At 46.5% G+C, this 60,948-nt stretch overlaps 1 protein-coding gene across 1 annotated transcript; it reads right to left on the reverse strand.

Moving 5' to 3' along the window:
- Positions 1–23,500: 23,500 nt before the first annotated feature.
- Positions 23,501–53,052, reverse strand: SCD (stearoyl-CoA desaturase). The gene is made up of 6 exons (XM_083615954.1): positions 52,493–53,052; positions 44,603–44,879; positions 37,872–38,002; positions 34,273–34,478; positions 32,913–33,145; positions 23,501–29,281 (listed from the first exon to the last, which is right to left on the reverse strand). The coding sequence occupies exons 1-6, from the start codon at positions 52,517–52,519 to the stop codon at positions 29,082–29,084; spliced, it is 1,074 nt and encodes a 357-aa protein (XP_083472080.1). The 5' UTR covers positions 52,520–53,052; the 3' UTR covers positions 23,501–29,081.
- Positions 53,053–60,948: the final 7,896 nt, after the last annotated feature.

The raw sequence follows: 60,948 nt of genomic DNA on the forward strand, positions 1-60,948 counted from the left end.
TGCCGTTTACCTTCCTGCCGGAGCAGTAGCTATTTATCTACTTGCACTTTGACGTGCTTTCAAACTGCTAGGTTGGCAGGAGCAATGGGAGCTTACCCCGTTGCGGGGATTTGAACCGCCAACCTTCTGATCGGCAAGCCCAAGGCTCAGTGGTTTAGACCACAGCGCCACCTGCGTCCCGTCTTTCACTAATATACACATTCATTAAAAAAAGTAAAGGTAAAGGACCCCATAACAGTTAAGGTCAAAGGCAACTATGGGGTTGTGGCGCTCATCTCACTTTCAGGCCGAGGGAGCCGTCGTTTGTCCACAGACAGCTTTCCGGGTCATGTGGCCAGCGTGACTGAACCGCTTCTGGTGCAATGGGACACCGTGACGGAAACCAGAGCGCATGGAAACGCTGTTTACCTCCCCGCCGCAGCGGTACCTATCTATCTACTTGCACTTTGACGTGCTTTCAAACTGCTGGGTTAGCAGGAGCTGGGACCGAGCAACAGGAGCTCACCCCGTTATGGGGATTCGAACTGCTGACCCTCCGATTGGCAAGCCCAAGAGGCTCAGTGGTTTAGACCACTGAAAGTGAGATGAGCACCGCAACCCCATAGTCGCCTTTGACTGGACTTAACCATCCAGGGCTCCTTTACCTTTACCTTTTTCTCTGTATGTCCCCTTAGATCATGGGTAGGCAAACTAAGGCCTGGGGGCCGGATCCGGTCCAATTGCCTTCTAAATCCGGCCTGCGGACAGTCCAGGAATCAGCATGTTTTTACATGAGTAGAATGTGTCCTTTTATTTAAATGCAGTCTGGGTTATTTGTGTGGAATAGGAATTCATTCATTTCCCCCCAAAAAATATAGTCTGCCCCCCCCACAAGGTCTGAGGGACAGTGGACCGGCCCCTGCTGAAAAAGTTTGCTGACCCCTGCCACCCCCACCCCAGTCCATGCACTAGCCCCATATCCAGCAGTAAGGTAAAGGTAAAGGTAAAGGGACCCCTGACCATTAGGTCCAGTCGTGACCGACTCTGGGGTTGTGGCGCTCATCTCGCTTTATTGGCCGAGGGAGCTGGCATACAGCTTCCGGGTCATGTGGCCAGCATGATGAAGCCACTTCTGGCGAACCAGAGCAGCGCACGGAAACGCCGTTTACCTTCCCGCCGGAGCGGTACCTATTTATCTACTTGCACTTTGGCGTGCTTTTGAACTGCTAGGTTGGCAGGAGCAGGGACCGAGCAACGGGAATTCACCCCGTCGCGGGGGTTCGAACCACTGACCTTCTGATCGGCAAGTCCTAGGCTCTGTGGTTTAACCCACAGCACCACCCGCGTCCCACAAATCCAGCAGTAGGGACCAGCTTTTCCTCCTTTTGCCAAACGCCCACACAGCCACATGCCTTTTCGGATTATACAATAATCTTGTAATTATCCAATAGCAATTATTAGGGATGCATCACAATGTTTAGTGCAGATCTCCAGTTGTTGCCATTCAGGTAGATCTTCTGTACATGGTCAAATGGTCACGTACATGGTCAAATGATTCAGAGTGCTCTAGCATCTTCTCTCGGAGCGGGGAAAGTTGTGTTTTCCTTCAAGTTCTGCTGCAGGTACAGAACTTGAAACTGAAGCAGCCCATGTTTTCAGTGTTCATAAATGCTTAGTTTTGGAGGACATAAGCTTTCTCCCCAAAATGACCCTAGGAGCCCATTCTCAATAGCTGACTCTTCTCTTTTCACTCTTCCTGGCTCCAATCAGCACAAAGGCGTCATTTTTCCATCTTCGCCATATCAAGCAGTTGGTCCCTTACCTTTCCCGCCCTGACCTGGCCACAGTGATCTATGTGACGGTCACCTCCAGGCTTGACTACTGTAACTTGCTCTACGTGGGGCTGCCCTTGAAACTGTCCCAGGAACTCCAGCAGGTGCAGAATGCTGCAACGAGGCTCCTCATGGGGTCTCTGCCATGGGAGCATATTCACCCCAGTGCTCTATCAGCTGCACTGGCTCCTAGTGGAGTTTAGCAGGGGTCAGCAAACTTACCGCGCCTTGGGCCAGTGTCTCCAGCACTGATTGCATGGCGGGCTGGAGGGCAGGGGAGCGTGTACCCATACGCATGCGCACATGCTATTTCCAGCACACTTCCGGGTCGGAGGAGCACCGGAAATAGCTTGTGAGCATGTGCACCGGCCTTCTCTGACCTGGATGTGCACTGGAAATAACACTTGCACATGTTTATTCTTGCAATTTAAAAATAAATCTAGTGGTTTCATGTTTTGTGCTTCCCGTTTTCCCATACATCTGCGTTTGAAAATCAAAGTTAGCCATTTCTTTTTGGAGGGTGTGTGTAAGTAGTTAACATTCCCTGGCACCCATGCAGGCGTAGCCAGGATTTATGTTAGGGGGCAGGCATGACACTCGCCTGTCATCATCCTCTGCCTGGCTCTGTCTAGCACATGGGTAGGCAAACTAAGGCCTGGGGGCCGGATGCGGCCCAATCGCCTTCTAAATCCGGCCCACGGACGGTCCGGGAATCAGCGTGTTTTTACACGAGTAGAATCCGTCCTTTTATTTAAAATGCATCTCTGGGTTATTTGTGGGGCATAGGAATTGGTTCATTTTTTCTTTTTCAAAATATAGTCCGGCCCCCCACAAGGTCTGAGGGACAGTGGACCGCCCCCCTGCTGAAAAAGTTTGCTGACCCCTGGTCTAGGAGATTTGGAATGAAATGCCTCAACAACCGTTGTTTCTTCCTTTCTTTCGACCCACAGTGCTCAGAAAAAGAGGTCCAAATCTTTCTACAATTTCAACTTTTAGTTAAGTATTTCTATTTATTCATTTTGGGGAGGGGCAGTTGTCATGCTTATGCTGGCACTGGCCTCTGGGGGGTAGGAATGCCAACATGAATAAAATATTGAGGGGCCTCCAGGTAAGCCCTGATGCACATAATCGATCACATGATGCACACCATTTGAATGGCAATGCCCATCAACATTTTTGGGGGGTTGGCCCACTTAAATATTTTATTGGGGGGGCAGGAGTGCCAGCTTGGCCCCACAACTGGGGGTGCCTGGGGTGGGGGGTGCCATGAAGCATGCACCAAAATTTCTGGGGAATTTTGTGGGTGCTTGGGCACCTAGGGCCCCATGGCGTTGGCACCTATGGGGGGGTGGAGCGAAGACCCCTCCGCCCCTAAGAGTTGGCTCCTATATCTGGGGCATAGCTGTCAACTTACAGATTTGAAAATAAGGGACCAGCAGCCTCGAAAATAAGGGATCAGCAGCCAAAATAAGGGATTTTGTGAGTGTGACTTCTGAGCCCCTCCGAGCCAAAGGCAGAAAGCCCAGCCAGCAGCCAAATGAAGCCTCAAGCAGTGGTTCCCACAGCGCAGCAACCCGGCAAAGCGGATGCAGCAAGGAAAACCACCCTCACCTCTCCGCTGGGAAGTGCTGAGCAAAGGCAAGTCCCCAGGCACAAGGCATGCAAGCTCCACCCCCCAGTCGTTCTTAGACTCCTTACTGGGTGAGCAACGCAGCCAAGCAACACAGTTGTAGCTTCCCTCCCCCCTGGCCAGCAGGGAGGGAGGGAGAGGAGCTGCTCCCTTTGAAACCCGGGAAATTTAAGGGACATCATCAATAAGGGACAGCAGTGGGACATGGCGCTGGGATAAGGGAGTTTCCCGCCAAATAAGGGACAGTTGGCAGCTATGATCTGGGGGCAACCCTGTGCAAGCCCCACACTGCAAGAACCAGGTGCTGCTGGGCGTTGATGGATTTGCCAGTTCATCCAGTCGAGTCAGAGGCCTCTCTACCACCAGAGAAGACCTGCCCCACAGCGCCCCTTCCAGCCTGCTCCACAGCTTCGCCTATGTCCACACACCAGTGCAAGAAGCCTTCATGCAGGGCTGTTTATCATCCCTTTGATTTCACCTCAGACGAGCTGGACCCTGCCTGTGAGTGGCCAAGGGAATCTTCTTCTGCAAGGCAAAGTGGTGTGGATGTGATCCCTCTCCTCCGAAGCACTCTGGGCCAGTTTCCTTTAGGTTTGCGTCTGGATAAGCTGGAGGCCCTGGTGTGGAAGGAGCACAAGGCCAAGCTGTGGAAACTGTGCTACAGTGACAGCCTGAAGTTCTTGGAGGTGTTACCTGGGATCAGCTCAAACCCTCCAGCAAAGGGACTTCCCAGTGCCTTGTGCTGTTGGACCCAGTGGAGAAATGGTGTGGTGAAGCGGACAGAGAGACCTGGCTTCAAATCCCCAGTCAGCTATGAGGCCCCTCTCACATGGCTGTAGTGCTCTGTTTTTAATGTTTGATGCTTTGTTGTTGTTTAGTTGTTTAGTCGTGTCCGACTCTTCGTGACCACCTGGACCAGAGCACGCCAGGCACTCCTGTCTTCCACTGCCTCCCGCAGTTTGGTCAAACTGATGCTGGTAGCTTCGAGAACACTGTCCAACCATCTCGTCCTCTGTCGTCCCCTTCTCCTTGTGCCCTCCATCTTTCCCAACATCAGGGTCTTTTCCAGGGAGTCTTCTCTTCTCATGAGGTGGCCAAAGTATTGGAGCCTCAGCTTCAGGATCTGTCCTTTCAGTGAGCACTCAGGGCTGATTTGCTTAAGAATGGATCAGTTTGATCTTCTTGCAGTCCATGGGACTCTCAAGAGTCTCCTCCAGCACCATAATTCAAAAGCATCCATTCTTCGGCGATCAGCCTTCTTTATGGTCCAGCTCTCACTTCCATACATCACTACTGGGAAAACCATAGCTTTTACTATACGGACCTTTGTTGGCAAGGTGATGTCTCTGCTTTTTAAGATGCCGTCTAGGTTTGTCATTGCTTTTCTCCCAAGAAGCAGGCGTCCTTTAATTTCGTGTCTGCTGTCACAATCTGCAGTGATCATGGAGCCCAAGAAAGTAAAATCTCTCACTGCCTCCATTTCTTCCCCTTCTATTTGCCAGGAGGTGATGGGACCAGTGGCCATGAAAAGTCTGATGCTTTATTATGTTTTATATATTCTGTTAGTTGCCCAGAGTGGCTGGGGAAACCTAGCCAGATGGGCGGGTATAAATAATAATAAATTCTTAAGGGTGCCTCTGAGCATGAGCAAAGTTTTCCCTGCGCTCCCTAGGGGTTCGAGTCCCGATCCGGCAGGAGCCCCGGCATCTTTCTTCCTCTCTCTCTCCTTTCACAACCTGTTGCTGCGAGGCAGCTTCGGGAAAGCGCCCCGTCGCGCCCGCCGGGAGCGCGCCTGCCGGGGTTACTGCCGGGCATCTGCTCCCGACCGCAACAGCTTACAGCTCCTGACCGCGACGCGGCCAATCAGCGGAGCGCTTTCCTTGTCTGACTCCGGCTCCGCCAATGGGAGCGCGAGAAGCATCGCTGCTCCAGGATGCTTGAGCGCTGTGAGCGCACAGCGGCGAAGGGAAGAGCAGCCGCGAAACGACCCAGCGGTTCCCCTCATCCCCCCCCCCATCCGCCTCTCCACTTCCTTGGAAAGTTACAGGAGTATCCCTGTCCCTGCTTCCCTCCCCACCCCCAAAACCTCTCCCGATTTGGGAAGGAGGCTTACCTGTCCGGGGCAGGTGAGGTTTACCTGTCGGGGCAGGTGAGATGCAGCAACCACCACGTGAACCTTCGGTTCCACTTGGGGTTGCAGTGCCGGATTTGTGTATAAGCTAAACAAGCTTTAACCACTTTCTTGGGGGGGCCCAAAAAAAATTAAAGGGGAAAAAACCCTGGATGTACATTTCCAAAATATAAGATAAAAAACAAATAAAATAAAACCTACATACAGCAACAGTGTTTTGTGTTGTGTAAGCTCCTTTGATGTAAGTCATGGGCTCCAATCATTTTACGAGCTTAATAATTATTTCACTATTAATATACTTCTTAATTGTATTTCAATATTAATATACGTCTTCTTAATTGTATTTCAATTGCACAATTACTTTGATAAAATACACACTTTGTTATGTGCAAATGGTTTTAGATACCTATTAGGTCCATAAATTACCATATAGCATATATTCAACACAAAAAACAGTGCCAATTTGTTGTTGTCAAAGGACAGCTGGACATATAAAGTGCCCCATTGCCTTCAGTAGCTTAGGGCCTCATCAGACCTAAATCCGGCCCTGGTTGCCACCTTTTGTGCTCGCAAAATACAAAGCGGGGAGGTTAGGGGACGATTCCCCCCCCCCCAAAATCTGGTGCTGAAGTTTTTGGGAAAATCCCAAAAGAAAAGCAAAAACCCAAAGCAAGCCCATGGCTGCCTGGGTGCCAAGTTTGTGTTCCCTTCCGTTCGGGTGGTGCTGGAAAATACATGTGTAGCACATCGTGTGCACACTTTCTGGGAACTGTAGTTTTGTGAATCGGAACTCTTTTGAGTGGGGAACTGAAGTTCCCAGGAATCTACGAGAGAAGTCACATGCTTCAAATGTGCATTAGATGTGCTTTAGACGTACAGCGCAGATTTGCCCAAAGATCTATGCAATCTGAGGGAAGTGGAGACAAAAGGAGGAGCTTTTCTGATTTTCTGATTCCCTGCTTCCAGTCACCAGCTGAATGAACACACATAAGAATATTATGGGCATAGGGGGAGCATGGCTTTGCTTTTGAAAGAGGATGGAGTTTTGCTCGTGGAACCACCTGAATAGGGTAATGTCCGGAAAAATCTGGATGTATGGCAGCCCTTGTTAAAACTTGAAAATGCGTTGGAGCTCTGAATGCCCAAACCAGTTTGGATCTCTTAGATATACAGTGGTACCTCGGGTTACATACGCTTCAGGTTACAGACTCCGCTAACCCAGAAATAGTGCTTCAGGTTAAGAACTTTGCTTCAGGATGAGAACAGAAATCGTGCTCCGGCAGCGCGGCGGCAGCAGGAGGCCCCATTAGCCAAAGTGGTGCTTCAGCTTAAGAACAGTTTCAGGTTAAGAACTGACCTCCGGAATGAATTAAGTACTTAACCCGAGGTACCACTGTACTGGACACGGGTGGCACTGTGGGTAAAACCTCAGTGCCTTGGACTTGCTGATCAGAAGGTCGGCAGTTCGAATCCCCATGATGGGGTGAGCTCCCGTTGCTCGGTCCCTGCTCCTGCCCACCTAGCAGTTTGAAAGCACCCCTAAGTGCAAGTAGATAAATAGGTACCGCTTTATAGCGGGAAGGTAAACGGCGTTTCCGTGTGCGGCGCTGGTGCTGGCTCGCCAGATGCCGCTTAGTCACGCTGGCCACGTGACCCGGAAGTGTCTCCGGACAGCGCTGGCTCCCAGCCTCTTGAGCGAGATGAGCACGCAACCCTAGAGTCGGACACGACTGGCCCGTATGGGCAGGGGTACCTTTACCTTTTACCACTGTACTGTTGTACCTCTTTAAGAGTCATGGCTTCCACCCAAAGAATTCTGGGAAGTGTGATTTGTTAAGGATGCTGAGACCCTTAACAAGTTACACTTCCCATGATTCTTTGGGGGCAGCCAGGGCTCTTAAAGCGGTGTAACAGAGTTCTAAATTTGTGGTGCGTGAAACTGGATTGAACTGTGAATTGGATTTGGAACCTTGGCCTTGTGTGGACCTGCCCATGGGCTCACTGAGTGGTTTTTCAGACAATTTACTAGTTTTTCAGCCTTGGTTCTTGAACTATCGAATGAGGATTAGTGTAAGCCACGTCACAAGGTTTTTCAGAGTGTGAGGAAACTGCTCTTTGCCCTATGAGTTAATAAGATAAAGATCTAAAAATAAAAGAAATCATACCAACCCCAGACTTTCACCATAAATGTAATCAATGTAATCGGGGGGGGGGGGATAATAATCTGTTCTATTCTGAGTGCATTATGTAATAAACAACTTTGGAGGTATTGCAAAAGATCGATGTCATGCAACTCTCAAAGAAGGAATGTCAGAGTTGCATCAGTAGCCTGAATTGACAGTACAAAGCACAGTACTAACAATTATTTCTGTGCAAATTGCAAGAGACAAATTGCAAAGCCTATTAAGATGTTAATGGGGAAATACTGTAACTTAGATTGCCAAGCCGTCTGACGCATGGCCTTCTGCTACATCGATGGGATCTTGCCCCATTGCACACTTTTTCTCCTTCTCCATGCTCTCCATTATGAGCAGGCAATCAGATGTTTCAAGCATATTTTTAAAAAAACAGACAAGTAGCTTTGAAATGGTAAAAATAAAACAAAATCATTTATTTCTATAGGGCTACTATGTTTGCATTATTCCATACAGACCAGCTTAAGTATTGTTGTTTAGTCGTTTAGTCATGTCCGACTCTTCGTGACCCCCTGGACCAGAGCACGCCAGGCACTCCTGTCTTCCACTGCCTCCTGCAGTTTGGTCAAACTCATGTTCGTAGCTTCGAGAAAACTGTCCATCCATCTCGTCCTCTGTCGTCCCCTTCTCCTTGTGCCCTCCATCTTTCCCAACATCAGGGTCTTTTCCAAGGAGTCTTCTCTACTCATGAGGTGGCCAAAGTATTGGAGCCTCAGCTTCAGGATCTGTCCTTCCAGTGAGCACTCAGGGCTGATTTCCTTCAGAATGGATAGGTTTGATCTTCTTGCAGCCCATGGGACTCTCAAGAGTCTCCTCCATAGAAACACAATAAAACATTAAACATTTTAAAACTTCCCCATACAGGGCTGACTTCAGATGTCTTCTAAAGGTTGTCAAGTTATCTATCTCCCTGACTCAGGGGTCACAGAACTCCATACTCTCCAACATTTCTCCAATAAAAATAAGGACATCCTAAGGAAAAGGCATGGGTGGCGCTGTGGTCTAAACCACTGAGCCTTGGGCTTGCCGATCGGAAGGTCAGCGGTTCAAATCCCCGTGATGGGGTGAGCTCCCGTTGCTCAGTCCGAGCTCCTGCCAACCTAGCAGTTTGAAAGCATGTCAAAGTGCAAGTAGATAAATAGGTACCACTCTGGCGGGAAGGTAAACGGCGTTTCCGTGCACTGCTCTGGTTTCACCAGAAGCAGCATAGTCATGCTGGCCACATGACCTGGAAAAACTGTCTGCAGACAAACGCCGGCTCCCTCGGCCAATAAAGCGAGGTGAGCGCTGCAACCCCAGAGTTGTTTGCGACTGGACTTAACTGTCAGGGGTCCTTTACCTTTACCTTTTTTAAAAGGAAAAGCGGGACATTCCGGGAGCAAATCAGAAACCGAAATAGCTTGTGTAAATCCGGGACTGTCCCTCGAAAATAGAGACACCTGGAGGGTCTGGAATATGGTATAATTGTGTTCTTCCCCTGCATGCCACCCCCCCCCCCAGTTCTGCCCACGACTCATTTTAGCCATTCTGCCAGTGTGTCTTCACTGGTGCAGCAAATGAACTGGTTACATATTCCACCAGTCTGCATGAAGGTGTTGCCAAGCTGGTTTTTCCAGTGTATCTTATAGCCTCTCAACTGGTGCATCTGGAATATGGGATGGCACCCTAAATACTATTCTCAATCTGATCCTTCTGATTTCTTGATTAAGCCTCTTCTGTTATTTTATCCGTATTGCCCAACTCTACAGATCTATCCTCCGTATATCTCGTCTTCACATCTTAATGCTTCTGCTGCAGGCCAAATACTCATGGCCTCTTTGCCTTGGAGCAGGAAGAGAAACTGCAGACATAATTCCTTCCAACAGCTCCTAGGGGAAAGTATTATTCAGAACTGCAGGATCTACTGGGGCACCACTAGTGAGAGTAAGCTGGGGCCTGTGAACTGGAAGTACACCTAGCTGGTGCAATTTTGGTTGGAAGACACTGCCCAGTATTTGTTGCTGTTTCCAGATTTTTTGTCTCTTTCAAGGTCCAGGCAGTCCACTAAATGGTGGAGAGGCAAGGATGTTCTCTCATGCAAATTGATTTTTTTCAGAGAAAGCCACACCTGTGACTATGGTGTCTTTGTCATCCAGCTTTCAAATACAAAGAAGCTCTGCTAAGACAACAAAACTGTCAGCGAGTCTTTTAATCCTACTGATTCTATCCGCGAGCCTCTTTCCGCCAGAGGCACGATGATCACCTGCAAGAAAGCTTTCTCAGCAAGGCCGCCCCATTTATGGGATGCCCTCTCTGAATGCAAAAGGATTCAAGGTCTTGTTGAGTGTAGGAATGCCAGAATGGAACTCACCCTGTCCCTGATCTGTCCCTCTGCCATCTCAATCTCTTGTTTGTAAAATATGAAGCAAAAGGCAAACCAGAGAGAAAGAGAGGAGAGAAGGGGGTGGAAACCCAAATTTAGCCCTGGTGTGCTAGTTTTCAATGTGTGAGGATGGTTTTTATTATGTGTGGAAGCATTTAAAATTAAAATTTCAACCTGCAGCCTGAAATGCTTGGTGCAAACGTTATCACAGGAGCAGAAGAAATGTTCCCCTGTGGCTTCTTCTCAGTCTGTAGTGGTAAAATAATAATAATAATAATAATAATAATAATAATAATAATAATAATTTTTTATACTCCACCCATCTGGCTGGGTTTCCCCAGCCACTCTAGGCAGCTCCCAACAGAATATTAAAAACACGAGAAAACATCAAACATTAAAAACTTCCCTAAACAGAGCTGCCTTCAAATGTCTTCTAAAAGTCAGATAGTTGTTTATTTCCTTGACATCTGATGGGAGGGCGTTCCACAGGGTGGGCGCCGCTACTGAGAAGGCCCTCTGCCTGGTTCCCTGTAAGCTCACTTCTTGCAGAGAGGGAACTGCCAGAAGGCCCTTGGAGCTGGACCTCGGAGCTGAACGATGGGGGTGGAGACGCTCCTTCAGGTATACTGGTATGCTGGTAATGCCAGCAGGTTAGAACCACACACACTGGGGGAGATTATAGGAGTCTCTTCTCTCCTGTACAGCTGTGCATTGCTCCTCGCCTGCAGCACAAACTTAATATAAAGTCACGAAATTAAAAGACTCCTCTTCTTGGGAGAAAAGCGAAGACAAACCTAGACAACATCTTAAAAAGCAGACACATCACCTTGCCAACGAAGGTCTGTATAGTTAAAGCTATGGTTTTCCCAGTAGTGATGTATGGAAGTGAGAGCTGGACCATAAAGAAGGCTGATCGCCAAAGAACTGATGCTTTTGAATTATGGTGCTGGAGGAGACTCTTGAGAGTCCCATGGACTGCAAGAAGATCAAACCTCTCCATTCTTAAGGAAATCAGCCCTGGTGACATCAGGGGAGAGTTTACAGTTGTATTTGCATCAACAGGCTCCCCCTACTGGTGATGAACCACCGCTAGACTCACCCGTCTCCGAGTAAGTGGATACAACTTTGCTGTTATTCCAGTGCCTAAGCCAATACCTCTCACAAGCTGTAATCAATAAAGTTGTGGCCTTTTCTAGCCCATAAACCTAAAATACTGTGTCCATGTGTCTTTCTTATGCCAAGCTAAGGGGGCGGGTCCTCAATTCACAACTTTACATTGGAATCTACTCTGGATCAACATTGAGTAGAATTCCATGACAAAACTGCTCAATCATGCAACTGATGACCAAGGCACCCACAGTACACCGGATCTGGTGTTGTGTATGTTGAGCCAAGGCCACTCTTAGCAGTGGCGTAGCGTGGGTTGTCAGAACCCGGGGCAAGGCAAGTAATTTGCAACCCTAATCCGTGGATTTGCGCCCCCTAACCCGTGGATTTGCGCCCCCTAACCCTAACCCACAGATGTTGCGCCCGGTGCGGCCGGGCCCCCCTGCACCCCCCACGCTACGCCACTGACTCTTAGGATTCTAGGAAGAGAAGTCTTAGCAGTGTGTTAGCAAGTGTTTAGCAGACAATACACCAGAAACTTTCAGCCAGTGTTTCGCAGCATTGCACCTAATCAAGACATATCAGCTAATGGAAACTCATGAAAGGCAGTTCACATTTCGCTCTGATAATCAGTTCCCCGAAGTTTGCAAAGGTTTGCATGAATGCTACCAAACAACTGAACTTGTTTGAAAAAGCAGCTGAAGCTGCCTTTTGCATGCAGTCTATTGCAAAGCTCTTAAGCTCAAATTGGTTGTTTTGCCAGCCTGGCTGTGACTTCCCTGAGTGTCCTTACTGTTGCTTTTATGGGGGAGAGGGGAATTGCTCAGTTGAAGTTAGGTAAAGGGTAAAGGGGACCCCTGACCATTAGCTCCAGTCCTGACCGACTCTGGGGTTGCGACGCTCATCTCGCTTTATTGGCTGAGGGAGCGGGCGTACAGCTTCCGGGTCATGTGGCCAGCATGACTAAGCCGCTTCTGGCGAACCAGAGCAGCGCACAGAAACGCCATTTACCTCCCCGCCAGAGTGGTACCTATTTATCTACTTGCACTTTGACATGCTTTCAAACTGCTAGGTTGGCAGGAGCAGGGACCGAGCAACGGGAGCTCACCCCATCGCAGGGATTCGATCCACCAACCTTCTGATCGGCAAGTCCTAGGCTCTGTGGTTTAACCCACAGCGCCACCCGCGTCCCTTTTCAGTTGAAGTTACCTCGAAGTAAATAACATCAGTGCCAGTTATTTGCTTTTCAATAAACATGATGATGATGATAAATGCCCTATGAATCTAAGGGGCTTGCATTTACAGTGGTACCTTGGTTCTCAAACGCCTTGGTTCCCAAACGCCAAAAACCCAGAAGTAAGTGTTCTGGTTTTCAAACATTTTTGGGACGCCGAATGTCTGATGCAGCTGTTGGCTGTTGTTTCTGGGGCACTTGCACCAATCAGAAGCTGCACCTTGGTTTTTGAACATTTCAAAAGTCAAATGGACTTCTGGAACAGATTAAGTTTGGTGCTTTTGTTTTTGCCATTTATTTTGCATTTTTTTGTTTTTGAGGCTTTTTCGGTTAATTTGTTTTTGTGACTTTGTGAGTGGTAATTTTTATCATCTACAATACTGTCTTATTCATTTTATAGTACAGTACATTGATTATTGCTTTCATTTTATGGATCAATGGTCTCGTTAGATAGTAAAATTCATGTTAAATTGCTGTTTTAGGGGTTGTTTTTAAAAGTCTGGAACGGATTAATCCGTTTTCCATTACTTGCTATGGGAAAGCGTGCCTTGGTTTTGGAACTCCTTGGTTTTGGAACAGACTTCCAGAATGGATTAAGTTTGAGAACCACGGTACTACTGTAAAGGTTACTGGAGAAAAGTGGGTGGAGGGAGAGTGACATACCAAATTAAGTTTGAGAACCAAGGTACCACTGTATTGCAAAAGTCCAATGTAAGGGAAGAAGTAACATCTCCTTTTATCCCCTTCAGTTCTCACCAGGGATGAGGGGCAAGGTGGAGCAGGAGTGAGAGAGGAGTGAAAGGGTTATTTCACTTTTTTGCTGGGCCTTTGCATTAGGAAAAAAATAGTTACTCTCTGGAGATGGCCAGAGAAAGGACAGATGATTCCCTCCTCCACGAGTCCCCTGCACTTATCACAAGACTTGGAAAAGGAGAAGTTGGCGGTGACCACAAATAAAAGTTGAGGAGTAACTCAGTTCAAGATGTCTAGACGTTAGCTCCCCCCCCCGCCTTATTTCTTTACACTGCTCTGGGTACTTCAGTGCACTTGAAAGCACAATGTTTGTAAGCGCCAACCCACCCACCATCTTAATTTACCCAGAAGCACCCTGGGCAAATTAGAGATGGCAAACTCTCCAAGCAGTGCTTTTTTCCCTGGGGGGACGCAGGGGGACACATACCCCTAAACATTTTGTGAATCTAAGTTCGGCCTCATTGAGGGGCAGTATTTCAATATGAGTAGAGAAATGAGAGTACCCTTAAACATTTTGTTTAGAAAAAAAAGCACTGCCTCCAAGTGTCTCTATTTTCCAGGGACAGTCCCGGATTTATAGAAGCCGTCCCAGTTTCTCATTTGATCCCAGAATGTCCCGCTTTTCATTAGGACGCTTCTATTTTCATCAGAGAAATATTGAAGGGTACAGTGGGATGTCCCTGTTTTCATTGGAGAAATGTTGGAGGATATGACGTTATGCTACCCCTGAGCTACCGAGATAAGTATCTACGCAACCTTTAGAAGACATCTGAAGGCAGACCTGTAGTGGGAAGTTTTTTATTATGTTTTTCTTTCTGTTCACAGATCGTGAAGCTGAGGCTCCAATACTTTGGCCACCTCATGAGAAGAGAAGACTCCCTGGAAAAGACCCTGATGTTGGGAAAGATGGAGGGCCCAAGGAGAAGGGGACGACAGAGGACGAGATGGTTAGATAGTGTTCTCGAAGCTACCAGCATGAGTTTGACCAAACTGCGGGAGGCAGTGGAAGACAGGAGTGCCTGGCGTGCTCTGGGCCATGGGGTCACAAAGAGTCGGACATGACTAAACGACTAAACAACAACAAAATCTGTTCAAAGCTGGCCAGGGTGGCTGGGGAAACCCAGTCAGATGGGTGGGGTATAAATAACAATATTTATTATTATTTGAAGTGTAGGTGGGTTCCCACGAGGCAAGACACAGTGATAACAGCAAGAACCTTTATTGAACTACATAACTGGGGAAACAGAGGCAAAGTAACTGCTTATATACATTTCTGAAAGCCTGGGCCAGTCCCACTCCCAGTGTGATTGGCTGTCTAAACTTCCAAACGGCAAATCATGACTCAGAGTTCAAGGGCCAGTGGCAGAGGCCCAAATAATGAAATGTTCTGCGACTGGACAACATGTATCGAATCAGAACACAGGAGCTCAGAATACTTAGTCCAGATTCAAGCTCAGGCAAACACAGACCACTGAATACATAACATGTTGTTGTTGTTGTTGTTGTTGTTGAAACTATTACTATTATTATTAGGTAGCTGGGATTTCACCAACACTCCGATGTGCAGTGTGATCAGACAACCTGTAAAGAAAGTGAAAAACCAAGCCTTTCCTAGCTGCTAGCGGGGCCTAGCGGGGAAGGAACATGGGAAGTGAAAAGGGCAGAGCTGCAACAAGGAAAGCAAAGGTGGTAAATCTTATTTGTTCTTGTTGTTTAGTCGTTTAGTCGTGTCTGACTCTTCGTGACCCCATGGACCAGAGCACGCCAGGCACTCCTGTCTTCCACTGCCTCCTGCAGTTTGGTCAAACTCATGCTGGTAGCTTTGAGAACACTATCCAACCATCTTGTCCTCTGGCGTCCCCTTCTCCTTGGGCCCTCCATCTTTCCCAGCATCAGGGTCTTTTCCAGGGAGTCTTCTCTTCTCATGAGGTGGCCAAAGTATTGGAGCCTCAGTTTCACGATCTGTCCTTCCAGTGAGCACTCAGGGCTGATTTCCTTAAGAGGTTTGATCTTCTTGCAGTCCATGGGACTCTCAAGAGTCTCCTCCAGCACCATAATTCAAAAGCATCCATTCTTCGGTGATCAGCCTTCTTTATGGTCCAGCTCTCACTTCCATACATCACTACAGGGAAAACCATAGTTTTAACTATACGGACCTTTGTTGGTAAGGTGATGTCTCTGCTTTTTAAGATGCTGTCTAGGTTTGCCATCCCTTTTCTCCCAAGAAGCAGGTGTCTTTTAATTTCGTGGCTGCTGTCACCATCTGCAGTGATCATGGAGCCCAAGAAAGTAAAATCTCTCACTGCCTCCATTTCTTCCCCTTCTATTTGCCAGGAGGTGATGGGACCAGTGGCCATGATCTTCATTTTTTTGATGCTGAGCTTCAGACCATACTTTGCGCTCTCCTCTTTCACCCTCATTAAAAGGTTCTTTAATTCCTCCTCACTTTCTGCCATCAAGGCTGTGTCATCTGCATATCTGAGGTTAGGTGACCCTAAAACTTAATAGCTGGCCATGGGCCAGCCACTGTCTTGCAGCCTCACCCTACTGTTGTGAAAAGCACAGTAGCCACAGGGAGAAACCACCTCTGTGTGCAAGGCATGTTCCTGCTTTCCAGTTTGGTACATTTGTAACCTGGGTTGTGTAGATTTGTGATAGCTGAATACGACGCCTAGGTGGCATTGACTGACAGCAGGCAGCATGCAATAGCTGGATGGGATGAGGAGAGGAGTATGTGTACATCATGTACATTGGGCAATATTTGTGGTTTGACATGTACATAAGAAGCAATTCTTGTCAGGTAATTGTGGCCTGGTGCCCACAATATATAATGGCTGGCCTATTCCTCAAACAGCATACTGGGCCTAGAACATCCTACTGGCTCTCAAGAGCTCTGAGTCAGCCCTGACGGCATCAGTAGAGTTTGTGTCGTTGTCCCCGTCCCCCCCCCCCCGCCGCCGCAAGAAAATCTGCCTAAATTTGCATTTATATTTGTGTTTTTACCTTGTATTTTTATGTTGCGAACCGACCCGAGATCTACGGATGAAAGGCAATATGCAAATGTCATAAATAAAAAATAAACGAATAGAAATATTTGACACAGCTGTTGGGAGAAGGTGTTGGATGTTCTCTCTGTGTGTGAGAGAAGCATTTGTTGAGTGTTCAGACCTTTAAACCTCCCCCTTAAATAAATTCAGACAAGACTCAAATTTTGGTTTGGTTTTGGGCAGAATTTCGGCCACAACTTTATTGATTACAGCAATTGAGTGGTTGCATAGGCTCTGGTTTGACTAGCTCCCTGCACCATTGCAGGTAGCGCTGACCCAGGACACCAGCATAGGTCAGCCAAGGGTGAACACCCGGATAAGAAGTTTCTATGTACACCGACCACCTTCACACCTGTCTCTTCTCCATCAAGGCAAACAAGAGGCATTACCAGGCTTCAAGAGCATCCTCCTGCCAGATAAATGTTCTTAAGAAGGGCACAAGGCCAAGGGCCACTGAGAACTATGGCCTGAAAAGAGTCACAAGGGATCTGGAGGGTTGCCTTTGGCCTCTGAGCCTGAGCTTCCCCCTCCTGTCATAGAATCATAGAATTGGAAGGGATCCTGAGAATCCCCTAGTCCAGGCATGGCCAAACTTGGCCCTCCAGCTGTTTTGGGACTACAATCCCTGACTACTGGTCCTGTTAGCTAGGAATGATGGGAGTTGTAGTCCCAAAACAGCTGGAGGGCCAAGTTTGGCCATTTCTACCCTAGTCCAACCCCTTGCAATGCCGAAATATGCAGTTATCCTACATGGGGAGTGTTATGCACTGAGTTGAATAGGATCCAAATGCAGCAGTCTGATTGGTCCTAGAACAATGCAGCAGTATGATTGGTCCGCAGGAGCCACCCAATCCAGCTTCAGGTGGAAGTGAATCCGCGACCTGATTGGCCTACAGGAAAATCCCGGAATTAGCCAATCACGTGTGGCCCATTGTGTAAATAACATATATAAAGCAGATATTTTGTGGAAACTTTCATTCCTCACTACTATGAGCTGAATAAAGAGCATGAAATCCACTCTCGACTCCGAGTATATTTCAGGGATCGGACCGGCAACCTTGGCACCATGCTCCAAGCAACTGAGCTTTCCAGGTTCTTAACCCTGAAAGAGGAGTTTCCTCCGAGTCTCTTGGATGATTTATGGATTCACTGTGTGCCATCAAGCTGCAGGTACCTTGTTCCCAAGCTGTGTGGTGTTACTGTTAGTCATTCTTTGCAAACATGGTGGGGACAGGAGATCTTATGAAAGAGAAGACAACCAGGGCACATTCTATACAGGGTGGTCCAAAAACAGGTACATTGCTTTAGAATCCACTTTCTTCGCTCTGGACTCAAGTTCACTGACATCATTCACAATATCAGTAAAGAAAAACAATCCTTTCATCCGACGCCACTGTTTTTTCCACCTGCCAGCCTGAAATTTAACTGCTAATTCCTTGTATGTCAGTTATGTGTACCCATATACTGTCTTAGCTCAGATCTTGAATGCCTAGCAAGTCAAACATTTTGGCTCCCGAACGCCAGAAACCTGGACGTGAGTGTTCCAGTTTGCGAATGTTTTTTGGAACCCGAACATCCGACTTGGCTTCCGTATCTTCCAATTGGCTGCAGGAGCTTCCTGCAGCCAATCAGAAGCCGTGCCTTGGTTTCCGAACATTTTGGAAGTCAAATGGACTTCTGGAATGGATTCTGTTCGACTTCCGAGATACCGCTGTAATCTGTTGCAATGCATACCTGCTTTGGGGCTATTCTGTAGTAAACGTAGAGTTGGAAAGAATTTTTCTTCCAGGCCATGTGTGTGTGTGTGTGTGTGGTGAATCAGTGTTTGTGTTTCATCTTTACTCTCCTCCACCACAGACGGCTCAGATTTCTTGCAAAATACACTTCTTTCAACGCTATTATCACCAGGGGCCCTTTTGTAGACATGTCACATGGCAATCTGGATGTCAGGGTTGATGTGGGCAGTGCTGGTGGCCACATCTTAAGGAGGACATTGAGACCCTTGTACAGTGGTACCTCAGGTTACAGACGCTTCAGGTTACAGACTCCGCTAACCCAGAAATAGTACCTCGGGTTAAGAACTTTGCTTCAGGATGAGAACAGAAATTGTGCAGCTGCGGCGCAGCGACAGCGGGAGGCCCCATTAGCTAAAGTGGTGCTTCAGGTTAAGAACAGTTTCAGGTTAAGAACAGACCTCCAGAACAAATTAAGTTTTTAACCCGAGGTACCACTGTACATCTTTTTATTTTTTTAAATATTTTTTATTGATTTTTACATATATGCTACTTCTAACTGTTATGTACTGAAGTTCTCACCCTGGGCCAGCAGGGGGATACTGTAGATAGTTCAGGCCCACATATGCAAATAAGGGATCGAAAGTGACGTTCAGTGTTTGGATAGTTACAGAAAATGGTTACTGTTGCGTTCTAGTGGAGCTCTATATAAGCAGGCTGGCTGAACCCTTCAGTTCAGTTCTGTTCTGGCCTGTGAATAAACAAGAGCTGTTTGAAGAATCGCTGTGTCGTCTGATATGTTCACCCACAACTTAACACTAACAATATATCTTTACCAATTTTTCATATTTCCACCTTCCTCCCCTGGACTTCCCTCATACTCCCGTTTTGTTTTATTTCCATATTGTTCACCCTGCGTATTGTTTCCCCCCAAAGTTCCCAATACATATAGTCTTATTTTTGTTGTTGTACACAGTTGTGATTGTTTGCGCAAACCCTGCCAATGAGTCCATTTCTTGATGTTGCCTCTTCATATATGTTGTAAATGGTTCCCATTCTCTTTTAAAGTCTTTGTTGTCCTTTACATGTAGTTTTTCTGTTAGTTTAGAGACCCTTGTACATCTTTTTAGTAGCTGGGCAGTAGTGGGCATTTTTGCATAGGCAGCTTTTGTCACTCCTCTGTGCTGAAATTCCCTTGGCTACACAACTATTAACAGGTACAGGATTCCTAGGGGCTTGCACAATAGGCCCATTGAGCCACTGGTTCTCTCCCAGCCTATAATTTAAACCACAGGTGACTAACCCCAACACCCTCCAATTTCAATATCCAACAGCTCCAGCCAGAATGGCCAGTAATCTGGGAAGGTGGGAATTGGGAGCCATTGATCCTGCACCCCTTATTTAAGCCCTGGGAAGCGCTGGAATGATGCAAGGGGGGCAGCAGTAGCCTTGGGTGCAATTAGGGAGTGTAGAACAAAAATAAGGGGGCAGTGGAAACATAAAGAAGAAAATTTTGAAAAACGGTTCCTACATGTTCCATCTGTTGTGTAATGCCACTTACCGCCAGGTCATGCGCTGTTGCAGGATGGCAAAACGCCTTCCTGGATCCAGCAATTGTGCTGCAGGCAAGGGTTTTTCCCAGACTTGGACGAACCTTTCTCAACTTCACCCAGGCCCAGGAAGTGGGTTGCAGTTTGCCTGCTTATTTACAGCAACGTATTTCTGTTGGGGACGCGGGTGGCGCTGTGGTCTAAACCACAGAGCCTAGGGCTTGCCGATCGGAAGGTCAGTGGTTCGAATCCCTGCAACGGCGTGAGCTCCTATTGTTCGGTCCCAGCTCCTGCCAACCTGGCAGTTCAAAAGCACGTCAAAGTGCAAGTAGATAAATAGGTACCACTCCAGCGGGAAGGTAAACAGCGTTTCCGTACACTGCTCTGGTTTCACCAGAAGCGGCTTAGTCCTGCTGGCCACATGACCCGGTCTGCGGTCAAACGTTGGCTCCCTCGGCCAGTAAAGCAAGATGAGTGCCGCAACCCCAGAGTCGTTCGTGACTGGACTTAACTGTCAGGGGTCCTTTACCTTTTCCTATTTCTTTACTACCGTATTTTTCGCCCTATAGGACGCACTTTTCCCCCTCCAAAAATGAAGGGGAAATCTGGGTGCGTCCTATGGGGCGAATGCAGGCTTTCGCTGAAGCTTGGAGAGCGAGAGGGGTCGGTGCGCACCGACCCCTCTCACTCTCCAGGCTTCAGGAACACATCCGCAGCCTAGGCAGCCCTGTGGGAGGTCCCGCAGGGATGTCTAGGCTGCGGATAGCAGCCTGCTTCCCGGAGCGTCGGGCGCTCTGCTTTCAGGGCGCCCGGCGCTTCGGGAACACGTCCGCAGCGTGGGGAGCCCTGCAGGAGTTCCCCGCAGGGCTCCCCACGCTGCGGATAGCAGCCTGCTGCCGGGCAGGCGGGGCACCCTGAATCAGAGCGCCCCTCGCGCTGGGCAGACATCAACCAGCCCCACAAGCTCGGGGGACAGCAGGGAGGCGCAGCGCCGCCATCCCGCTGTTCCTTGACCTGGTTCGGTTTCTCCGACTTGCTTTTTTGGGGGGAAATAAAGGGAAATTTTTTTTTCCTTTATTTCCCCCCAGAAAATCTAGGTGCGTCCTATGGGACGGAGCGTCCTATGGGACGAAAAATACGGTATATTGTAGGATGTAGGTAGAAAGATAGATACAGTGGTACCTTGGTTCTCAAACGCCTTAGAACTCAAACAACTTGGAACCCAAACACTGCAAACCCAGAAGTAAGTTTTCCCGTTTGCAAACTTTTTTCAGAAGCTGAATGTGCTCCATTTTGAGTGCCACACTTCCGTTTTGAGTGTTACACTTCCGTTTTGAGTGCCACGCTTCCATTTTGAGTGTTACGCTGAGATCTGTCTGTTTTTGCAATTTATTATGTGTTTTTGTAGCTCTCTTTTTTTTGTGTGACTGTGTGGAACCCAGTTCAGCTACTGATTGATTGATTGTGTGACTGCGGTACATTGTTTATTGCTTTCATTTTATGAATCAATGGTCGCGCTAGATAGTAAAATCCATGTTACATTGCTGTTTTAGGGGTTGTCTTTAAAAGTCTGGAACGGATTAATCCATTTTGCATTACTTTCTATGGGAAACCGCATCTTGGTTTTGGAATGTTTTGGTTTTGGAACGGATATCCGGAATGGATTAAGTTTGAGAACCAAGGTACCACTGTACAGTGGTACCTCGGGTAAAGTACTTAATTTGTTCTGGAGGTCCGTACTTAACCTGAAACTGTTCTTAACCTGAAGCACCACTTTAGCTAACGGGGCCTCCTGCTGCTGCTGTGCCGCCACTGCACGATTTCTGTTCTTATCCTGAAGCAAAGTTCTTAACCCGAGGTAATATTTCTGGGTTAGTGGAGTCTGTAACCTGAAGCGTATGTAACCTGAAGCGTATGTACCACTGTACATAAAAGAATGCAAATTTGTCACAGCATCTTTCTGATTTTTACAGAAGGTAGATTTCTGGGGTGGAGGGGTGGGGAGTGAGTTGTTGTTTTTTCCCCTGAAAGGGGGGCAGTAGGCCAAATAAGTTTAGGAACCTCTGAAGTTGGACATGCATCTGAACAGCTCCCATAGGAACTATCAGCATCGACAATCTTACGCAAGAGAGCTGGTGCAAAGGACGAAGGAAGGAAGACATTCCTACTTTTCTGCAGTTCTGCTTTGCTGGGTTATGTGACCGGGTTACCCTCCCAAGCTGCAGTGGTGCAGACGGAAATTTCCTCTGCGTTGTTAGGTGACTGAACTGAAGTGAAGCGAAGTGACACACTGACTCAGACTTGGCCGGTCGGAAAGCCCTGAGCTGATGATGTTACGTGTTTGGCTGCATGAGCTGAGATTGGCACCACACCCTTGGCATGGGGCCTGGGCCAACTTTAAACTGAAGTAAACCCCAACCTGCAACTATGTCTGGCTGCTTGAGTACAAGGCTGTACATTATTGCGAAACAAAGGCGTTTGAAGTGGCTCGTCCACTCTCTTTCTTTTCTAGGCAATGTTGCCGACAGCACATCACCTGACTCTTGAAGCTGCAGGCAATCCAAGCAGTGGCTAAACCGACAGGTCCAATAAGAAGATAGAAGGAACTTCCTTCCTGGTTGAATAGGCAACCACAGAAAAGACAGGTACTGTAACAGAAGCTTAGCTCAGGGGAATTTGAATCAGGATGTCATTTGTGGGAAAGGGAGGGTGCTTGGGCAAGAAGAACCTGGGCATAGCTGTCAACCGTCCCTTATTTGGCGAGAAACTCCCTTATCCCAGCGCTGTGTCCCGCTGCTGTCCCTTATTGATGATGTACCTTAAATTTCCCGGGTTTCAAAGGAAGCAGCTCCTCTCCCTGCCGGCCAGGGAGGCTCCAACTGTGTTGCTTGGCTGCCCAGCCCGCCCCCCTCCCACCAGCCTCGGCCCCCAGGAACCCCTTCCCGCCGGGACTGGCGGGAGCCTCGGGCCCTTCCGCCGCCATCTTCCTCGTGGCCGCCAAACTGAGCGTCTCTGCCTGGGGCCTCCCCTCTGCCCGCTGCTGCCGCCCCCGCTAGGCTGTACTGCGGCTGCATCACCGAAGGACCTGGATGAGATGGGCAGCCTGCGCGGCCTATGAATTGCTGAGGAGCCTTGAGAGGAGAGTGAGGGCAACCATAGAGAAAGCAGTTCAGAGAGAGGAGGAGGATGCGGAGGCACAGGCAGGTGTTCCAAGGGCTAACCATAGAGGGGGAAAGCGGAGGAAGGACCGCAAGCGCTTCTCCCATAGATTTGTAGTGGTAGACTAGCATAGGGTTTACTTTGGGCGCTATTTCTCTCCCCCCCCCTTCCTCCCGCCCCGCCTGATGGAACTGAGAGCTGCAGATGGAGCACAAGAGAAAAGATACAGAAGTGCAGCAGCATCTTTGTAGCTTGGACTTCGTTCTGCGCGAAAAGTGGTTGCTGCTTGTAGTTATTTAATTGCAGTGTTTCATCAGCTGGTGTCTTGAGAAGCAACCTCTGGAAACAAAGGGCTAAAAACCGGCGCTGCTCTCCCAAATTATCTGGTCCCTTTTAACTTCGTATTTTCGCTGGTTGACTAAAATCCCTTATTTTGGCTGCTGATTTTCGAGGCTGCTGGTCCCTTATTTTCAAATCTGTAAGTTGACAACTATGAACCTGGGAGATCTGAGAGTATGGGATTTAGAGGCCGCCTTGACTGCTTTTGCAGCCCTTCTCAGCCTGCAACTATATTAAAAGGAATAAAGGGAGGAAGCATCTCAAGAACAAAGACCCTGTAACACTCCAGGGTTCTCTCTTTCAAAGGAAATGGTGCCATGAAGTTTGAAAGAGGAAGCCACACCAGCAAGAAGGGAATTCATCGCTTCCTCTGGACGCATGTTCAGGACAGCTCAGGGCCCTGTAATTCTGAATGTCTAGCAATGTCACCAAGAGATTGCAACAGAAAGTCAAATTCAAAAACCAACCATTTTATTATAAACAAACAAACAAAAACACACCTTCAGATCAGCATAAATCAGACATTCAATTTCATATTAGAAGAAAATTATTATTATTATTTTTCAGTACATAAAATATGGAAATAGTAAATGGAAAAGCAAACAAAGGTCCTATGCATACACACATCAGGAGCATAGGAGCGTCGACAATTCACATTAACCTTCACAGTCTCCACTGTTCCGGCATTTGGTTTTCCAGTTTCAAACTCTTTCGCTCGCTGCAATCCGAAGGTTTGCTTGTGTAACTGCTACTTGGATATTGAGGTCCGTTTGACCTCGAGCCAGTTAAGCTGAAGCACTGAGATGAAAGCCAGTTTAGTCCCAAATAGTCAATAGTGACTTATACCTCAGAACATCGAGTTAAACCACATTAGTACTCCCCTTTTAAAATGGGGGCTTTTGCCCTTTTGCACACCAGCAAATGCAGGCAGAAGAGAAGAGGAAAAACTTGCCCATTGCACTCACAAAGAATCTAACAGTACAATCCTATACAAAATCCTATACAAAATCCCACTGAATTCAATAGGGACTCCTCCAAGGACCTAAGTATAGGATTGTAGTTTAAGTTGCAGTTAAGAACAGAGCCCAGGTTTCCCAATGACTAGGCTGCTGCTCTGACTGCTAGATTGCGTACTCCAATCAACACCCACATAATTCCAGCCCATATCACAAAGGAGGGAGAGAGATAGATAGATAGATAGAGAAAGAGAGAGAGGCTAACCAGAGAGGTCACCTTCTAGAGAATGCATCCTAGATAAAATGTGCACCACACAAAAAAAAGGAGAAGCAAAAAAAAAAAAAGCTTTATTTTTAAGTGATCTAACTATTCCTTAACTTAACAGAAGATTAACCAAGTACATTAAAAAAACAAAAACGCATCTGTACCCACAATTCAGCACAGATGAATAATTAACATAAAAATAATTTAGCACAGGCGAAAATTAAAATACTGCGAAGAGCTCTTGATACTTCCTGTGTATGTTCAAGAAAAGCTTAAGGCACATCAAAATACTTGTCCGTTTACCCCCCTCCCCCGCAAAGTGTCTGGACCCAAATGGGAACTGTTTGGTTGCTTACGTTTTCATCCCACATCCAAACGTTTTGGATTCGCTAGGCCCGTATCAAGTTTGCAATCTCAACACCTGAGTCGATAGCGCTTGTTTCCTTTTGTGAGCACACAGTTCTGATGGCCACAAGGGGAGCATCACTTAGGGAGGCTGTGCTGTGCAGGTGACCCTGCTAGGAGGATAATTTAGTTCTTTATTTATTACTGGCCCCAGTGTCTTCCAGGTACAAGTTGGAGCAAGGATAAGCCTTCAGAAATCGCACTGACCTAGCACTATGACTGAGGCCACCCAACGACTTGGGATGGCTGCTGTTGGTCATAGCCAAGCTCGTTGCGATGGCCGAACAAATGCATTCAGGAATGTGAAACGGCGTCCGAACCAATACTGCTATATTCCAAACATCCTATGTCAGATTCAGTGAAAATTAGTGGCGATGAAAGGGGAAACCCCAGTCTGTGAACTTCTCCTGAACTATTCTCATGAGAGTGATGGCTGCTTAGCCCAGCACTCAACAGCAACCTCAAGTTGCCACTAAGTGTATTTCTAGTCACCTGGCAAGTGTACCTGTACAAAGAATCAGGTTCTGCAGTTTTAGGTGTCTACCAGCATTAGAAACTCAGATATATAAGCTAGGGCCAAATGGCTCCCCTTAAACCAAGGTTGGTAAAACGGAGTGTCTAGTTGCCATTTGGGGGCAAGACTGCTCTAAAGTCTTATTTTTCAAATAAGGACTGTGATTGATTCTCAGTTAAACATCTGGCTAGTTTAGATGACAAGCTTGAGCCAGGTTAAGAACTTTGAGAACTTAAGGAAGAAAAGTCACTTGATTGAGGGTTCTTCCACAAATCTATCGGCCTGTTCCTACCTCTCTTTCTCAATGGTGACATGGACCATTCATAACGTAAGAATATTCTTCACAACTTTGGAGCAGGGCAGTGGGAAGACAAGCGACAACAATTAACTATAACATTGTTCACTGCTCCTGCTCAGGCCACACAGAGAAAGCATTTTGGTTCCTGAAATTAATTCCAATTGTGCCAGTAAAATGTATTCTACTGGGTGGGGTATTAGTGTGTGAAAACAGTCTAGATCAGCCTTTCTCAACCTGAGGGTCCCCAGATGTTGTTGAACTACAACTCCCATCACCCCTAGCTAGCAAGGCCAGAGCTCAGGGATGATGGGAGATGTAGTCCAACAACATCTGGGGACCCACAGGTTGAGAGCCACTGGTCTAGATCCAATGATCCCCAGGCACACACCTCCAGATGGTGGAGATGTCAGGCACCCTCCTGACACCAGGCGTCTTTGCTTATTCTCAAATGGTCGATAGTCAGGTGCAAAACATGCCTGGCTAATTTTGAACACTGGTGTGGACTTAATGTCAGGAACACACCAAAAATTCCACGTGTGAAAAGACAGACCATAGGCGTTCCTCTACAAAACTGTTTCCCTCTGCTCCCTTTGCATCTCATGTGACTTCCCCAAAGACACTCTTTAAGCCAAGGCAGGGGGGAAATTGAAGTAAAACATGCTTGAAGAGAGTAAAACCTGCTTGAAGTCATAGCCTCTCCACATACCAAACTGGTGAAGTGAAGGCAGAAAAAGTCAACACTTTTCAACACTTCCTTGTATTGCTCTCCTAAAAAAAATGATGAAGTGCCTCAGGTGGCAAAACTGGTCTTTAGATAACTATGGGTTGCTACGCTCATAATTTCTCTTGAGGCCAAAAATATAAAAAATAAGAAATCACCCCTGGTGTCAAGCTGCTTTGGCAGGAACTGCCACTTCCTAATAAAAGGTTATTCATAAGAAGAGGACTGATGAATCAGACAGACAACAGAGGTCAGCCAGATGTTCCTGGGAAGCTCAGAAACCGGAAGTGTTTCCTGGTGAATGACAAGGCGCAGGGTGGCCAAGAAGCTGTCATATTGATGGGAGTTTGAACATTTGGGTCATGGGGAAGGAGACAGGCATGTGCCCTGGTGCTACGGTGGAACAGAAAGGGGTTGGTTTTGGGGCCTTCACTGTGAAATCCTAACTGGAGCAGGGATGCTTTAGCTGAGATTCCTGCATTGCAGGCAGTCAGACTAAATGATCCTTGGCGCGTCCCTTCAAACTCTATGATGCTATGATTCTAAACAAGTCCCACAGAGTCCAGCCATGCTTACTCCCAAGTCAGCAGGTGTACGATTGCAGCCTTTAATCTCAGGAACCGGATTTTGCAATACAGCAGAGAAAAGAACGTCCTCTCCCTAGATCAGGGCTTGCTTTAGCTGTTCTGTTTGCAGTGTGTTTTTCTGTTGAGCTGGATTTATCTTTTTGCTGAGCCTGGGTGCTAACTGATGAGTAATTCAAATGTAAATCAGCTGACAGCTGGGCAGTGCAGAACAATTCAGAGGACAGCTGCTGCAAACTCTGGCATGGCAGGGGATTAGTCAAGATCCTATACACATCCAATCTGAGTAAGCAGAGCTAGCTAGCTAGGCAGTGGGTCGTTGTTCCCTTCCTGGAGTGGAGAATTGGAAACAACTTGCACTACAACTCTCCGTGGAGTCAGAACCAGCTTCTCTCTTACCCTTTCTGCTGATATTTTATATGAATTATCAATAGGTTGCATCTGAGCTAACGTTTCACGTTACTCGAAACACAATACATCCCCATTAAGGTGGCTAGATGATAGGAAGGGAAATTTCACTGCAGTGAAACTTCTTGGCATGGCAGAAAGAGGTGCACTAAAGAGGGAAACTAATGCAACACATAAATTAGGGTTGCTTTTGGGGGAAAGTCGTTGAGCTGCTGGGGGGCAAGTTTCCAAAACCTGGACATTTTGCCGTTTTCACAAAATTCCCCCCAAACACTACTTCTGTCATTGGAATTCCAGACATATGCCAACCCTACATAAATTCAAAAATTAAACCAACAGCGTCTGCCAAAATATCCTCTCCTTAGTGCAGAACGGTTACAGAAGATGTGCTCTTCTTGGCCATGTGACACTCATCACTGCAAATGCCCCCTCCTCTCACCAGTAGCAGATAATCAAATCAAGTGTGTGAATGCTGTAGTCTTTGTCACCCTGTTAGAAATCTGTGTGTAATGGATGTGCAAACACCTCCCTTGTTTGAAAGCAGCTTTCCTATGGATTGCAAAAGTGGCCTCTCTCTCTCTCCCCTTTCACAAGCTCTCCTGCAAAGAACCTGTGTAGAAAGCAGTGGCCTAGCAGGGGTGGGTGGGCCATGGGGCGGTTGCAAAATTGTTAGGGCGTGCAAAATTTTGACACCTATTGCTGCCCTGGTGTTTCAAGAACAGTATAAAGCTCCCTGAACAGGGAATATACTTCTTTCGTGGCCCTTTGATTTCAGCCCTTTGTTGATCCTTCTAGGGATCAGTGTGTGGACATCAGCTGCCATATTTTGCAGAATGAAAACAATCTGTTTTTACCTACACCAACAAACACACCGTCCTGCGTCCAAATTGAAATATACTCTTCCAGCACAAAAAACAACAACAAAACAGCTTGGGTCTGTGACACACCTTTGGTTCAAACCCCTCCAGTACCTCCGATTTCCTCTTTCCTGTCGGGAAGTGTTGTTTTGGTGCACTTGTTTCCACCCTCAAAACATGCCCATTTCCCCACTCAGAACCCGTTCACAGCCAAATCTGTTCCAGAGCCATCCAGCAACCAGCTCCTTTGTGTAGTTTTCCTACAAAAGCATCTCATAATCCTGCACAGGCCGCTTGGTTTCTAAAGTAGCGCCCAGGTGCAGGAAAAGAGCAGTTTCATGACACTAGAACATGGGCAGAGGTAGAAGAATCACTCAGCTCCAGTTAAGAAAACCAAACCCTAATTCTGGGACTAACCAGCAGGCTTCTTTGCAACCCTTACAAAACACATTCTCCTTTCGCTTTCCATCCCTGCCCTCTAATCTCTGCAATAGCAAACCCACTCCTTCTGCTTTCTCCAGATTTCAGAACCCCTGGCCCAAGGGGTTAGACTCAAGTTTCTCTACAAGAACAAGAGATAGGACAAATCTCCCTCCACTCATCAAAGAACCAGCCTCAAGAACCAGGGAGAGGGAGAGCTGACCCAAACACACATAATTGCAAACGGAGTCCCTACATTGGTGAAACTCCGTTGGCTCAATCCCTCCAATCAGTTGCAGGGAAGTTTGTTGGGTGTTCTACCAGCTTCTAATGAAAGCAAGCGAGAGAACACAGGAAAAACAAAAGGAGAGAGAGAGAGAGAGAGAGAGAGAGAGAGAGAGAGAGAGAGAGAGAGGTGTCCCCTGTAAAAGTTACAGGTCTTGAATACATCATTTCAAAACATAGTACTGGAATGGGTTAGAGTATTCACCTTGAGAATCCTGAAAGCATTGCTTTGTAATTAGTAAGCAGAACATTAAACATATGCCCAGGTTATTTGAAAGAGAAGGAAGGGAGGAAAGGAGACGGAGGAGAGCACACCTTCAGCCAGTCTTGTGGCTACCATCACCAGTCCGAATTTTCCGGGCCATGATGGTCTCCTTTGACACTCGCTTGCAGTCCGTGGCCAAGCCCAGGTAACACATAAGATCAATGAAAGCTGTTGTGATGTTCCAGTTCAAGCCAAATTCACTGGTTGAGTAATCATAGGGGAAAGTATGGTGGTAGTTGTGGAAACCTTCGCCTGGGGAGAGAGAGAGAGGAGGAGAAATCATAAGCGCCCAAGTAGTGTATTTATTTGGGAACTAGGTTCTGGAAAGCAGTCGACTCTAGTGAGTAAATTTTAAGTTTCTTTAGTTTGCTTGATGAGTAAAAACAATGTCCTTTATGACTGAGTGTGAGTATGTAGTCAATAAACGTTTGCTGCAGGAAGCCTATAACTGCTAACTTACTGCTGGAGCTACCATTTGAACTACCATTTCCACTGCCACTGCCACACTATTTTGATACTAAGCCTAGATTAGCTTCTTGGTGAATGATCCTCAAAAAGGACCCAGAATTGGAGGCACCCCATGCAATTTTTTTCAAGAAAAAAAGAGGTGCCAGAGCTCCCTTGTTCTTTTATAATGGCCAATGGCGCCCACCTGAGAGTTCTGGAAGTTCCGGTGGAAAAAATCCCCAGAGGCCCCATTATAAGCAACTAATGAAGTAACTTCTGCTCTCTGGCACCGAAAGGATCAGAAGGAAAGGCTGGGTCACGTCACCTTTATGAGGAATTATGGGATAGCCATCGCACACAAGAAGGGAGAAACCAGTGGGAGGGGAATGTCGTCAGTGTACGTGGAACAGCAAACGACAAAGGTAGGCTAGGTGGCCTGAGAATAATTGCAACTTAAAATCAACACAGGGGAGGCAAAGGGATTAAGGATAATAATCTGTGGGGCTTGTTGCATAATCACTGGAACTGCAATAATAAGCTGCCACTGAATGTGCAAAGGTACAATTCATATGTGGCAAGGAGATAATTACCACAGACATCTTCAGAGAGATCAAACTATGTCAAGTAGGAAATGGCAACGATAAAACTCTCTATAGATGCTGATGGAGACTGAATGAAGGAGAATGTCCTCTTCAGAGTAACTGGTCCCCAGTGTACCACACCAATGGCAGACCCTCCAAGTGTCCCTATTTTCCAGGGACAGTCCCAGATTTACAGGAGCCACCCTGGTTTCTGATTTGATCCTGCAATGTCCCGCTTTTCCTTAGGACATCCCTATTTTCACCAGAGAAATGTTGGAAGGTATGCAATGGCCCCAAATCAACCCACCAAACTGAAGCAAAGTGTTCTGCAGTTTCCTTCCTTAGAAACGTAAGGCAGAGAAATGACAGGTTGTTTGGCCCACCTCACTGTGGTGATGTGTTAAGGCTATTTCCAAGGAGTGAACAAGCAGATAAGTGTAGGGTGATCTACCTACAGTATGTTGTCCCACTGGGAACAATTGACCATTGAGCTCCTGAATGTTCAGGGATTAACACCTCCTACAAAACTTCTACAGCACAAAATATTGGATCAGTGCATAATACTGGAGCGTTAATTCAAACCCTTTTCGTGACCCTCACACCAGATAGGAATAATGCCATTCCAAGTCTAGGAACTTGCCCTAAGCGATATCAATTTATTTCAGGGGCCTTCTAAACTTGCAAGAATTGGATGTTCAGATCAAATTCTGGCATAAGGCAGAATTCCTGTTCATGATGTCTAAATCCACAGAAATCTACCGTGGATCTACTGTCTGATCCACGTTTCAGATTCCTAAAATCGCTTTTCTGCTCCTGTACTAACGAAATAATCCAGTGTGCAGGAGCAGAAATACATTCCAACTCTGTGGCCTCAAGAACCGTTACCCTTTCTCCACAACACTTACCCAAAACTGCAATATTTGCTTTCAAAACAATGCCTCCCAGCTAAATAAAGCAGCATGCAAAACAGGATGACAAACAAACATTTTTTGTGGCAGATAAAAATGGTCAGTACAATTTTATATATACATTTTTTCCCCTTTTCACAATTTGGGTGTGTGTGTGTGTGTGTGTGTGTGTGTATGCCACCTACACAGAGTAGGAAAACCTTTTCCTCTAGCCTACCTCTATAAAGTTCTTGTTGGCACTATATTATTAAAATGGTGTTCTGCCATGCTTAAATACTAATAATAGTATCTATTATGGTCTGTAACAAAAGCTGAATCTGGATGACCGTGCACTGCTTTTCACTTAGGCTTCAAAGTCAATATGAAACAGGCCTCGCCTCAGTAAAAAGGTAGAGGAGAGGCTGGGATCAGAAATTAAACTGAGGTTCACAGAATCCCATCTCAAAGGAGAAGTGAGTTTTAGGGGCGCTGAAATTCCTCTCCGTCTTGGGATTAAAATCTGAGCCAGGAAGAATTCTTTGCTTCTGTGCCTGACTTCCAGCATGCCCTCTCACCCCTCTCAGGATAACGAAGGTGTTCAGATAAAGGGGAGAAGGATGTTCAGGGGAGAAGATGGCTGCAACAGGACACCCAGGATGGTGGAGTGGGGAGAGAAAAAACTCTCTCCTAGATTGAAACTGACAAATGGGCAAGGAGTCGGTATTTGTGATATGGGCATAAACATTCAGCAAAAAATCTTAGAAGATGGATGAAGATGGACAGCTTTTCCTGGGCTTGTATCAAAGTGGCTCAGAAGACTCAGAAAATTAAATCTACACACACACAGCAAATACCGTATTTTTCGCTCTATAAGACGCACCAGACCACAAGACGCACCTAGTTTTTGGAGGAGGAAAACAAGAAATAAAATATTCTGAATCTCAGAAGCCAGAACAGAAAGAGGGATCGCTGCGCAGTGAAAGCAGCAATCCCTCTTGCTGTTCTGGCTTCTGGGATAGCTGCGCAGCCTGCATTCACTCCATAAGACGCACACACATTTCCCCTTACATTTTAGGAGGGAAAAAGTGAGTCTTATAGAGCAAAAAATACGGTAACTCTGCTTATTTTCAAGCCTGCCAGATTTCATTTCACCATCAACTTTCTGAAGTTAGAAGCAGTGCTCCAGTCCATCCACTGGCAAAGGCAAGGAGGGAGATATTTTCCTCCCTCCCCTCTCCATTGTTTGATATCCTGGTAGCATGCTGGACTGAAGGTCTTATGCAGCCCTTGAGAAATATAATTTCCCCATGGGAACCTCTCTAGAGATGTCCTCTTTGAAAAGGTGGTAGAGAAGCCTGGGTGCTCTCCCCAGAAGCTATGGCTACCTGTGTGAAAGTAAATGGCAACAGGATAACTTCTCATGAGTGAGGAAAGTGAAACAGGATGTGGGCACAGCTGGAAAACCAGGGATGGAAAGCAGGCAAAACTTCCTGCAGATCCGAACATGGGTCAGAAAGAAGGCGGGTGGCACTGTGGGTTAAACCACAGAGCCTAGGACTTGCTGATCAGAAGGTCGGCGGTTCGAATCTCCGCGACGGGGTGAGCTCCCGTTGCTCGGTCCTTGCTCCTGCCAACCTAGCAGTTTGAAAGCACACCAGTGCAAGCAGATAAATAGGTACCGCTCCGGCGGGAAGGTAAATAGCATTGCTCTGGTTCGCCAGAAGCAGCTTAGTCATGCTACCCACATGACCCAGAAGCTGTACGCCGGCTCCCTCGGCCAGTAAAGCAAGATGAGCGCCGCAACCCCAGAGTCGGTCACGACTGGACCTAATGGTCAGGGGTCCCTTTACCTTTACCTTAACCTTAACCAAAATACACACCAACTGAGGGCACCGGGAACTGTGGTGGGAGCAAGACGACAGCAGACCTTCCCCTCCCCCAAACCCCAATATCTTCCCCTTTACATACCTAGGGCTCCAAATACGACAAAGTGGTTCTCTCTGGGGTTGATGGTCTTATCATACGGCCGGTTGCCATACATGTGCGCTGCACTGTTCACCAGCCAAGTAGCGTTGAGGATTAAGGCATAGCGGAGGATGGCAGCCATGAAGAAGCTAGTGTGATACGTCTCCCCCCAGAAGTACCAAGGCACAACAGCAGGGAAAATGAAGCACATGATCACCACGGAGGTTTTATAATGCCTGGGAAGAAAGATACATGCATTGCAGTCAGCATATTTTGAGCTCTTTGTAGGGGATCACATTAAAATTCCAATGTTTGAAAAAGCTCCATTTCGAGTAGGCCCTCACATTTTCCTGCAAGATTTCACTCTGCACTAAATATTTCCAATTCACGATCAGATTTTTAGCTCGAACCCCCAAGGTGTCAATGGTTCAAACTACAGTGGTACTTTGGTTCTCAAACTTAATCCGTTCCGGGAGTCCATTCGACTCGCGAAACGGTTCAGAAACCAAGGCGCGGCTTCCGATGGGCTGTAGAAGCTTCCTGCACTCAATCACAAGTCGCATCAGACATTCGGCTTCCGAAAAACATTTGCAAACCACTCACTTCCAGGTTCGCGGCATTCAAGAGCTGATTGGTTCGGGAGCCAAGCCGTTCGAGTACCAAGGTACCACTGTACTGTAAAGGTTGGAAATTTGGAATCTGCAGTTTTTCCACTATGAATGCTTATCTGATTTTCAGTGTATCTATGTTGGGCTCTACGTGGGGCTACCTTTGAAGGTGACCCGGAAACTGCAATTAATCCAGAATGCGGCAGCTAGACTGGCGACTGGGGGTGGTCGCCAGGACCACATAACACCAGTCCTGAGAGATCTGCATTGGCTCCCTGTACGTTTCCGAGCACAATTCAAAGTGTTGGTGCTGACCTGTAAAGCCCTAAACGGCCTTGGTCCTGTATACCTGAAGGAGCGTCTCCACCCCCATCGTTCAGCCCGGACACTGAGGTCCAGCGCCGAGGGCCTTCTGGTGGTTCCCTCATTGCGAGAAGTGAGGTTACAGGGAACCAGACAGAGGGCCTTCTCGGTAGTGGCGCCCACCCTGTGGAACGCCCTCCCTTCAGATGTGAAGGAAATAAGCAGCTATCCTATCTTTAAAAGACATCTGAAGGCAGCCCTGTTCAGGGAAGTTTTTAATATTTAACGCTGTACTGTTTTTAACACTTGATTGGGAGCCGCCCAGAGTGGCTGGGGATGGGCGGGGTATAAATAATAAAGTAGTAGTAGTAGTAAACAAACAAACAAACAAACAAATCCATTTCCTATCGTCTGGAAAAAGAAAGCAACCTCAATGGGAGCCCTTTGCTCACCTCCTTTGGAACATCACAACTTTATCAGCCTTCAGGTCAGAGAGATCCAGCTTCTTTCCCTTCTCTTTGACATCAGGGTGTTTGCGTACCAGCAGCCAGCCAATATGAGAAAAGAAAAAGCCTCGCTTTGCATTGTGGGGATCAGCATCCGTTTCAGAGTATTTGTGGTGGACACGGTGATCTCTGGCCCACTCATAGATGTCGTTCTGGTTGAAACACAAAGGCAAACGCATTAGTCGTGTTTCGAGCCGGACAACAGTCCTCCGCTTCCACAGCAATCCTTTAAGGAACATGGAAGATAAAAAATACTTCATTGACTCATTCACCCTGAACGCAATGCTCTAAGAAGCCAGTGTGGTGTAGTGGTTAAGAGCGATAGACTCGTAATCTGGTGAACTGGGTTCGCTTCCCAGCTCCTCCACATGCAGATGCTGGGTGACCTTGGGCTAGTCACACTTCTCTGAAGTCTCTCAGCCTCACTCACCTCACAGAGTGTTTGTTGTGGGGGAGGAAGGGAAAGGAGAATGTTAGCCGCTTTGAGACTCCTTCGGGTAGTGATAAAGTGGGATATCAAATCCAAACTCCTCCTCCTCCTCCTAAGACGGGTCGGCAAGGCTTACCTTGCCTGGGCCGGTTCACTGCCGTGGAGCCCCTTCTGTGGGCCGGATCACGGGTGAGGTGAGTGCATGCACCTGTGATTTTCGGCGTCTGTGCAGACGCTATTTCCGGTCCTACAAAAGCGAGTCCCTGTGCCGCACTGCACAGGTTTAGCACAGCGTGTGGGGACTCGCCAAGCGGCTCGTGGGCCGGTAAAACGACCCCAGTGGGCCACTTTTGGCCCATGGGCCTTAGGTTGCCGACCAATGCTCTAAGACAAGCAACTATTATCCCCATTTTACAGCAGGTGACATTGAGGCTGGCATGGATCTAGATGTGGCCTAGATTAACCAAGTTTCGGACCTGAATCCTTTCCGTACATGTCCAACATGACATGATCTTTTAGAAGACATCCGAAGACAGCCCTGTATAGGGAAGATCTTAACGTTTGATGTTTTATTGTGTTTTCCATATTTTGTTGGGAGCTGCCCAGAGTGGCTGGGGAAACCCAGCCAGATGGGCGACATGTTAATAATAATATTATAATATATAGGACGTGGGTGGCGCTGTGGTCTAAACCATTGAGCTTCTTGGGCTTGCTGATCGTAAGGCCGGCAGTTTGAATCCGCACAATGAGGTCAGCTCCCGTTGCTCTGTCCCAGCTCCTGCGAACTCTAGCAAAAGCCTTCTAGCGCAAGTAGAGAAATATGTACCACTGTGGCAGGAAGTAAACAGCATTTCCATGCCCTCTGGCACTTGTCACAGTGTCCCGTTGCGCCAGAAGCGGTTTAGTCATGCTGGCCACGTGACCCAGAAATCTGTCTGTGGACAAACGCCGGCTCCTTTGGCCTGAAAGCGAAGATAAGCGCAGTACCCCATAGTCTAATTCGACTGGACTTAACCATCCAGGGGTCCTTTACCTTTTACCCTTACTTTAATAATAATAATAATAATAATAATAATAATAATAATAATAATAATGTCACACTTGCCCTCAAGGACAAGTTCAATTGTTTTTTAAAGGAGAGGGGGAATTCTTTTAGATGTTTCAATAAAACTATGTATTACCATATTTTTCCATGTATAACACGCCTCCATGTATAAGACAACCCCTATTTTGGGGGAATCCAAATTAAGAAGAGTTGTTAAGCTTTTTGGGGGAGGATTTCCCACAGTTGTTGAGCTATTTTTAGGGGGGATTGCCGGAAATCACCCACCCAATCACCACAGACAATCTCCCACTCATGACATGAACCAAGCACCAATCCCCCCTATGCAATATAGTCTTATACACGGAGAAATACAGTCCTTTCGTTAAGAGATGGCAATACCCGCCGATGAATTTTTATGATGTTACGGTTTTAAAATTGAGGGTGGGGAACAAATTGGCTAAATGAGCTATCTTCAACTTTTTCAGATCCAGGACCCACTGGGGACCTATATCTTAATCCTTTGCCATCTATTTGCATGGTGGTAGTGTTCCTGTTGCAACCCAACCTGGATCAGGCCACGACTCCCTAATGGATCCCCAGCTAACCAGTTGAAGACCAGTGAGCTAAATGATTCCTGTAGGAGAGAGCATGAAGCAATGCAAGGATATATATAGGACCCAGAAGTTTGCCGCCTTTAAATGGGAACCTTTGAAGATCCTGCCTGAATGTTTTAAATTGTACCAAACAACCACACACATACACAACTCTCTAGTTGCACTCTGTCTCGTGCAAACTTGCGCCAAATGACTTTTTGAAGTTTCATCAGGCAAATCCACCCAGTTAGAAGTGAAGAAGGATTAGCGCTGAAATGAATTTCTCAGTCTAGCTCTCCGTGCTTTGCTGGATTAAGGCAGTGTGTTAAAATCTAGATGGGAGTGCCCAATTAGAGTAGTAAATGGGAGCAGATTCCATGGCAGGGTGGAGATCGTTCCCTGAACTCCTGGCAGGTGTGCTGCTGCTGCTTACTGAGACAGGGAAGAGACAGGCGGAATCGACACCAGCACTGTGCAAAAGCACCAGCAGGAAGATCGGATTAACCTCGCTGGTTAATCCTAGTTAGTCCATGCAATCCTAGTTATTTGTTTTAATGTAAAACCCATTGTTCTGACAGTTTATTGAGCTCTCATCTGATCTTTTTGTCATTGGGGGTGGCTTTTACCCTTTGAGTTAAAAATTTCAAATACAGTGGTACCTTGGTTCTCAAATGCCTTGGTTCCCAAACACCAAAAACCCGGAAGAAAATGTTCCGGTTTTCAAACATTTTTAAGAAGCCAAACATCTGATGCGGCTGTCGGCTATTGTTTCCAGGGCGCCTGCACCAAGCAGAAGCTGTGCCTTGGTTTTCGAACATTTCGGAAGTCAAACGGACTTCCGAAACAGATTAAGTTTGGCGCTTTTGTTTTTGCTCTTTATTTTGTGTTTCTCTTTTTGAGGCTTTTTCATTTAATTTGTTTTTGTGACTGTGTGGAAGCCAGTTCAGCTACTGATTGATTGATTGAGTAACTGCGGAAATGGATAAAAGCCCCCCATCCAAACAACGACCATCATCAGTGGAGGTAAGAAATTTTTTTTTAAAAAAATTATCATCTATAATACTGTCTTACTTATTTAAAAATACAGTGCGTTGATTATTGTTTTCATTTTATTGATCAATGGTCTCGTTAGATAGTAAAATTCATGTTAAACTGCTGTTTTAGGGGTTGTTTTTAAAAGTCTGGAACAGATTAATCCATTTTGCATTACTTTCTATGGGAAAGCATGCCTTGGTTTTAGAACGCTTTGGTTTTGGAATGGACCTCTGAAACAGATTAAGTTTGAGAACCATGGTACCGCTGTACAGAAAAAGGGAAATAAAAGTTACTGGGGGAAAGGGAGAGGGGTGAGATACCAATTTTTTTGTACGAAATTCCAAGTTAGCCAAATTGCAGGAGGCATGTAGCCTTGTCTGCCCTCCCCCCGTGTATCCATGACCCTTGAATCTGGCCATGTTAATCATCTCATAATTCTTACCTGGAAAGCCATGGAGTTGATGATCGCCAAAAATATTCGGAGAGGCAGACTGGCTTTGTAGGAACGGTGGCTCCAAAGGCGATGTGCTCCGGCTGTGATTCCCAGCCCACTCAAGACAAAGAGAACAAATACTGCGAACAAGAAAAGCGAGGGAGAGAGTGAATTGTGACTCTCTTGGGCGCAGGAATTTAATCCTAATCACTTACAATTTTTGTTTAATCCACAAGAAAGAAAGGCCTTACCGCTGGCTAGGTTCAATTCTAATCCTTCTAACCTCCTTTGGGGTAGGTTTGCGGGTTCGGCAGAAGGAGATAGGATCTGCCCATGGGATGCCCACCTGGTGGAAACTGTAGCTCACATGGCCCTTAAATGTATGATGATCTCCGCCAACAATTTCTAGACCGTCTATGTATTCCAACATGGAAACCAGAGACAGAGTTTATGTGCTTCTTATTCTTGGTGAGACCAGGAGCTCACCAAGACAGTAGCTAAGTTCCTCTATTTGATTTTTTGTCGCCAAAGTATGCTACAGGATCTTGCCCTTGCTGGAAACCCTTTGGTGGGTGACTGCGCCGCTGGGATGGCGACGAGATTGCACTGGCCTATCTATTCTGAATGTATTCTGAAAGTTCTTATGTGGTGCCAATAAAGGTTCCTTGACTTGACTTGAGAGAGTGAACTGGAAGTAGCCTACTTCAGCGTTATCCCACTGCAACTCACAAACGTAAGCATTGCTAAAAAAAAAACACCAACAATAATAAGGACTGGAGGAAATTAAAGGACTATTTGAATAAATATCATAATATAAAAAAATTAGAAATTACTTGGAAGAAACAAATAGGCCTAGGATTAAATTAAGTTAGAATTAAATAAATGGGATTTAGAACGTTAAGAAAAGTGAATAAGATGGACTATAATTGGAAATTGCTTTACTTTAATAATGATATTGGAAAGCTGTTACTTTTAATTACAAGGAAACTCAGAAGGGAGGGATTTGAGGAAGTCAACCAAGATGTTTAAAAGGTTGGATTTGTGAAGAATTAAGTTTGTTGTTATTGTTTATCTGTTTATTGTTTTCCCTTTTTTCTCTTTCTTCTTTTTATTTTTTTGTTTTTGTGTATCATTTTGCTTTGTGGTTTGTGTTATCACTGTGGAAAATCTAATAAAAATTTTATTTTTAAAAACAACAACAACAATAATAATAATAATACTCTTTTGAAGGAAGAACCTGGAGTTCGATTTGTTAGAGAAACAGAAGGCAAAGAATTGCCATTCAGACAGGTTTCACCCAACACTGCAAATCTGCGTCTGATCTTTTAGGGCATATCAAGAGATCCACTTCACAAACATCTGATTTCTTAATTGTTGTTATTTTTTTGGCATACAGTATTTGTTGCATGAGATCCAGGCAGCTTTGGGCCGGAGACATCATATATTTCCAGATCTAAATTATATCTCATTGATGGGGCAAATGGAATTATTTCCCAGCTAGCAAGGCTTTGCATCTGGCGTGTGAGTCATGAACCCCTCCTCAACAATACTTGTAATATCACGGTAGGTTAACTGCACAACTCCTGCATGCATCGCAAGTGCAGAGTTTATTAAAAGGAGGCAATAGCAGAAGTTCTAAAAAGATAAGGAGAGTCATTAAATGTTTATGGGCAGGTCTAGTGCTGCAAGTCTTGTGGAAGGAGCAACCAAGACACAGATTAACCACAAAGCATGTGCGCTATGGATAGATAGATAAGTCAAGAACAACAGATTGTAAGATCTGCTGAGCCAGCGGAGACTTCCTCTGTTACTAGATCAGCACTCCTGCTTCTTTAGCTGCTCATGTGGAAAACAAAATTACCGTATTTTTTGCTCTATAAGACTCACTTTTCCCTCCTAAAAAGTAAGGGGAAATGTGTGTGCGTCTTATGGAGCGAATGCAGGCTGCGCAGCTATTCCAGAAGCCAGAACAGCAAGAGGGATCGCTGCTTTCACTGTGCAGCGATCCCTCTTGCTGTTCTGGCTTCTGAGATACAGAATATTTTATTTCTTGTTTTCCTCCTCCAAAAACTAGGTGCGTCTTGTGGTCTGGTGCGTCTTATAGAGCAAAAAATACGGTACCTATTTTTTAATGTAAATTGAAATGTATAGCCCACGTTTCTAGGAAAAAGGCACACTGGACATCTTTAAACTGAACAACTTCTTAAAACAACATAAATGGGAAATGTAAAGGGAGAACCAAACAGTCAGAAGAGGCAAAACAGAAGAGCAAAAAGCCAAACTGAGAAAAATGACCTTTTAAAACACCTACTGAAATAATACAGCTTTTGATGCTTCCTTAAAAGCTGGCAACTAGTGGTTGGGGCTGGGGAGAGAAACCATAATTTGGCTGGCAGTGCCAATCCTGATATGGGAATCAATAGAAGACTGCATTTCAGCTTCTGGAAGCAGAGGATGCTCAGAAACCTGATCCCTCTGCTTGCAAAACCTGATCCTCTGCTGCGCATAGGAGAAGACGGCATGCATAGCTGTCGCAAGGGACTGTTATTATGCTCAAGTCACTTTGGGCAGAAACAGCCTTACTGCATCTAGTGCTGAAAATTCCCCTGCTTCCTAGAACCCCAGGTGTTAACCCTGCTCTGAATCAAATCACTAATTACAGACCCTCCAAGTGTCCCTATTCTCCAGGGACAGTCCCAGATTTTCAGAAGCCATCCCTGTTCCTGACTTGATCCTGGAATGTCCTGCTTTTCCTTAGGGCACCCCTATTTTCATTGGAGAATTGTTGGGAGGGTATGGTGCGATCTCCCTATTTTCACTGGAGAAATGTTGGAGTGTATAGAGTTATGTGACCCCCGAGCCAAGGAGATAAATAACTATACAACCTTTAGAAGACCTGAAGGCAGCCCTGCATAGGGAAGTTTTTTTAATGTTCAATGTTTTATTATGTTTTTATATGTGTTGGAAGGTGTCCAGAATGACTGGGACAACCCAGTCACATGGGTGTGGTATAGTAGTAGTATTATTATGGATGTGTAAAGGTAAAGGGACCCCTGACTGTTAAGTCGGGTAACGGACGACTCTGGGGTTGCGAGGAAGCTGGCGTTTGTCCGCAGACAGATTCCAGGTCATGTGGCCAGCATGACTAAGCTGCTTCTGGCGAACCAGAACAGTGCACGGAAACGCCGTTTACCTTCCCACCAGAGCGGTACCTATTTATCTACTTGCACTGGTGTGCTTTCGCACTGCTAGGTTGGCAGGAGCTGGGACAGAGCAAAGGGAGCTCACTCCGTCGCGGGCATTCGAACCGCCGACCTTCCGATCGGCAAGCCCAAGAGGCTCAGTGGTTTAGACCACAGTGCCACCCGCGTCCCTTATTATGGAATAGGACGTCCCTATTTTCATCAGAGAAATGTTGGAGGGTATGTGAGAGGGCAAGTCGCATCCCACTGTTTGTAGCAATGATAGCGCTGCTAGTCTCTTAAATTGGCTGCTTGAAACGATGGCCTTGAATTGATGCTGAAGGATTGTTAACACAGTCAACCTAGAGGGATCAATTGTGAGGACAGACCGTATAACTAGCACATCTGAAACCCAGAAGGCAGTGCTGTTCTCGAAGCACAATGGCTTCTCAGGGGAAATGACCAAAACATTGTCTTTAAAATTGGGCTCCTTGTTCAGAACAAAGGGCCTTTGTGGGGACTCAGCTGATGCCGAATATTTCGGCTTCTATTGTGAAAAATCTGAGTCAGCTGGACCAAAATAAAGAACAAGAAACAAAAACAGAACATTTATCCCTTGTTCCTTGTTTCCAGGCCTTTCATTTTGGGCCGCTTTAAGTTCTAAATATGTAACTTGGGGTTGCCTCCCTCTTTTTAAAGAGGGCAGCCCCACAGGTTCACCTGATTAGAAAGTGCAAATTACCCCATTACAGCCCAATTCTAAACACCCTGGTTGATGGCTCCATACAGAGCAGTTTGCACATCAACTGTGGGCACAATCAGCTCTTGTAATCTCTTATCATTATTGCTGCTGGCGGCGTCAAATCACATTTTAAACATGGCAGTATAAAAAAGTATCTCCATAGCTTTGTCTATAAAGATCTACACGTACCACAATAAAAAAGAGAAGATAATAAGCAGGGACCGGTTATTATGTACAGGTTATTATGTGTACTAATCAATGCCCAGGAGCCAGTCCATTCTGCAGTATGTGAACAGTGAGGATCAGAGAGTAAAGGGGATAAAGTTCTTCCAGTTACCACAAATCAGACATTCATATCTTTCAGAATTCAGGCAATTCAAAGTGGGGTGGCATTTTGTGGTTCCTCAGCTGTTCTTTGCAGTGATGCAGCAAGGCAGATACTGGGACAAGGGCAAACAGGCTGAGGCCTGGAAGAGGCTGTCTTGCCAGTTTCAGAATGTCACCTGATGTCAAATGTGTTTCCTCCCCCTCCCCCCCAAAGGCTTTGTCGTTGTGGCTATCAATGGGATTTTATAGCTGCCATAGGTTCAAACTACTGAGCTGAAATTTATTTGAATTTAAAACATTGGCTGGGTAAGTGGCTGAAATAGATTGTCCTCCTCCTGCATTAAAGGGATGGAGTTCCTGGAGTTTCTCCACTGTTATTTGTTTGTTTATGTACTGCATTTAGACTCCACCTTTCTTCAAAGGGCTCAAGGTGAAAGACAGGGTTTTCATCCACCAAATCTGCAACTCCATCTCACCCAGAATACATTTCCCATCTTTTCCATCTGAGATAGGAAGCAGACCAGTGGTCATTCTCACTCATCATTGAGAAGACCTTCAGGGTCATAAACAGGGTTCTCTTTCCCCAATCATACTTCAAGATGCCAGGCATTGATCTTAGGAACTTTTGTATGTTGCATTCCTACAAGGAGCGCATATTTCAGAAGGAGAGAACATTGAAAATAGCAGCGTTCTCAAATTGAGAGCATGGACGTTTCCCAGAAGGAATGTTAAGAGACACACCCCATAAATATTAGTTTCTCTGAAACTGCCCTTTGAAAGCATGCAACAGCATCCACTCTGAGGTGGAGCTGCACCCTTGGCTGGAATTGGCTATGTATCCCTATGAAGTCTAAACAAAGCAGCCTCTCTGCTAAAGCTTTCTAAAGAGCAGAGTTTCAAAAGGGATAAAAAGAAGAAACCCCAATGTTCACATTGTAGGGAGGAGAGTATTTATTTTGCTTCCTATGCTGTTTATTTGCAAGTCACCCAAGAAGTGGCCATTTTAGAGGCGTGTGTGTATGTGTGTATCATAGCTGTCAACTTTTCCCTTTTCTTGCAAGGAATCCTATTCAGAATAAGGGAATTTCCCTTAAAAAAGGGAAAATGTTGACAGCTATGGGGAGAGAGAGAGAGAGAGCCTTCTATGGCCTGCATCAGGTGTAGTGGTTGATCTAATGCCCTCAAGTGGTAGCAATTTACTATTTGGTGCGAGTTTATGGAGGCAAACCACTCTAAAAGTCTTTCTTTGCCCCATTGCTTTCAACAAGCATGGTGAAACGTTTGTTTTTCTAGTGGAAAATAGGATGTCGAAGAGTATTTCACGTTTCTTTTTAAGGGGATGGCATGGATGTCAGGATTTGAGTACAGTGGTACCTCGGGTTACAAACACCTCAGGTTACAAACACTTCAGGTTACAGATTCTGTTAACCCAGAAGTAGTACCTCGGGTTAAGAACTTTACCTCAGGATGAGAACAGAAATCGTGCAACAGAGGCAAGGCGGCAGCAGTGGGAGGCCCCATTAGCTAAAGTGGTACCTCAGGTTAAGAACGGTTTCAGGTTAAGAACGGACCTCTGGAACAAATTAAGTTCATAACCAGAGGTACCACTGTATTGGTTTTTGTTTATATCTTCAGTCCACTATTTGTCCATTTAATTAGGAACATATGCACAGCACATGGTCTCTTAGGACAGTTTAGCTGTGCACATGTTCAGTGGAGGGATGGAATCAAAACAAAACTGCTTGCAATTCTACTGAGAAGGAATAGCCTTCCTGAAAGTTTGATAACAGACCTGCTTTCATGCTGTGCGTTGTATTCAACTATGTCATCCTCAGAAGTCACTCATCAACAAGATTAACTATTGCATGTGACGTCTTAATACCTTAAAATTGCAAACTGCCTTGGGTGTCTTGGCAGACATATAAATGCAATAAGTAAACTTAACAAATGAGGCCAGCTTAAAGTTCAGCGGGAGCACCAGATTGGCTCTGTTGGTGTGTTTGCACCGCGCTGACCTCCCCAATGCTTCTCCTTCTCAGTAAGCAATAGTGACTCATCTGCTATGACCCTAACATAGTAACTCTAGTTAGCTGCCCCCAAAAGGGTTAACCAGCTCAGGTGTAAAGGGACTTTAAAAAAAAATGCCTTTGCGCACAAAAATCAGCTTACTAAATATTTTTTTTAGAAGGAAAGGATGTGCATCTTAATGGCTATGAGAGTATTGGCAATCCAGATGGGCCTGCCTTGAGGAGGGAACTTAAGTGTGTGCTACAATATGCTTTTGAACTAATTAAAAAAACACCACAATTCTTCCCAGGGGAGCCTGTTCCTGTGTTCACAGGTGGTAATTAATTCTCCCCGAGGCCCTCTGACAGCAGGGCTGAACACGGCAACGATGAGAGGCAGATCCCATTGCGCAGGAGGTCAGAAAACAGAGCAAAACAAGCAGGCAATTCCTTCAGAGGGAAATCAACACCTTCTTTACTTACCCCACACCAAGGTGGCAAACTTCGCAGTCGGGGTGAGCCAGATAGCTGCGTACAGTGCACTTAAATGGAGGAGAGACATGAGAATTATGTTCCTCCAGACGTATCTCTTCTGCGGCTTGGGGCCTTCTTTCTCACGATAGGTCTCGTCGAAAACGTCATCCGTCATCTCTCTGTGAGGTCCGATGTCATCATGGGCGGAGCGGACCTTCTCCAAGCTGGTTGCCCCATTCTGGGCCACGCGAGCGAAGGCAGTGGTGGTGGAGAAATCTGAGGGGAGCTGGCACAAGAGGCAGAGAAAGGGAAACAAAAACCAAAGTCACAAAGAGAAGAATTGGAACCAAAGCTCTTGTTATGTTAGGCAAATCCACAGGCGGCTAAATGGCTCCTGGGCCCTCAGGCACATTCAGGCAGAGATGGGCCATGTTGAGAAGCCACTGCTAATTGTGGTTGCTTGTAATGATCATCATTTAAACAAGCTGGCTAGAAACCAAGGTATCGTGGCACACGTCCACTTCTTTTCTACACATAAGCAAGATGGCAACCTTCATTTAGTGTGGCAGTTCTTTCAGACTAGTGACTGCCGTCATACAAGGAAACAGGCCAGCGGTAGCTATTCCCAATCAACCCATTTTGACCTTATGCAACTGTCCCAATAAAGCACCAGGTGATCAGTGATATAACCTTCCCTCTCATAAACAACACAAAGCATTTATCTAAATTCCAGATCTTAATTCTTCCTAATTGCTGGCACTTCGATCGAAAGGACACCACATAGATTACTTCAGAAGTGACTCGCACTGTCACACCATCAGAAGGTTTCAAGAAAGGCGACATGTCCTGATGAGAGGCTCGGTGGAGAACAGAGGAGATCAGGAGACAGGCGCCAGCCGGGCGCAGCTGGCAGCAGGGAAGTCATTCTCCAAAGCTGCCTCCTCCTCCGGACTGGCAAATAGCACTGAGATCCCGCCCACATGAGAAAATCACAATGCATGCGGGAGCAGGCACTAACATGGTGCAAAAAGCTACTCTTGAGACCTGCCATATACCGTAGTTTTCGCTCTATAAGACGCACCAGACCACAAGACGCACCTAGTTTTTGGAGGAGGAAAACAAGAAAAAAAATATTCTGAATCTCAGAAGCCAGAACAGCAAGAGGGATTGCTACGCAGTGAAAGCAGCAATCCCTCTTGCTGTTCTGGCTTCTGGGATAGCTGCGCAGCCTGCATTCACTCCATAAGACGCACACACATTTCCCCTTACTTTTTAGAAGGGAAAAAGTGAGTCTTATAGAGCAAAAAATATGGTATTAAGCCTCTTCTCACAGGAATGGGTACCAGACCAGGAGCAGTGGCATGAAGCATTTGCCCTATCCCCAGAGGTGCCAGAGCTTACCACGAATTTTCCCCTTATTCTCTTAGGATGGCAACAGGTGCCGGAGCTGAGCTCCGGTGAGCTCTGGCTGGGGAAAAAAAGCCCCGTATATAACAAAGGGTGAGGACAGTAACATTTTCTCATCTTGACTTTCATTCCTGTACAGTAAAGGTTCACTATCTACGCTAGCATTTGATTGAGGTTGGAGTGAGAATGAGTTGAGAAATAAGACTTATTTGATATTGATTGATATCAATCATATTGATATAGGAATGTACTAGATAAAATGTAAAGAAATATACAATAATAAGAGTGCATTCATTTGTAAAAAAGGAATATACAACAGGATAGACAGGAAGTCTTGTGTGTTGGTATGTATATGATTGGGGGGGATTTGTTTTTGTTTTTTCTCTTTGTTCTTTCTTTTTTTTGTTTCATTTTCTTTCTAGGTATATAAAAGTTGTATATAATTTTTGTATACATGTTGGAAATTATATTATAGTAAGTCCTGTAATGTAATATGGCAACGTTTACCGATGTAATGTAAGAATGTTAACAAATAAATAAAATGCAAATTCAAAAAATAAATAAATGATTTTCATTCCTGGGATGTCTTGAGTCTCCTGACAGGCCATACTCAATGAAACTCTGTACCAGATTTCCCCTCTTGATTTCCCCTTCTTTTCCTAACCATGTTTGTTCCTCTTCTAAAGCCTTCACAGCAGCCAGAGAAGGGATGGTCAATGTGGTGCCCTCTACATGTTTTAAACTCCAAATCCCATCAGCCCCAGCAGTGGATGATGGGAACTGTAGTTCAATAACATATCATGCCCCCTTCCCCATTATGATGACTTTAGCTGGAAGTCACCGTACGGCAGAAAGAAAATGGGCATGTTAAATTAGTCCAGTCAACATCTGCATTAGATTTGAAATTGTTTTTGTATATGAAATTATTGTTTGTTTGTTGTTTGTTTGTCTGTCTATACAGTATATTGAAATCTTCGGTACAGAATTTGTCAAGAATGTATAACTTGCTGTTGAAATGGAATACACAGGATGAGATGGTTAAATCAGCTATGATTAAATGGGCACAAGACATTGGTCATGACATTATGTTTGCTGACTGGGAACAGTTATGGACTACCGGTATAAAGTTTACGGCATGTAATGCCTTAAGAGAGAACATTATGAAAATGATTTATAGGTGGTACATGACCCCAGTCAAGCTTGCAAAAATTTATCATACGCCCAATAATAAATGCTGGAAATGTAATGAAACTGAAGGTACTTTCTACCACCTTTGGTGGACGTGCCCAAGGATCAAGGTCTTCTGGGAAATGATCTATAATGAAATTAAGAAGGTACTTAAGTGTACCTTTCATAAGAAACCAGAGGCCTTTCTCCTGGGCATGGTGGGCCAATTGGTGTCAAGGAAAGATAGGACGTTCTTTATGTATGCTACAACAGCAGCAAGAGTTCTTTTAGCAAAGTATTGGAAGACACAAGAACTACCCACGCTGGAAGAGTGGCAGACGAAGGTGATAGACTATATGGGACTGGCTGAGATGACTGGCAGAATCCGCGACCAAGGGAAAGAGACGGTGGAAGAAGATTGGAAGGAATTTAAAGTTTATCTTAAGAACTGTTGTAAAATTAATGAGTGCTAAAATGTCATGGGTAATGTAAAACAGAATTGCAGTGACAAATAATTGGGTAAGAGAAAAAGGATTAAAGAAAGTGAATTATAAGTAATTGAAATTAGGGGTTGCTGGAAAAGTTTAAAACAGGGATGCAGAAAAGGGAGGTATGGGGAAGTCGTTGAAATAAGGTTTAAGAAAAAGAGGTTATGAAATTATACGTGTTTATATGTTTGTTTGTTTATGTGTTGTCAGTTGTATTGTGTTTTAATATATGTTGGAAAATCAATAAAAATTTATTTTTTTAAAAAAATGAAATCTTCGGTACAGAAGGAAGTAACAGTCATCAATGGGGAAATGAAATGATCTGTTTGTTTGCTTTATAAATCATTCACTGGAGGGAAAATCAGAGCACTTTGCAGCATTAATATATGAAGCCGTACAATAAAGGCCACGTCAAGAAAGTTGTGGGATAATGTATTCTTAATTGCCTGCATTAAGTATGATAGAAAAGAAAAAGTTTTCGGCTGGCATTTGAAAGCCGAGGCGATATGCAGCATGCATAAAAATCAAAAAGTAAAATAAAAACAAATGTTAAAAGAAGCAAGGCCACACACACACGTAGAGATAGCCCAAGGAAAAAATAAATAAGGAGCTGAAATAAAATTGTAAAGATAATTATGTCAAGCAAATAATTTAAGAGAATGTCTTCTGTTTGAGGTTTTTATTGCTAACAGCTTCGAGACAGGAAGCGATTCGTAAATGGAAATAAATCAGCCCGGCTTTCTTTAGACAACTCCAAAACAGCTCTACAGAGGTTCCTGTATAGTCTTTTGAGCTGACTGTAATTATGTCTATTGCCTCTGACCGGTAGGGAGAGACAGAACAATGAAGGCATCAAAAGGGCTGGGACTGGCAGGAGGGCCCCTTCCCCCCCCCCACACCCCATAAAATCTCTCCACCTCATCACCTCAGCCCAGAACCACAATGACTAATGTGCTCTCCTCACCCTCACCCCACAGCCACCTCCGCCAATCAAAGCGGCTTACACAGACTGTACCAAAACTACACACGAGGAGGACCCAGGAAGGTTGGCTCCTCCTGCTCCTCCTCAGTCCCTAGTTCCAAAAAAAATAATAATAAGCCTGCAGTTAATTGCAGTGGCAGGTAAACGAACTGCTTGCCTCTAAGCGACCAGGTTTTCTCGCTAGGGATAGAGACTGAGGGAACCATTTTGCAGGGGGCTGCAAAAACCCATATAGGTGCTGAGAGGAGTCTCCCCATGGCTTCTGGCTTCTAAACCTGGCCTGGTGAGAGTGATAGCATCAGGACTGGTCCTGTCGTCATGCTTTAATCCCAAAGTTAGGCACGGTTCGGCTCATCCATTTCAGTGAATCTGCAGGGTGATGAACGCTGTAATCCTGACACCCACTTCCCTGGGAGCAAGCCCCACTGAACCCACTAAGCTTACTTCTGAGAAGAGAGGCGTGGGATGGTGCCCTTACGCAGCCTGGAAGCAGGCCTGCTAAGGCAGGGTCGTAAGCTGCTTTGAGGGATTTCCCTTTTCTTTTTTTCTAAATATATCCAGAGGATTGGAATATATGCACGATTATATAAATAGGTATGCAAATTTCAAGCGCACAGGAGAAACAGGAAATAGTATCCATGTGGAAAACGAAACAGGACAACAACAACAAAAATATATTGTGTACATTGCAAAAAAGGGGAGAAAATTGTTATTGTAGTTAATCAGACCTTAACCTAATACGGTATTTTTCTTTTTACAATCAAATGGCATGCAAATTTTGTGAAATGAATGACATAAAATAAATACAGTGGTACCTCAGGTTACAAACACCTTGGGTTAAAAACACTTTGGGTTACAAACTCCGCTAACCCGGAAGTAGTACCTCGGGTTAAGAACTTTGCCCCAGGATGAGAACAGAAATTGTGTGGCGGCGCAAGGCCCCATTAGCGAAAGCACGCCTCAGGTTAAGAATGATTTCGGGTTAAGTATGGACCTCCGGAACGAATTAAGTTTGTAACCTGAGGTACCACTGTAATATGTTTCTGGTCAGAATTCAAAGCCTTGGGTGTGATCCATGAAAGGCTTGGGACATAGAAATCTGACGCAGCATTGCAGTAGCCAGGCATTAAGATCTTTCAGATGGGCTCTTTTTATCATCGTGACTTTGGAAACCATTCGGTGACACAGGAGAAGGCCTTCCCTGTGGTGGCACCCCAAATGTCAAATACCCTCTAACCTGAGTTATGTTTGGCACTCACTTTAGCTCAGTTACAGCATCAGCATAAGATCTGGCTATTCTGCCAGGCTATTCACCACAAGCTGTTAACTCTGCAGCGCAACAGTTAGCAAATTAGACGCTCTGTGTTTTACAGTGGCTGTTATTGTTTTATCTCATTTATTCTCATTTCACTAACTGAATGATTGCTTCAGTTGCAGCCTCCTTGGATTTGTGTGGGTGGCCCGTGTAATTTGGAGCCTTCAAAAAATCAGGGCTCAAGCTTGCCCAAGTAGACAGGCTTCCCTGTCATGCCTTAAGAGAGATGCAGGAGAAGCAGGGATGATGTAACAAAGAAGTGACAACAAGGTGATGCAACAAGGAGTGACAGAAATATGATGGAAGGGGTAGTGTGCCCCCCTCTCCCTCCTTGTGCAATGGTAACCACATAAGGGGAATAATAATAATAATAATAATAATAATAATAATAATAATAATGTTATTTATACACTGCCCATCTGGCTGAGTTTCCCCAGCCACTCTGGGCAGCTTCCAGCACATATAAAAACATAATAAATGTCAAACAGGAATGCCAAAGAAAGCTCATTGGGGAAGATTTACCCTTCCATTCCGTCTGAGAGTCCAAAGGCCCCCACCTTTTTCTACAAACCAATTAACATTGCTATAGTATCAATGTGATGGTAAGTTGCCAGGGGCACAATTTATAGCCAAAGTCAAACACTTCTTAAGTCCCATTCATTCTATTGGAGAATTTAAAAAGATCTAGGCTGCAATCCCGTGTGATGCACACACGGAAGGAAGGAAGGAAACCCCACTGAACAATGTGAATCAACATTGTTTGATACAGAGAATCACTGAGATGGTAACTGGGCCTGCAGTCCTAACTATGTCTACAGAGAAGTCCGTACTGTACTGTACTGTAACTGATTTAGGGGGTGTGAGATTGCAGTCTAATTTGTTAGGATTGGGGCAACCAGTGTTTTGGAAACAGCTTTGAGCCTCTGGGACACGACGGGCTATTTCTAGCAAGAGAAATTAATAAGGAGCGTTACTGCATTGAATATGAAATGAACACTGGAGTCGAGAGTTCCTTTTTTATGATGGCCCTGGAGAATACAGAGTGACTAACTCGTTGCCTTTTAACAGACCAGTTTGCATGGAGGAAAATTTAAAAAATAAGCAGCTTTTTGCGTTTCATAGAACTTTTGGTCAAATGTATTTCTATTAGCAGCAACATTTATTAACAATATTGCCTGAGGGCATGTGAGACCACCACCTAAGGAGGTTTGGCTCCTGGATATTTGAAAGCCAGGGAACCAGATGTGCACTGTAGCAAGTTATGAGTGACATAAAAGATTGGCCACTCACGCAAGAACAGGCTAGTATTATCACTTTCTTTCCCTGGCGTTGAGACAACACAGATGCTTAGCTTGTGTAGATCTGTGGCACCTATGCAGTTCCACCCCGTCCGCCAAAGGCTGCCTGCCGTTTTTGACTGGGCAGGTATTGTCAGCGGAAGAGGCTTTTGAGAATGACCTGGATGCTCTCTCAAGCGTGCTAAAGGCAAGTTGGCAGCCGAAACCGCATTCCTAAAGGCCAGGTGGCCTCCCGGGAGTAACCTGCTCATTCTATAATCTTGCTAAAAGCCCTGGCAAGGATACCCCTTTCGCCGAAAGCTCTTCTGCCAAAGAGAAACTAACGTGCACGTTTCAATCCGGGGGCGCGTTGCAAAGGAGCTTGCTCGCAAGTAAATGCAAATTGAGACTGCAGCCTGTCATACTCGGAGCTGCAGCTGGGCTGCCAGGACCGCAGTGAGGCATCGGGTGAAAAAGAAGATCCAACCAGTGGCGCAGTCGTGGCTTGGAGAGACTGGGTTCTCTCCCTCTAACGCAGCGCATACGTGTTTACTCCCATGCAAACCCCACTGCCTTTAACAGGGTTTGCTCCCAGGAAAAGGCAAAGAAGGCTGCAGCCGGCAGCTTTCCCCACCGACTCCATCACAAAAGCCGCCGCCAATGGCCCGGCTAGTGACGCCCCCCTGCCTCGCTCCGCGGCGCGCATCGCCAGCGATTCCGCAGCGCCTCCGCCCCCTTGCGCACAGAAGCCGTTGCAAAAACCAGGTCGGGCTGTGGAAGGCCTGGCTGCAAGGCAAGACCTCGGCGAGGGGTTTGCATTATTCACACGAGAGGGACGACTTACCTTCTGGTTTAAAGAGGTGCGCGCAGGGAAAAGACCGGAATGCTTTGGGGCGGGGGGGTTAATGGATGTTTTTGCAGGGCCTTTCGACGCGGCCATCACACTAAAGGAAAGGGATGCTTGGGGAAATGGAGCTGCTCTGGGATGCTGGAGGGGAAGGGAGAAGAGGGCAGGCAGGAGGGAAGGATGCTGAGCCCCGGCTCTTGCCCAGGAAAGGATGCGGACCGGGCTTCCCAAGCCCTGGGGTCGGATGCAGAAGGAGCTCTCCACGCACCCCCATCCCGCGGGACAGGCAGCAACGACCTACCAAGGGGGACGGATGAGTCGTCAGCCGCTCTGGGTTGCCTTGGGCAAGAGAAAGCGACTCACCATTTTAAAAAAATAAAATAAAAATTATTAAGGAGGAGGAAGCGGCGCCTTACCTCCCCGTGGGTTAGTTGGGCAGGCATCGGAAGAGGGCTTTGTGCTGCTCTTCCTCCGGCGCGATGCTCTTTCTCGGCTCCGCTGGTGCGCAGCTGCCTCCAAGTCCCCACGCTCCTTTGGCTGCTGTGCGCGCTGGTGCGCAGCTATTTAAGTTGCCCGAGCTCTGAACGCCAGTAACCCCCCAGGAGGTGCCCGGTCTCTCTCTCTCTGGCCCTTTGTTTGCGGGGCGACGGTGTCCAGCGGCGCACCACGGGGCGATCAGGGTCCGTCCACTCTGAGCAACTCCGCCGAAAAGGATGCCTTGACGGTCCGGTGGCGCCGCTTAAGTGGAGCGCAGCTGGGCGCAGGGGCGATCAGGAGGCTGGTACCTTGGCACTTGGAGAGAGCCTCCCATTGGTCGCCGGCACTTTGGTGCCACCTCGCTGCGCGCTCCGCATTGGCTGCCCGCAATCTGCTGTTGGACGGCGCCGTTGGCCGCGGAGGGACTCCGTTGCATGCATGGCCCTCGCATGGCCAGCCGGGTGCGCAGCCGGCGCGTCAGCCGGGACTTTCCCCTTAGCAGCTGATGCGCCGCCGGGGAGAGGGAGAGGTTAGGAGGGAAAGGGGGCGTGCGCGCGCGCGCCCGAGAGGCTTACGCCGCTCCCGGAACCGGGAAGGCAATGACCGACAGTGACCTCCGCCGGCAAAGTGGGTCACGAGGTCCTCCCTTCTGTGGGGCGGTGCAGACCCCGAGCTCGCTCTCCACGCGTTTGGAGCTCACCGGCGCAGCTCAGCGAGGCGTTGGCAAGCAGGCGCCGGGGTCCGCAGCCCTTGGCGCGTTGGAAGTGCCCTGCCCAGGCGTGCCAACTTGAATATAATATGGGTTGGGAGGCAGGCATGCCCTGTCACGCATCAATCACAAGACGTGGTGCGCACCATTTGAATGCCCATCAGGGGTCATGTTGGGGAGCAGGCTTTTGTTGGAGCGGGGAGAATCTCAGATTTGTCTTGATTTGTATTGGTTGGGGGGGGCAATTGCCCCCATAACGCCCCCCCCCGCGTAGCCAGGATTTATATTGGGGGGCAGAACCTCAGTTACTTAAGTAATTTTATTTTATTGCCTACACCCGTGTCAGGAGGGCCAACTTGAATAAAATATTGGAGAACCAGGTTAGCCCCTCCACACATAATCAGTCACATGACACAGCACACACATCGTTTGAATGGCAATGCCCGTATTCCATGCCCCCCCCCCCAATATTTTATGGAGGGGGAGGGACATTGTCTGCTAGGAGTTAGGCTGGCAGTATGTTCTAAAAATGGGAATCGCCAAGAAACGTCCAAAAATATTAACACACACCTGTATGGGCTCTGAAATGCAGCCAGTGATATCTTTTTGCATGGGCAGAAGGATGCAGTTCCGGTGCTTGCCGCACACTGAAGCTGAGCAATTGGTCCCAAGGGGCCTCTATGTGTCCCTCGCCGTAGCCTTTCCTTGCTGCTATTATGGAGGGGAATTTAGAAACACGCAGACTTTTCACTCAGCCCTATTACTGAAGCCACTTCTCTCTTTTGCAGCCCCACCTTGAACCCCTCATTTTACCCTCCACGACTATGCCTCCCCCCTCCTTTGGGGCAAGCCCCCTTGAACACAGACCACCTCCAAGGTGGCTGCTGCGGTATTCCTCTACCCAAACATTGCAATGACTCATTGCAATGTTTGTTCCAAGGGGACAGGAGGGGTGGGCAGGGAGGCAGAATCAGTAGGTACAGAGGGGACCCCCGAGGCCGAAAGGACACCGGAACCAGAGCCGCGATCGAGCGGGCCAGTTGCGCCAGACCGAACAGCCCCATCACAGCCAGCAGCCTCGGAACACGAGCCAGAACCAGAACCCCTGACCAGGGAACACCCCAGGCCGCAACGCATACGTAGGCGGTTGGTGTACCTTGAGGATTACGAATAAATGCAACCTCCCGGGCAGGACTGGAACTTAGAGGGAAGGGGTGTTATGTACTGAGCTGAATCCTAGATCAATAGGAATGCAGAATGCAGCAGTCTGATTGGTCCACAGGAGCCACCCAATCCAGCTCCAGGTGGAAGTGAATCAGCGACCTGATTGGCCTACAGGAGCAGTCCGGAATTAGCCAATCATGTGGGGCCCGTTGTGTAAATAATGTTTATACAGTGGTACCTCTAGATACGAACGGGATCCGTTCCGGAGCCCGTTCGTATCTAGAAGTAAACGTAACTAGCGACGGTGTGTCGGCGCAAGCACGCGTTGCTTTTCGCTGCTTCTGCGCATGCGCGTGACATCATTTTGAGCGTCTGCGCATGCGCAAGTGGCGAAACCCGGAAGTAACACGCTCCGTTACTTCCGGGTTAACGGGAAGCGCAACTCGAACGAGCTCAACTTGAAGCGTCTTCAACCCGAGGTATGACTGTATAGCTAGACATTTTGGGGAAAGTTTCATTCATTGCTACTACAAGCTGAATAAAGAGCATGAAATTCACACCCGACTTCGGGTATATTTCACTCGCCTTCTGCCCTAATATCAAGCCACCATCCCTTCCGATTCTGCAGCTCTGCTTGTGTGCACACCCGATACTTGCCGTGTTTTAAGAACCTTAGGGTCAAATTCTCAGTTTGTTCAGATAGAGAAGGTGAAAGTCAGTTGATGGTTGCTTTGTTTACATGGGTGTTTGCTTGCTTGTTAATAAAACAGCTCGCCTTCCCAATTTCCACATGGAATCTGTGACTTCATGTTGAAGGCAACACATTGTGGGAAGGGATTATGGGATATTTCAGGGCTGTGCATACTTTATCCTCCCTCTCACTGTGAAGGTTCAATTTCCCTCTGCTGTTGTGCAACGGCTTCATCTTCAGGCATCATGACCTGATTGGTCCCTTCCAACTCTACAATTCTATGATATTTTTGTTTTCTCCTCTCCCCCACTCTCTTCACTGAAATCCCGGGTTGTGATGCAGCAGTGGAAATCCTCCAGTGTCGACTGTATGAGGACAGCCTTTCATTTTTATATATCCGGGAAATTACATTCCCCGGGATCATTTTGAACAATTTGGTCAGTGTTGGAGAATGAGCAGAATGCCTGAACCTGAACCTTTCAAGTGTCCTGGGAGCCCAAGATTCTGGGACCAGGATTCCCAGAGATAGCACCCCCTTAGCCGGGGGATTCTTCCCAGGGGTCCCACACCCCCAATCCCAGCACACAGTTACACATTTTCCAAAGCAACTACAGTGGTACCTCGGGTTAAGTACTTAATTCGTTCCGGAGGTCCGTACTTAACCTGAAACTGTTCTTAACCTGAAGCACCACTTTAGCTAATGGGGCCTCCTGCTGCTGCCGCTCCGTCGGAGCACAATTTCTGTTCTCATCCTGAAGCAAAGTTCTTAACCTGAAGCAATATTTCTGGGTTACCGGAGTCTGTAACCTGAGGCGTATGTAACCTGAAGTGTATGTAACCCGAGGTACCACTGTACTCTATTCCAAACTTAAAAATGGAAAGTGTGATGCTGGTGGTCAGCAAAAGAGGTTTAGCAGCTCTCTCAAGGCAAATCTTTAAAAATGTAGTATACAAACCAACAACTGGGAAACACTGGCCTGCCAGCACTCCAGTTGGAGAACAGCCTTTACCAAAGGTGCCATGGGCTTTGAAGACGCTGGAACTCAGGACGAAAGGGAGAAATGTGCTAAGAGGAAGGCACACTTGGCAAACCCTCACAGTGATCAACTCCCACCCGGAAACCTATGTCCCCACTGTGGAAGGACGTGTGGATCCAGAATTGGCCTCCACAGTCACTTATGGGCTCACTGTTAAAACTGTGTTTATGGAAGACAATTTTACTCGGTTATGAGTGATCACCAAAGAAGAAGAAGATAGGCCTTACACCAGGTGGGAACTGATAGAAAGGCAAGGGAGTCGTGGCTTTGAGGGCTCCTCATGTAAGACTCTTCACTTCTGAGGAAGGATGTGCTTGGGAGAAGGGTAGTCAGAGCTAGGTGGAATATAAGAGCTCAGGGGCAGCAAGTACTGTATTCTTCTCCCTGGACAGTGATCCAGGGTCCTGAGAGACTAGTAACTGATCAGTCTTCTTCTCCAGCATGTCTGCCTCAGACTAACTTTTGCCTTCCTCTGGAGCATTAATGGTGGATGTTTTACTGTGCTTTTAATATTTTGTTGGGAGCTACCCAGAGTTGCTGGGGCAATCGAGTCAGATGGGTGGCATATAAACTGTTGTTGTTGTTGTTGTTGTTGAAATTCTTATAAAGTACACTGTTTGGATTAAATGCTCATGTGAAATACAGCCTGAGGGCTGGTTTGAGAGGAGTTAACAGTGAGGGGGCCTAAAATAAAGCATGAAGCATGATTAAGCTATACATCAAAGAAAGTTACCCGCGACTGGGAGATTCTCCACTTCTGAGAGGTTTCCATTCCGCCTTATGGCTTTTCTTCTTCGTCATAATAATGTGTGCTGTTGCTTTTAGATATAATGAAACTGGGGTGGAATCTACACGCATATTTTTTTTAAAAACGCAGTGAAAATGCTTTTAAAAAAAGTTTTGAAAAATATATCGAATTTGCCATAGCTCACTGTCGCCATCTAGTGTCACATTTGTATATTGCATTTTACAACACAAAACCTTTTATTTGTAGCTGTATAGCTGAGTCCTGTGTCTCACTAAGGAAATTAACCTGCAACTAGTTTCCTGTATACAATGTCTTTTTTAGGAACATAGGGCCTTATATTGAGCCAGACCGCTGGTCCATCGAGCTGGGATCTTTTGCTCACAAAACGGATGCTCTGACCACTGAGACAAGGCCCTTCACAGGGAAGAACATTCAGTCCTGAAAGTCTCACCAGCAGTTTGAAGCTGCAGGGCCCAGACAGATTTACAATTATACTAGGCCCCTGTCTCGTCACGAAGGCTAATTATAGCTATACTCTAAGCAGCTGTAAAAAATAATAATAACAATTTGCAAACGAAACTAGGCCACAACTCTCCGTTGTAATGACTTTCCTCCTTTGTCTGTTGCGTCCCCTGCAAGCTTGCTCCAGGTAGTTTTTGAAATCCACCCAAGCCCGGTTTATTTTTAGCAATAGGATGTAGCGGGAAAGACGATGGCTGTGACCACATATTTGAACAGAGCTATGTATAACCCTCCTGGTGTGCTTCAGGATAAAGTCCTTGCATGGGATCCCTTATCTTATCAGAAGCCTACGAAAGCACAAAGATAGCAGTGGGGCATTTGTCACCCTACTTTGTCCTGATCAGCTGATTGCAAACTTTGCATCCGCTTCTAAGTGACCTGACTAGAAGCTCCAGTCTCCCGGCCATCACCTGAGCCTCGCTTTGCAACATGTGCCCCACTCATGCCTTGAGAGCATCAGAAAGAAGGAAAACACGGTGTTGTGTAAACGGAGCTTCACAATGGTCAGCATTGTTGACTCTGGCAATTTGCCCCGGTCCAGGGTGATCTCACAACCCTGCCCCCTTTGGCTCGCTACCGTAGCTCCGTAATGATGTCTTTTTTTGACTTGGGCAGAGAGCTCCGAAAGGAACACTGTCTTCATTGTGTGGCCCTGCTCACTTCACCGCCACGTTGAGCCAGCAACTCTCTATCGGCATCGCACAGCAATGGCACAAACCGCTGGGTAGCTCTCCTGCGGACTGAAACAACAACAACGACAAAAGGGAGCTGTATGAGAAAAGCGCAACAGTGCTCTTGCCCAGGAGAAGTTCCCTGTGGATTAATAATAATAATAATAATACCGTATTTTTTGCTCTATAAGACTCACTTTTTCCCTCCTAAAAAGTAAGGGGAAATGTGTGTGCGTCTTATGGAGCGAATGCAGGCTGCGCAGCTATCCCAGAAGCCAGAACAGCAAGAGGGATTGCTGCTTTCACTGCACAGCGATCCCTCTTGCTGTTCTGGCTTCTGAGATTCAGAATATTTTTTTTCTTGTTTTCCTCCTCCAAAAACTAGGTGCGTCTTGTGGTCTGGTGTGTCTTATAGAGCGAAAAATACGGTAAATTTTTATTTATACCCCACTCTTCCCAGTTTAGAAACCGGGCTCAGGGCGGCTAACAGCAAATATAAAACACTGATTAAAATGTGACTTAAAAACAGCATAAAATACAACTTAAACGCAGCATCAATATCAATAAAATTCAAAATTCAGGGGTCTTTTGGGGGGCGGGAACCCCAGTCAGTAGACATCAAATGATCACCAGGGCTAACTGGCCAAGTTGGTCCTAGTAGGGCCAACAAGGAGACCAGGGAAGAGTTTAAATGTGGGGTCCCAGAATGGTTTCTTCATAGAAAAGGAAAGGGAAAAGGGAACAGAGAATCGGGCTAATTCAAATTAAAGGCCAGGTGGAATAGCTCTGTCTTAGGGATTAGACCCTAAATCAGCGTTTCCACCAAACAATGATAGGGAGAAGAAGGTCCACTTTTGGCTCCCCTTTTGGACAGAGGCCAGAAGGATAGCAAAAGCAGAAATTTGGTCAGCTCTTCAGCAGGAGGCCAGATGCTGCTATAACAATTGCTGTGCTTCATTCCTTTCTCCCTGTTCCACCCCCCACAAAATAAGAATTAAAAGCAGACCCCGGGACTCCTATGCTTTGAACAGTTGTAAATTAAAAGAAGACATTTCTGCAGGTGAAGCTTTTCTCAACCCTCCAGAACAGGGGTAGGCAACCTAAGGCCCATGGGCCACAAGCAGCCCACGGGGGTCATTTAGCCGGCCCCCGAGCCACCCCCGAACCAAGCCGCCCACTCGGCAAGTCCTCATGTGCTGCGCTAAACCAGCGCGGCGCGGTGCAGGGACTCGCTTCTGCGGTGCCGGAAATTGCGTCTGCACATGCTCAGACGCCAGAAATCGCATCTGCGCATGCTCAGACGCTGGAAATTGCATCTGCGCAGACGCCGGAAATTGCGGCCGCGCACGCATCTGGCCCACAGAAGGATCTCCGCTGGAGTGAACCGGTATAGTCATAGGTGTATCAGTACTCAAATCTGAAATGTTAAATTATGTTATTAGTCATATTGCGGTTTTTGTTGTATGTGTTTTTTTGTGGTTGTTGTTTGTATTGAAAAAATGATTAAATAAATTAAAAAACAAAACAAAAACCGGCCCAGGCAAGGTAAACCTTGCCGACCCCTGCTCCAGAACAATCCGCAGGAGTCTCCTTGCAACCAATTGTCCTCCCTTTCTTGGTTCTCTCAAAACAGAGTCTACTTGTCAGGTCTCCTTTCTCTGCGAGCAGGCACAGCGATTGCATAGCCTCCAACATTTCCCCGATGAAAATAAGAGCGTCCCGTTCCATAATGATAATTTTACTATTCACACCCCACACATCTTACTGGGTTGCCCCAGCCACTCTGGGCAGCTCCTAACATATTGTTTTTGTATAGTCGTTTAGTCGTGTCTGACTCTTCGTGACCCCATGGACCAGAGCATGCCAGGCACTCCTGTCTTCCACTGCCTCCCGCAGTTTAGTCAAGCTCATGCTGGTAGCTTTGAGAACACTATCCAACCATCTCGTCCTCTGTCGTCCCCTTCTCCTTGTGCCCTCCATCTTTCCCAACATCAGGGTCTTTTCCAGGGAGTCTTCTCTTCTCATGAGGTGGCCAAAGTATTGGAGCCTCAGCTTCACGATCTGTCCTTCCAGTGAGCACTCGGGGCTGATTTCCTTAAGAATGTATAAGTTTGATCTTCTTGCAGTCCATGGGACTCTCAAGAGTCTCCTCCAGCACCATAATTCAAAAGCATCAATTCTTCGGCGATCAGCCTTCTTTATGGTCCAGCTCTCACTTCCATACATCACTATTGGGAAAACCATAGCTTTAACTATACGGACCTTTGTTGGCAAGGTGATGTCTCTGCTTTAACATAATAAAACATTAAACATTGGGGGGAGGGGATTGTGTCTGGATTTTCACTTCTTCGAAATATGGCAGCCCTATGGAATCACCAACTAGAAACCTGCTCCTTCGGGGGGCAGTTCAACTTCTCCCAGAACAGGGCAAAGCAAAGTGGGCAAGTTTGGGTGGAGGAGGGGGCGGCAGTCCCACAGATCTTCTCCATGCATCCAGCGAACGAACAGGACGGCACTTGCGAAAAGGGCTAATGTTTGCCTCCAGTTCTGAAGATCTAATCAGTATAACTTGGTGCCTTGTTTTAAATACACAGTTGTTGAGATTCAGGAAATTGAAGGAGGAGCTGCCCACTCACCTGTTCAGGTCAAAGGTTAGCCCTGGAAGGGAGGAGAGGCAAGATGACTCCTTGCTCCACTTCAATGCTGCTTTAATTATGGGGATGAAATGAGTGTTACTGGACAGGGCCAACCCAACATCTTTGCCTGCTGAGGCTAGGGCCAGCCCTGTCATGTGGCAGCATGCGGCTACTGCCTCAGGTGGCAGAAGATGGGAGGCGGGGTGGGAGCAGCAAC

The sequence above is a fragment of the Podarcis filfolensis genome (genome assembly GCF_964270895.1).
Source record: "Podarcis filfolensis genome assembly, chromosome: 5".
NCBI classification, from domain to species: Eukaryota; Metazoa; Chordata; class Lepidosauria; order Squamata; family Lacertidae; genus Podarcis; species Podarcis filfolensis.

Bases quoted from the DNA above. Each gene is read 5' to 3' on its own strand.
- SCD (XM_083615954.1), bottom strand. From the start codon at position 52,519: ATGCCTGCCCAACTAACCCACGGGGAG. The intron at 44,880-52,492 runs GTAAGGCGCCGC...CTCTTGTGCCAG, and splicing joins CCCAACTAACCCACGGGGAG to CTCCCCTCAGATTTCTCCAC. The intron at 33,146-34,272 runs GTGAGCAAAGGG...CTTTCTTCCCAG, and splicing joins GTTGTGATGTTCCAAAGGAG to GCATTATAAAACCTCCGTGG.